Source organism: Anabrus simplex, chromosome 5 (genome assembly GCF_040414725.1).
Source record: "Anabrus simplex isolate iqAnaSimp1 chromosome 5, ASM4041472v1, whole genome shotgun sequence".
In the NCBI taxonomy this organism is placed as follows: Eukaryota; Metazoa; Arthropoda; class Insecta; order Orthoptera; family Tettigoniidae; genus Anabrus; species Anabrus simplex.
Genome location: NC_090269.1, coordinates 393,900,662 through 393,972,750, shown reverse-complemented (window position 1 = coordinate 393,972,750; position 72,089 = coordinate 393,900,662). Strand labels below are relative to the sequence as shown.

The 72,089-nt window shown below is 39.3% G+C and overlaps 1 protein-coding gene across 1 annotated transcript; it reads left to right on the top strand.

Annotated features, from left to right (window-relative positions):
* The first annotated feature begins 15,231 nt into the window (after window positions 1-15,231).
* Window positions 15,232-41,853, top strand: LOC136874991 (uncharacterized). Its single transcript, XM_067148701.2, has 3 exons — window positions 15,232-15,386; window positions 24,117-24,303; window positions 41,442-41,853. Exons 1-3 carry the CDS (start codon window positions 15,267-15,269, stop codon window positions 41,669-41,671), a joined length of 537 nt encoding a protein of 178 aa, XP_067004802.2. The 5' UTR covers window positions 15,232-15,266; the 3' UTR covers window positions 41,672-41,853.
* The last annotated feature ends 30,236 nt before the right edge of the window (window positions 41,854-72,089 follow it).

Below are 72,089 nucleotides of genomic sequence, written 5' to 3'. Positions count from 1 at the left end.
TTTTTAATGCATTAAGCTTTCGGAAAGGTCTTTAATTCTCTCCCCAGTGATTATAGTATGCACATTTTCTAAACTTTTCGCCATTCCAGGACGATGTCCCCTTGCTTGTGTGACCACAGGAAACATGGCGGACGTCCGTTCTATTACCTTCACCCAGGCAGCACTTTCACCTCTCTATGTTATTCTAGCTCGTTGGCGTCAAATAACAGCCAATCAATAATTAATTAATGATTACAAACAACAAAATTACTCTACTAACTTAGGCGCTTTTTAGGGACTGTTAACAATGCTATTTTTCTGATTCATATGACTTTGCACTGTATTTTGTGGTTAAGTGTAAGAGAGGGCCGTGAGCCCTAACTTCGCCACATACAAAGGCATGAAAATAAAATAAATAAATAAATAAAAGCAATCAATACGTGATACATGATTAGGATCAGATATTTGACAAGAACTGAATAAGTCATTTGAGAAACGCATCACCTCCATATTTCATCAAAATTGAGTTATACACACCAAATTGTTAGTGAAGGGGAGACGTCCAATATGTATGAAACACCACATCTCCGATAAGTAAGCTTAGTGATACGAGATGTTCAAACATTCGTTCATTTGAGAAACACCACACCTCCTGGAGATGTGTTGTTTCTCAATTGACTTGAATTTTGTAGCTGGTGGCAGCAATGCTCCCCCTTATTCGATGCCAACCTAAAACATCTGTAAGTGTGTTCAGTTTGTTGTTGCCAAAGTTTGTTTCTGAGTAAAAATGAGTTCATGTGAAAGTGATATTAGTAATTCTCCAGGTTTAAACGTAGAAAAGGGCAGAAGCAAGTTGCATACAAGTGTGAAATAATAAAAAAAATCACGAGTGAAGAGTGAAGAATACGAAACTTGGAAAGGAAATATAGTGAAACCAAAAGAACACGGATTCAATTGCAGGTAACTTAACCTATAAACATAGTATAGATTAAGTTGTTCACACATGCTTGTATAGTTGGTGCGGGCGAGTTGGCCGTGCGGTTAGGAGCGCGCAGCTGTGAGCTCGCATTCGGGGATAGTGGGTTCGAACCCAACTGTCGGCAGCCCTGAAAATGGTTTTTCGTGGTTTCCCATTTCACACCAGATTAATTAAGGCCACGACCGCTATCTTCCCATTCTTAGACCTTTCCTGTACCATCGTCGCCAAAAGAGCTATCTGTGACGGTACGACGTAAAACAAATAGCAAAAAAATATATGGTTGCTGCCATTAAACAGAAAGCCTAACTTGTTTAAAATTTTAAATTATTATAAACACTAGGCCTACTTGATTAACCTACCTGTCAAGAGTTGTTAGCTTATTAACAGTAACCTTTTTTAAACGCTGAAACATAGTTTTGAAGAAGGTTTATTTAACTTATGCCAAAACATTTTTTAAAAATTATTATTTTGATGGCTGAAATTTTGATCTGAATTTTTTTGTCTGTTGAGGTGCAGATGGAAATGTATCCCGGAGAAGGTTACAGAGGACAAAACAATTGCAATATATGCCAAGTTGATTGATTTGAATACTAAAACCGAACAAGATACTTCAGTCATTGATTGAGTGCAAGCCAACAGAAAGAAAAGGGCGTAAATCGGACGATGGTGAAACAACAATTGGTTAACCAAAGTCTTATACCTTTACATATTCTGTGTCTACATCTATTGGAAAATTACGGGTATGTAAACGTGCATATATTTCTGTCCATGGCATATATCCTGAACGTGTCAAAAAAGTATGTAAACTACTGTCACAATGCAAGTCACCAAGATAATTACGAGGGAAAAATCCTCCCGGGAATGCTAAACCGGAACATATTATAAAGCCCATTACTCTAGTAGGTCTTACAAATACTTAAACTCAAACCTGAACGTAAGAATCATGCGGCAACTTTTCAAAGAAAATCATCCAGATCTTAGTGTTGACTACAAGTTCTATTTGAAACTCTTCCATGTGCATTTTGATTTGACGTTTGGGAGACCACACGTGGATTATTGCTGCAAATGTCAGGAATTATCTATGAAAATAAAAAAGTCCCTCTTTAAATGAAGCGGATAATAGAGTTACTGAGCTCCTTGTCCATAAAAGGAGATCAAAGAAGGTTTTTTTAAGGCAATTGAAAATATCAGAGACAAATGTTTAACAGATAACAAAATAGCTGGTATCTGCATGGGCTTCTTACAAAACCTCCAGCTTCCAGAAATACCAGTCCAATTAATATTCTTTATAAGACAGTTGACAGTGAATGATTTTAACATTCATGATATTAAAAGCAATAAAGTCAAATTTTATGTCTATCATGAGGATCTGGCCAAGTAAGGGCCCAATAAAATTTGCAGATGTTTAGTTGAATATATCAACGAAGTTCTTGATGCTGATGTTAGCCATTTTCATGTTTATATCTGATGCTGCAGCAGGACAAAATAAAAATAATGTGGTTGTGTGACTGTTTCTTACCCTAATAGAAACCAGCCGATTTGACAGCATTCATCACTACTTCCCCATATGGGGTCATTCGTACCTCTCATGTGACAAAGACTTAAGTGTAATAAAAAGATAAATTAAAAAAATTAAAATAATTTTACAATGAAGCAATATGCAGAGCTAATATTACACTCACCTTCTTCTGTGGAGAGCAGACGCCTTTTGTAGCCGCTGCCCTGGAGAACAAAAGCCTTTTTAGACACACACGTGGAAAAGAGACACCATTTGTAGCCACTTCCCTGGCGAAAAGGTGGCATTTTTGGCCACCTCTCTGGAGATAAGACGCCATTTGTAGTTACTCTCGCGGAAAAGAGATGTCTCTTATAGCCACTCCCCTGCAGGGCAGGAGGCTTTTTCAACCACCCTTCTGGAGAGCAGATGCCGTTTTTAGTCGCTATCCTGGAAGACAGACGCCTTTCATAGCCACTTCTGTGAAGAACAGACGCCATTTGTAGCCACAACACAGAAGAGCAGACGCATTTTTAGCATCTCCTGTTGATAATACATGCCACTTGTAGCCACTACCCTGGAGAGCAGGCGCTACCTGTAATGGATTTTAGTAGCATTTCGTCTACTGAGGGACCAAAACCCTCGTAAGAAGATCGCATCAGCCTGAATCCGTTGGCCCTTGCAGGAAGTCAGGCTATTTCCCGTTACACAACATTCGACGCTGCATCGTCGGATGTACGATCTACAGCTGCATTCCGCAGTAGGGCTAACCCGGCCAGAGCCCTGTACAAGCAATGGAGGTGCTCATGATACGTTGGTCTCTCAGAGTTTCACTCTTTGGTCGCATAACCAACGACACGATCCAGCAGAGGCTGGGAGTTGTTACCCAAGTAAAAGAAAACGCGAGAAAGGTGCCCGAGAGCAGTACCGTCGATCGCGATGCATACAACTTAACCGTCGGTGGTGAGCACTCACTCGGTAAGCCAAGAGAACGTTGGCTGCTGACATGACGATTGCTCTACTGGCACCGAACGTCAAATCTAGTCACTTAAAACGTCGTTCGTCAATCTTAAGAGGGGACACGGAACATGTAGGGAAACGCCAAGTTGGAGAAGAGAAGATATCATTACGATGTTTTTAAAGTATTAAGGGTACACCTGTGTGATGTAGTGAATAGTGTGATTAGCTTCCACCTCCGGAGGCCCGGATTTGATTCCCGGCTCTGCCACGAAATGTTTTGAAAAATGTTATGAGCGCTGGAACGGGGGCCACTCAGCCTCGGGAGGTCAACTGAGTAGAGGGTGGTTCGTTTCCACCTCAGCCATCCTCTAAGCGGTTTCCCGTGGTTTCCCAATTCTCCTACTCGCAAATACCAGTATGGTATCTAACTTAAGGCCAAGGCGACTTCCTGCACTCTTCCTTCTCTATCTCTTCCAAACTACCCATCTCCCCAACAAGGCACTTGTTCAACATAGCATGTGAGTCCACCTGGGTGAGGTACAGGTCTTCCTTCCTTGTTGTACCCCTGACCGAAAATCTCACGCTCCAGGATACTGCCCTTGAGCAGTAGAGGTTTGATTCCTCGCTGAGTTCGAGGGAAAAACCAACCTTGGACGGTAAACGGATTAAGAAAAAAAGAAGAAAAGAAAGGAAGGAGGGAAGCAAGAATAGAAGACGAAAATGAAACTAGTACCGACTAGGTGCAGCCTTTCTGAGTAGTATCACTGTATTGCATTGTCATAAGCATGGCAACACACTAAACAGTGACATCCAGCTGAACGTGAGTAAAATGCTTTAAGATTGCAGTAAAACTGATATAAACATTCCAACGACTTCGGGTAACAGGTGGTACGGTACCATTCACTATATTACACCGTGCGCAGCCACGAACCTGGAATGTGGAATGGTGTTTATGTGTATACTATAGACATGCCTCGAAGAGGGTTATGTGCTACCGTTTTGAAATTACAGCCGTTTCAGAGAGGTTCTATTTGTGAAAGAGGATGGGCATACCGCCGGACTGCGGCATGATGCATCCGTAGTGCGGTGATGATCAATTGAAAGTGCAAGGATCACTTGGCCCACCAGAGATGTCCTAACAATACGCCGAAGTTAACGTACTGAACCTGGTCTAAAGGTATGAGTCTGTTCAACTGATTTATTCGCGGACGTACCGAACCTTGCCTATAGGTATGAGTCTGTTCAACTGATTTATTCGTGGACGTACCGAACCTTGCCTATAGGTATGAGTGTTCAACTGATTTATTCGTGGATGTACCGATCCTTGTCTACAGGTGTGAGTATGTTCTACTGATTTATTCGTTGACGTACCGAACCTTGCCTAAACGTATGAGCCTGTTCAACAGATTTATTCCTTGACGTACACACCTTGTCTACTGGTATCGTGCCGTTTTCATATGACGATTAGTAAATCAGCACGAGTACCGATGCATGGAGCCAAGATCAAATGGACTCACAAACATGGCGCCGGATTAGCCTTGATATGTGTCTGTGTATATACATCAAGATTTGAAAATGTCAATTGAGAAGAAATGGGCATTATTAACATTTTAAATTCGATATTAGCAATATTAGCGAAATTGTATTACCTAGAAATGGTAATTAATGTTAATAAGTTAAAATATTCCCTTCCATGTCACTGTTATGATGGAAAACTATAAGGTAGATCAGGGCCTCTCAAACGCCCAAAATCTCACGCGTGCAGATAGAGGCGCAAGAGCTCCGTGCACTGTGCATCGCTGCCGCTCGGCATGGCTCGGATCAACGCTTCGTCTCTGGGCTACTCGGCTAAGCTCGGCTCAACTCGCCTATGCTCGGCTCAAGTCAGCCTGGATTTGGAGCGCTACGGCGCAAGTGGGGCAGAGGGAGACAGGCGGAGCGAGCGAGACAGGCGTGAGGAAAGAGAGAGTAAGCGCTATTGCTCCAAATCGAGGAGTGGGGGGTCTGCACTCTGTTCGACCAAGCCAAGTCGTCTCTTGCACCGTGCACAGTGCATGCACCACGCGCATGCACCCTGAGAGGCCCTGAGGTAGATTATTATTGAGGAGGTTATGAGATATAAAGAAGGTTTTCGAGTTGGTCGTACAAAAGATTTACGAAAAGCAGACGAGTTGGAATTGTCTAGTAGAATATACTTTAATTTAAATACTATTCTCAATCAAGAATGTTGCAGGCACATTCTACTCGAGAAGAACACATGCTTGTCTGGAAAATAAGCAAGAGTAAAGATGTGGAGGGTTAATTTGTAAAACTGAGCCCCAACCGTAGTAATAGTGCGGATGCGGGAAGAAAATACTGGACAGTGCGCAACCTTAACCCTGATCTACAAGTCAGTTAATCTTGATGTGTTAAAGCTAAATAATGTTCTTTCCTGTAGTTTTCTTTCTTTCATAGGAGTAGTATGCAATTTCAAATAGATTTGGATGTCGTGAAGTGGTTCGATTTGATATGGAGTATACACAGAATAAGTAATTGTGTATATTACAGTAATTCAACATATTGCGACAGGTTTATACTGTATATTCGAGTATGGAATTTTGAAATTTTTATGTTAACAGGCCTGTGCGGGATAATTTATTGAGATATTCCAAACTCGATGGTCTCAATACTGGCTAATATTATTATTACTTCTCTTTGAACAGTGTAACGTAAATACATATGATGTGCAGTGATTTATGGATCATTTATGTCGAGGTATTTAAGAAGTGCTAGAATTATAGGAGAAAATGATGATGTGTTTAATGATGTGTGTTTTCATACTGTATGTGGACGTTAAGAAGTGGATTACCGAATTAATGACTAAATATTGCTCGCGGCATGGCTTGTAGTGAAATAATTACGTCAGGTATTGCATATTACGGTGTGAAATATTCATATTACACAGGTAAGTCGTGTATTTGGTGTTGATTTGTGGATAATATTGGACACGTTAATTTATATTAGTTGGTTTACAGCGAAGTGATATGTAAGTGATAATTGAGTATTAATTGACTGTGATATTAGTACAAGTGATAGTGAGTGTTGGGTTGATATTGAATTATTTTATCATATGCATTAAAGAATTGTGATGTGTTTAAGTTTATCTAATACATATTACTTATGAGATGTGCTGTGCGTGTGAAGTCATTCGAATTCGTATTAGATTTGATGAGATTTAACGGTGTAGTATGTTTCGTTGGTTTCGTTTTGATTTACTTAAGGAATTCCCTTTGAATAAATTTATTCCTATCCAGAATATCTCAGTCCTTATTAGTGTAACATAGATATTATCAACCCTCTGATAATTCACTTATGGCATTGCATTCAGTATTATTTATAAGATAATGCCGACATTATTAATGTAAACAATCTTAAAACAAATACCAGATTGTCTGCGATTATGTGGGATATTAGTGGTACACTGAATAACTTGAAATGGGATAATGTACAAAGTCTATTTAACTCGTTTTATACACCATATTTTCAATTTGATTTTTCTATCGCCCAATAGGATTCCCAACGTAATCCGTTACTATCGTCATATTTCGCCGTCAATCAATTTGGGAGTGTAGACATGTTTAATCACCATTGGGACACCGTGGCTAGCTGAGGCTTTCAATTTACCTGATGTCATCTCGTAGTAAAGACCCTAAGTGTAGACCGCTCGTGTCCCGACGTAGAAGGGTGCAGTGTTAGTCTGTTAAACTGATTTATTCCTTGAAGTACCGAACCTTGTCTACAGGTATGAGTTTGTTCAACTAATTCATTCCTTGACATGCCGATCCTTGTCTGCAGGTATCTATCTGTTCAACTGATTTATTCATTGATGTAACGAACCTTTCCTACAGGTACGAGTCTTTTCAACTGATTTATTTTTGTTGTTAAGCATATTATTTCATGTGAGGTTCATATAAATAATTTAATATTGCACTATTTTAGACCGGGATTTTTTCAAATTCAGACTTCAAATACCTTATGTAATGTATAGTAAACCCGTCTTCAGTATCATTAATAGACTAATAATTGGAGTCACTAGTAAATAAGAATGGGCAAGGGTAAAACAAATCTCTTTCAGTTTTATATCATATTATTTCAGTTTTAATAGAACTCTTTGTTGAAGTGCCCGTTGCTTTACACCAAAACCTCGAATTATCTTCCCGGATTACGTACGCATTTTTTTCAATTTGCTTTACGTCGAACCGATACGGATAGGCCTTATGTTGAAGATTTTGTAGGAAAGGGCTAAGAGTGGGAAGGAAGCGGCCGGGGCCTTAATAATAATACAGCCCCAGCATTAGCCTATTGTGAAAATGTTAAATTATTGGAAATCATATGCTGCGCTGCCGACGGTGGATTTTGAACTCACTATCTCCCGAATCCAAGCTTATAGGTGCATGGCTAAAAACGCGCTACAACTCAGTCGGTCGGGTTTTAATACTAGACTGAGCTGAGAGTCCGAATATTGCATATGTTCTTCACATCTTCGATTTATCTTCCACTATTTGGTCCTCATCTGCTATTACCAACATTTCTAAGTTGTGGAGAATTCTTAATTTCTTCATTTCGATTGTTAAATCTCGTAATATTTCTTTAAGGCCTTGACCAATTCAGACAATTTCAACTGACTCAATGTACTTGACCTCTGAAATCTTTAACAGCTATCTGACCTGTGTTATTGACAGCACATTCAATATCAGTCAGTGATAAATGATGATCTATTGTAAGGTTAATTATCTTTCCAGCATGACTACTTAATGTACGGACAGAATTTAATACGAGTCAAATCTGTAAATGTCTTAGGAGTTACAATGAGTACTAACCTACCATTCAGTTGACATATTGTAATATTAGTAAGTGCAGCACACAAACAAATCGGTTTTATTATAGGAAAGAGAGGGAGTTAAATAACATTGAGATTCTGTTCTCCATAATTCATTCATGAGCTCAATATTAGAATAGTCATCCTTTATATGGATGCCAAGTTCTTCTTTCACCGGGCGAGTTGGCCGTGCGGTTATGTACGCGCAGCTGTGAGCTCGCATCCGGGAGATAGTAGGTTCGAATCCCACTGTCGGCAGCCCTGAAGATGGTTTTCCGTGGTTTCCCATTTTCACACCAGGCAAATGCTGGGGCTGTACTTTCATTAAGCCCACGGCCGCTTCCTTACCATTCCTAGACCTTTCCTGTCCCATCGTCACCATAAAACCCATCTGTGTCGCTGCGACGTAAAGCAAATAACAAGAAAAAAGCAAATAGCAAAAAAAAGTTCTTTTTCCTTTATTTCTTTCTTTCTTTCTTTCTTTCTTTCTTTCTCAATCCATTTAACCTCCAGGGTTTGTCCTTCGCTCGGATTCAGCGAGGGATCTCACCTCTACCGCCTCAGGGGCAGTGTCCTGGAGCATGAGGCTTTTGGGTCATGGAGATATAACTGGGTAGGAGGACCAGTACCTCGCACAGGCGCCCTCACCAGTTATTCTGAACAGGGCCGTGTGGGAGGTGGGATTATTGGAAAGGATAGTCAATAAAGAGGCAAGGAAACAGCCGTGGCCTTAAGTTAGTTACCATCCCGACACATTTGCCTGAAGGAGAAATGGAAAACCACAGAAAACCACTTCGGGGATAGCTGAGGATGGAATCGAACACCATCTACTCAGTTGACACCATGAGGGTGAGTGGAACCCGTTCCAGACCTCGAACCACTTTTCAAATTTCGTAGCAGTGCTGGGAATCGAACGCGTGCCTCCGGGGATGGCAGTTAGTCACACTAACCTCTACACCACCGAGGCGGACGGGTGCCAGCCTACAATTTATATATATATACATACAGTAAAAAAAATACAAATGTCAAAAGATATTCTTACGGTTAATTTATTACGAGAGACATAATGAGCCAGCACGTAGGTTGAGAATTTCATATAGTCACTTATTAGAAGAATTTAGTTATTTAGTTAGTTATCAAGAAATGATGGATGACATCTGATCATGTGTAGCTTGGGTGCGCCGTATTTACATCTTTAAGTAAGAACAGTACTTCATTTATGGTTTCCTGGCAGTGTTCATGACAATATAATGTGTACTCAAGGCGGGTTAATGTTATCTTGTAAGTATATCATTGTTTAATAGTGTTTTTAGACACAAATATTACATCACTTTTGTGTCATAAATGGCAGCCATCTTGTTTTAACTGAAAATTGATCCATAGATAACAGTGCGAAGAAAGGCACTTGATATCATGTTTACAATCTTTGCCTAACGTGTCAGCCATATTAATCGATTTTGTTGAGACTGCCATGGAAACCATGAAGAAGACAGGTACATTGTATGTTCCTCACGGCGTTGCCTAGGGCACAGAGGTTACATAAATTATCCCCGATAAGTTGGAAACGGGTTGGCGACAGGAAGGGCATCCGGCTTTAAAAGTAAATAGCCAAAACCATACAAATATGACAAGTTCTACAAGATTAGACTCGGAAACTGCTAGGACGTGCCCCAGAAGCGACGCGCAAGGATTCCGCCTGCCCTTTGTGAGAAATGAGCGAAGGATACCGGGCCATGGTCGGGCCTGGCTAAAGAAGCAATTTCAAGTGAGAATTGGAACACTGAATGTTGGATCTATGACGGGGAAGGGTAGAGAGGTTGTGGATCTAATGATGAGGAGGAGGATTGGAATTCTGTGTGTTCAAGAAACTAGGTGGAAGGGTAATAAGGCAAGAGTGCTTGGCTGTGGTTTTAAGTTGCTGTACAGTGGAGCAAACAGTGCAGGTAGAAATGGTGTTGGAATTATCCTTTCAAATGACTTTGTAACCTGCCTGGTCAGTGTAAACAGAAGAAATGATAGAATAATGAGTGTGAAGCTGTGCCTTGGGGAAGAGTTCACAATTATAACTGCTTATGCTCCACAAGTTGGTTGTGAAGAGGAAGAAAAGGATGATTTCTGGAGAGACCTGGAAGAAGAACTTTCCAGCATACCAGCAAATGAAAAAGTATTCTTAGGTGGAGATCTGAATGGTCACGTTGGAACCAGTATGGAAGGAGAAACATTGAGAAGAGTGCATGGAGGTTGGGGATTTGATACAAGAAATGAAGAGGGTGAGAGAGTGATAAATTTTGCCTTGGCTTCAGATCTGGCGATTTGTAACACCTTCTTCCAGAAAAGCGAGAGGCATCTATGGACATACAAAAGTGGAGGACGGGAAAGCCGAATAGATTTCCTCTTGTGTAGAAGAATGCATCTGAAGGAAGTAAAGGACTGCAAAGTCATACTAGGGGAAGACGTAGCTCCACAACACAGAGTGCTAGTGCTTGATTATGTATGCACAGGGATGAAGAAGAGAGCAGTAAGGAAAATGACTCCAAGAATCAAATGGTGGAGGTTAGAAGATCCAATTTTGAGAAGTGAATTCAAGGAAAAGGTGGTCCAAGAAGCACAGTTAGTAGAAGGTGTTCAGAAATGGTGGACAGTAAACGCTGAAGCTATCAGGAAAGTTGGTATGGAAGTTCTCGGTATGACATCTGGTAAAGGCGCTCCACTTGATAAAGAAACATGGTGGTGGAATGATGAGGTCCAGAATGCGATCAAGATGAAAAAACAAGCCAAGAAAGCCTGGGAAGAATCTGGAATAGCCGAAGATAGAGAACACTACAGACAAGCTAATAAAGCTGCGAAAAGAGCTGTTGGAAGAGCAAAGGCATTGGCATGGAATGAAGTCTACGAAAATTTAGGGACCAAAGAGGGCGAGGCAAAGCTCTTCAGAATTGCTAAGGCACAGGATGTAGCATCAAAAGATCTAACACACATCAAGCAAATGAAGAATGAACAAGGAATGGTAATTCAAGATGAGAACCTAATTAAGAAGAGATGGGAGGAGTATTTTAAAAAGCTTCTTAATGAGGAGAATGAACGGCTTGTGTTTGAAGATGGCATTCCAAATTATAATGTAACCACTGACATATGCAGGATAGAGGTTGAAACTGCTATGAAGAAAATGAAAAGTGGAAAAGCAACCGGCCCCGATGAAATCCCTGTAGAGGTCTGGAAATGCCTGGGAGAAGAGGGAATAAATATGTTGTTAAACCTATTCCAACAAATATTCCAACAGGAAATAATGCCCAATGAGTGGCGGAAGAGTACCATAATCCCCATTTTTAAAGAAAAGGGGGACATTCAGGATTGTGCAAATTACAGAGGAATAAAACTCATGTCGCACACTATGAAAATCTGGGAAAAAGTCATTGAAAGTAGGCTTAGGCAGGAGACAATAATAGCAGAAGAACAATTTGGATTTATGCCAGGGAAAGGAACCATAGATGCCATTTTTTCTCTAAGACAGCTCATGGAAAGACACAGAGAAAAGAGGAAAGAATTACATATGGTATTTATTGATTTAGAGAAGGCTTATGATCGTGTGCCCCGCCAAGAAGTATGGAGATGCATGAGATCCAAGGGAGTACCAGAGAAGTATGTGCGCATCATTCAGGACATGTATCATGGGTCAAAGACGCAAGTTAGAAGCAGTGTAGGGCTAACGGAAACCATTCCAGTTGAAGTTGGTCTCCATCAAGGATCTGCGCTGAGTCCTTATATCTTTAATCTGATAATGGATGTTCTCTCTGAAAGTCTTAGAGATCCAGCTCCTTGGTGCATGCTATTTGCAGATGACATCGTACTATGCAGCACTAATAGAGAACAACTTGAACTTAAACTAGAACACTGGAAAAAAGCACTGGAGGATAGAGGTCTTAAAATCAGCCGGAATAAGACAGAATACTTGTGCCTCGGTGGAAAGGGAAATTATAGTGTGAAAATGGATGGAAATCAACTCCTCGCAAGTAATTGTTTCAAGTACCTTGGATCAACTGTATCTGATGATGGCAATCTAGATCTGGAAATTACACACCGAATTCAGGCTGCCTGGTTAAATTGGAAAAGGCTGTCTGGTGTCCTCTGCGACAGGAGACTAAATGTCCAAGTGAAAGGGAGTGTCTACAAAAGTGCGGTGAGACCTGCCATGATATACGGTGCAGAAACTTGGCCAATAGTACAATCGCAAAATAAGCGGTTGGATGTAGCCGAAATGAAAATGCTACGATGGATGTGTGGTGTTACTAGGAAAGACCATATCAAGAACAGCTTCATACGAGGCAGTGTTAAGGTTACTCAAGCATCACAGAAAGTTCAAGAAAGGCGGTTGCTCTGGTATGGTCACATTAAGCGCAGGGATGAGAACTATGTAGCAAGAAGAGTGCTTGACTTGGAGGTGAAGGGCAGGAGGGAGAGAGGCAGACCTAGAAGAAGATGGATGGACTGTGTGCGAGAAGACTTCGCAGAAAAGCAGTTAAATGAAAACACCATTTGGGACCGAGGAAAATGGAAAAGACTTGTCAAAAACGTCGACCCCGCATGAGCGGGAAAAGACGAAGAAGAAGAAGAAGAAGAAGAAGTTAGTTATCAACAACTGTTTGTACATACAATTATAAATAGCACTGCAAATAATTGAGCTCTGCTGGCCAGAAAGGATTTCAACGTAAGTAAATAAAACCTGCGTAGCCGGACGTACTTTCACAATCCCTTACCCAACATATTCTTTCACAAAATATCACCATTAGAAAGGATGTGTACTGCGTTCAAGTACAGTAAAAATAATATTTCATAGAACTCTCGATGTTTCTGACAGACTTAAAAAAGTGTTCGTGAATTATAACTCAGCGAATGTTCTTAAATTATCTTCACAAATTTCAGTTCTTCCATATATCTTAGGTATAAAACAACAGAAGGTTTGAAAATACCTAAACTCTCTGGGAGTTAAATGTAGGTTAGTATCTGAAAATAGAAACATTCGTTCCTCCGAAACCGAAGACATAAATGGTAGTATATATATTATATCTTAGGTGTGAAATAGGATTTTTTGAATTAGTCGCTATGGGGTTATCTCCAGAAAGGAAATTAGTCATCCATCAGAAATCGTTTGACGAAAGAATTTTTAATTTTATGTCCTAGTTGTCAAATATGGTGTTCTTCAAAATACTTCTCGTATATGGGGATTGGGGTCATTCAGAACTTGTTGAATCCCTAAAATTAACCAACGCTTCTCAACAGGCAATGGATATTTTTGTCATCGGGTCTCATCCCCCTGCCGAAACCCTTTAGGGTGTACAGTTTTATTAACATCATCATATATAATGAGCAACTGACTCCCGTTATCAGAATTCTCGCCTTTAAAGGGCATTGTTTGTAATAGAACGTGCTTTTCGTTGGCAATAGGTCTAAATCAAGGTCAGTGCTACTCCAGTTACACGTTCCCATGTCAGAGGCGATAGTGTGACCGATAGCAATTAATTGTGTCTCTGGAAGGGATACGCATCGCCCCTTAGTCTGCAGCACAAAGTTACAGTCATATAAGATTTAACATCATGATTTATGCCCTTTACTATTAGGTGTGTAGTTTTTACCCCTTGGCATATAATTATATAACTTGAAAAGTGAGGGGGTTGTCAGGCCGAGGCGGGGAAGGCGTGCCGGGTTTCCACGGAAGAACGTGGGTTCGACTCTCCGTCAGGAAGTCAAAAAGTTTAAGAAACGAGATCTCCACTTCCAAAGGTGCATATGCCCTTGTCGGCAGCCCTGAAGATGTTTTTCCGCGGTTTCCTATTTACACGCAAGGCAAACGTTGGCGGTCTACCTTCATTAAGGCCACGGCATCTTCCTTCCAACTCCTAGCCCTTCCCCATCTCATCCTCGCCATGAGACATATCTGTGTCGGGGCGATGTAAAGCTACTTGTAAAAGAATAATATAAAATCATAACATTCAATGAAATCGTTTATAAATTAACAAGTTACTGATTTTTTGTAAAATTCATATATTAACTTGCGAAAAATGAATGCGAATCGAAAAATAACTCATACGTTTTCAACGAAATATTTAATGAGTTGAGAAACGAAAAGGATATGTGCACAAAAAGGACGGCAGGTTTGACCTATTTTTCAACGTATATGAACCAAGTTTGTGGAGATAGTTCTTCCAACTGACATCAAGTTGCACACGTTTAGTTCATAGAACTCCATTTCCTGAGAAGATAACAACACTTTTACGGCCAATAGCACGTCTGCATTCAAACTAACGAGTTGATCACCTTGGACAAGAGTCTCTTTGTCGCGGCACTTATGCTGGCAAAAATGGAATAGTATGGCCGGGAGATGCCGAATCAATCGCCATACAGTCCGGAACAGACACTGGCTTTAACCTGTACGTACCTCTCAAGAAATTTCTAGGAGTTCAACGATTCGGTTCGGGTGAAGAAAATGCGCTGGTGGCTATACTTCCGAGGAACTGAGTTATATGAACGAGGCATTTTCAGCTTGATGTGAGGATGGGAAAAATGTTTCGAAAGTTTGGTTCTTAGGTTAAAATTGGGGTACTCCTTGTGCATAATGCTATGACATTTATACTCATAAATATATAAAATATATAGAAAAAAGTGGCGTGTGCTCCTTGTCAATCCCCCTCGTAAATAATTTACTGGCCCTTTTCTCAATCAAAATAATTATACGACGAAGTTTAAAACCTACAAACTTTATTTTAAAGGCGTTAAGATCACAGATCACTGGAACTTTGTACTGCAGAGTAAGTGGCAATGGGTAGGCCTATACAAACGAGAGGCTCATTATTTTGCTATCAGTAAAACTATCGCCTCCCAAGTCTCATATCATTCTGAGAATGTGTGCCAGAGAAACAGCGACCTTCATTTAATCTGATGACCTACGAAGAGTCCGACTTAAAGACGAGAATTTTAACAACTGGCGTCATTCGCTAAACATGGCTCTGCACTGCCACGCTCAGTTGTTCCTGTTTGGCGTGCTCTGCATTGGGGCTGTCATCGCAGAAAATGTGACATGTACAGATCCTCAAGCACTAAGTGATATCGACTTGGATAAGGTAAGGTACAGCTCTTCGATTTAATTATTTTAACTCTCACATGATGGTGACTTTTTCCTCAAAGAATACACGTATAGTTTCGGAAATTTACCTGTGCCTGAGTGTCACTAAACACGCGAATGTTTTAAAATAGAAACAGTTTCTAGAAAATACGTCCGATGGTCAGTATCTCATTGTAAAGAAGTGAGGCCATTTTAACTGTATGACGTCGTCTGCTATTGTTAATAATAACAATATTGAAAATAATGATAATCATAATGTTATTGGCTTTACGTCCCTCTAACTACTTTTGCGGTTTTTGGAAAGGCAGAAGTGGCGGAATTTAGTCCCGATGGAATTCTGTTACGTGCCAGTAAATCTACCGACACGAAGCTAACGTACTTGAGCACCGTCAAATACCACCTGACTGAATCAGGATCAAACCTGCCACGTTGCGGGTCAGAAGGCCAGCGCCTCATCCGTCTGAGCCACTCAGCCGACATGCGGTAATATAGCACTAGTAACTTGATTGTAAAATAATCGGCAGGATAGGACAGGAAACTTGTGGCAGAGTAGGAACTGGCTCTTAAATCATGACAATGCTCCAATGAACACAGACATTTCTATGCGGTACTTTGTGCCACCGCTTCCTCACCCATACTTTTCACCACATCTCGCACCTTGTGATTTAAGTTTGTTTCCCCAGATAAAAGCGAGCTGAAAAGAAAACGTTTTGCAGACATTCCGAAGGTGAAAAGAGAATCGAAGGCGGTGCTTCACGGGACACTTCCGTCAAGGTAAGACAAATACGAAAGGTGTTTCGGGCAGTGGAAAAACTTCGAAGGAATGTATTAGTGTTAATGGAGAGTAAATAGAAAGTGACTAACCTTTGTAAATAAAAAGTAAATTCTATACTTTTTAAAATCATACCTGGTTATTTTCAGTTCGCCCTCTCATACTCTAATCGACGTGTCCCGCGGCTAACACCGCAGCTCACTCACGACTCTGACTTTGTTGCACGCAATATGAAGTGTCGTGTGATTTGTACGAGTGAGTTCTGCAAGTCTACGGTAAAAGAAAATCAAATACATAGTGGACAACTGAGAAAACGAAAGTGCGATAAAATCCTAAAATGACTTTCTTTCTCAAATTATCGGAACGTATAGACTATAAATGGCTTAAAAATGATCGTAAACCGATGATCGAGGGCAGAGCCTTTTTTTCCGAAATCACTAACCTTGGCCTAGCCTCGCGAAGCGAGTTCTACACAGTTGTATGCCACCACCTTTCCAATACAACAGGCTAACATATTGATGCTGATATATTTCCATCATGAGAAATATATGTAGCAACAATAATTTTGACTTCAAAAGGCTGTCTGTTTCCATACCGAGCGAGTTAGCTTAGCGATTTCGGCAGTGTAGCGGTGAGATTGCATTTGTGAGACAGAGCATTTGAACCACTCATTCGGCAGTCCCGAAATTATTTTTCCTTATTTCTCCATCTTCACACTAGGCAAATGCTGAGGCTACCCCTCAGTTGAGACCAGGGTCAGTTCCCACCCTATGCTAATCTTCTCCTATATTAACGTGGCAACAACAATCATGCTTATTTGGTGCGAATTTAAACCAACTGCAGAAGGAAGCAATATTCTTGTGTAACAATGGATAATATAATACAATTACAAGTTACTGTATTACTAAATTGACATTTTATTGAATACTACTTCAACTGAGCGAATGTAATACGTGATTTAGATCACGTAACTGTCAGCTTGCATTTGGAAATAGTGGGTTCGAACCCTACTGTCGGCAGCCCTGAGGTTGCCTTTCCGTGGTTACTCATTGCCATAACCAGGCAAATGCTGAGACTGCACCTTAATTATGTCTACGGTCACGTCCTTGCCAGTCCTAGCCCTTTCTTTCCTAACCTATTGCTCCACAAGATTTGTGTGTGTCAGTGCAACACAAAACGAATAACTAAAAGAAATAAACTCTAGATCATCAATATCTATTTGAAGGTACATTTAATTTGTCATAGGAAAACTATTAATTCATGTATGTGGCTTGTAATTTTCATTCTACGACTCATTACCTCATTTCATATCAACATATTAACTGAAGAAAAGTACCAACGTTCAAAAAAAGGCCTACTACTTTAAAGACAACTGATACAGTTTACATAAATCGGTTTAATAGCGATGCAGAGGGGTAACAATTTGGGAAACCTTATCAAAATTCAGTTTACATATATTTTATGCTAAGAAAGTGTCTTGTAAGTGTTCTATTTTCCGCGAAATTATTAAGGGATATACCGAGACTAAATTCGTTGCTTGAAGAGGTGCGGTACAATTTCCATCCGCCAGCACAGAAGTGTTAAGTTTGTCAAGTCCTCTGGTGTAGTCAGTCCTTGGGGAGTATATATCAGAAGGTTGTACAAGAGTGCAATACGCAGCTCCATGGATGGAAAACATTACAAGAAATGGTACTAGTTTATTATGCATATACAAATTCACACACACCTTAATTATTTCCAGTGCTTAACACTGCAGCTTACAATACTATTGGCTGAGCTTACAACTAGCTTAAAATTACAGCACTGCCATACATAAATTCACACGTACCTCATGTATTGGAATCATTTATCAAGGGAAATGTTCTATGAATTTCCTACTTTTTGAAATCATTTCAGAAATGACTTGGTGAACAGTCGATAGAAAATTTTGCAATCTGGGCGACAGATTATCTGTGACTGATTAGTAAGTGAAAATGGAGGAACTTACAAATATTAGGAATATCCGTTTGCTTGAAACACGAACGCAAACGAAAGCGTAATTTTTTCGGTTACGCAGTCTTACTGTAACAGCATGGAAATAATGAAAGCGTTCAACAAGACTCACTGAAGAAGCAGAGAATGCAAACCCTGTACGCAGTGAGATTATATTTACACAACCGTTCCCAATTGTTCCGAGCACAACACATGCTTATCAATTTGTCATGAATCGTACGTCAAAAAAAAAACCAGTTCACTGAAATCTCTTGGTGTACGAGGTTGAATTTTCACTTTGTGGTTAGTCGTATATTTTATACTCTTATACTTTAAATAAGAAGTGGTTTTCAGACAATGCACCACTGGGGAGTGAGGTCCGTTGACAAACATAAATATTTCTCTGAAGCCGTTTGCCACATGACGTTGAAACGTCACACGATTGTTTCTCATGTACATTTTAGATCCTAAATAAGAAGTTGTCTTCAAAACCACATATATCTAAGGGGTTTTGATCGGGATTAGGCGCCTCATGACAAAAGTATTAAAGGGTAAAAATTCACACGATGTTTGATCCTATGTATTTTTGATTTTAAATAATTACAGGTCTTAGAACAATACACCCCTAAGGGATTTTCGCTGAGAAGTGGGAGTTGGTGAAGATTTTTGACAAACTTCTTCATCACTCCAAACAGTTTGACGTATGAATTGTTAATATTACAAGATCTTCGATGACGTAGGTGTCACATATGATATAATTAAAAATATTTCACGTATTTAAGGATTGGGAACAAGATTAGTTTTTGAAGTTCTAAAACTAAGTTTTCCCAGCACCCATGGATCTCAACCGAATTTCTGATTTTTCTTCTTGATTGCCAAAAACGATTTATTAAAACTCAGATTTTATCTGAAGTAATCTTTAAATTAGTACACGACTGGAGGAACATTAATGGTACCTAGTGTACGTTTCCTTGCGCACGTTGAATTTCTATTTTTTATGGAGTTAAAACTCTGAATTTACTAATCGAATTCCGCAAGCTTAATACATATACATACTAGGCCTCAATAATAATGAAGGTTTCATCCCGATTTTTATCAGAGGTCAGTAAACATAAAATATGTCTTAGATTTGAAATAAGATGTGGTCTTAAAAGGATACACCCCTAAAGGCAGGGTGAGGGATGTTGATAAAAATAGGCATTTATATGAAACAGTTTGTATTACGAAGTAAAAATTTCAGAGAATATTTTAGGTGTGAAATAACAGGAGGTTTGAAACACGTTTAACCTCTTAGGGAGTTAAAAGTGAGTTAAGGTTCAAGAGCATATATATTCCCTCTTCCGAAACGGTTTAACGTACGAAGACAAAATTCCAAAGAGAGGTATATGCTTTAAATCCTGGGTGTGAAATAGGAAATAGTTTTAAACGTTACGTTCCTGCAGCGTTAAATGGCAGTTAGCTAATGGAACGAAATTAATCATTCCTCCAAAGCCATTCGACGAACAAAGTTGTAATTTTACGAGAAAGTTCATATTTTATGTCCTAGGTGTAAACTGAAAAATATTTCTCCCCTAAGATATTTAGATGGTGTTGAATCTCAAAAAACACGACATCCATTCTTCCTAAACTGTTCCAAGTTTCGGACAAAACTTATAATTTTGCATGAAATATGTTCTACTATATCGTAGAAGTTATAAATATTTAAAACATTCATCTCCCACCCACTAAAAGGGCATTCATTCCTCCATTAATATTCGTATTACAAAATCGAAATTCCACAGGTCGGTGGCTTTTATGTCCCAGATGTTAAAAGAGAAAAATTTTGAAACATTCCACTTCTCCTTTTTAGGGATCACATGAGTGTCAGATCAGAAAATAAATAATAATTTCCTGAAATACGTTTGATTTACGAATTAGGGGTGTATTTTATAGGCTCGGCCGACCGTGGACTCTCAAAAATGTAAAACTTTGAATAATAACTTTCATTTAAAAGCGTAGTGAAGCACAGGTATTTTGCTAGTAGTAGAAAAACAATGTATCATCGGACTCTCAGTTGATCATTCACGTAAGGGTTGAAATTCTACAAATTCTACATGATAAGTTCAATGAACTAGTTTATTATCTATCGTAACTGAACATGTAATAGATAAATCTCCAGCCAAATATATCATAGGCTATGACATTTTACAATCGGACGCACAAAATGTAATCACTTATGTCTTGTTTTTCTTTGGCTTGATATAAAATGGTTATTATTAAATACTGAACAATTAAATAATTATACCAATATCTGCAGAAGGTAGTGAACGATATAACCCACGGGGTATTTACACAAATTTACATTAAACTCACGTATGTAAAGATCAAAGTCGTTCAGGTTCACATCTTCTGTTTTAGAGTCGTCTCTTCTCCAATTGCATTACATAATTTTACTTTTTTTTTTACTTTTATAGGCACTTCAGTTTATAAAATCAGGTTTAGAATTACTTGAAATTTGTGTATAACTGAATGGTAATTCAATAAAACAAAAGTATTCTATGTATTACTGGCCCTGACTACGATGCCAGTTTAAGCGAGTAATTACACTCATTGCGAGTAATTATACTGCAGACATTTTAGTTTGGCGACATCTGGTTGTCAATACCGACGTTCGATTTTACTCTAGGTCTACTAGATGGCAGAGTCAACTGAACCTCTCTTGGGTGACTACTGATGAGTTTTATTTATTTTCGTGTAAACCCCAAATGTGTCACCTGAGATCTTTTACATGCTGACATCGTACGACATCGTTCGCTCTTCAAAAGCAATTGGCCGTAGGCTATCAATATTGTAAGGGCCGCAGGGTTTTGAACATTTCGTCGATTTACTTATTATAAATAAAAGTCAAATATTAAGTGGATAATAAATTTCGTTTCATTTCTTTTATTCCTTGATCATCCACTTTTATCGTTTCAGCTCTTCCTTTTGGACATTTCATTCCAAATTCTAACCAATCTTTCTTTTCCATTAATAAATGTGTTATTCTACACAACCGATCACGATGTATTCACAACGTCAGGCAACCTCCAGCTGAGCGCATGAGATAACACAGCGCCATGTTATAACAGAATATGCGTGTGTCGTCACATATGTAGCACAATTTGTTCCTTATTTTGAAACGCTATTTCATGAAATTTACGTTTAGATTTTCATATTTTTCCCAACAGGTAGCGTCCTCCTTTATCCGTAAATTGAGAAATTAAACATAATCGTATTTAAATACTCTCGGAGAAATACGTGTCCCATCCAAAAACTAAAACCGTCTTAAAAATTTTCTTATCATTCACGCGTTGTCTACGCTGAAAAGTATTCGTATGGCCTCACGTACGTCGTCTGCCTGTCTTCTCGACAATATCCACGTTCTGTTTTACTGTAGGCCTACTAGATGGCAGAGTAAAACCAATCTCTCTTTGGCGTCTGTGGCTGAGTTAATGAATATTGTCGGGTAAACACCAAATGTGTCACTAGAGAACTTTAAATGTCGACGTCATACGACATCGTACGCCCTGATCCCACTACTTCTTCCGGCAGCGCCAGGATTCGGAGAGTAATAATGAATGTAAGTCTAGGTTCAGTGGAGACGTGCTCAAAAGAAGCGATGTCGGAATTTCAAATAGCAGCTGAGCAGCGAAGATCAGTGACCTCTGCTGAATAACACAAATGCTTAGATACACATTGAAAGTGAATCTAAAAAATATGTAGCAAATATCTTACGATCAAAACAGGGAACACATCCAAATGAATTTTTCCTACAATGTGTTGCTATATTTTATTATTATTGAGGCATAGTAATTGCATATGGCCACTACCATACTGACGTCTTTGTCGTGCAGGTTCTTCTTTTTTTTTACCGAAGGGGCTTTAGAAGAATGACGTCATAAACTGCATGACTTACAAACATGGGCAGTTAAAATTTCCCACGGTACGGATTATCTAATAACCAAAAGCACTTTGGATGAAATGTGTAGTGTTGTATTCATTGACCCACACCTACTAACCTCACGAATGAATGGACAAGATTATCTGACAACCTTAAGGGACACGCTGCATTTGCTACTTGAGCAGTTCGCTGCCCGATGTGGTTTTTGTATGATGGGGCTCCATACCACTTCAGTTTGCATGAACGCCGGCTTTTGGACTGTGCCTTCCCACAACGGTGCATCGGGCCTTGTGGTTCATTGGATTGGCCTCCTCGGTCCCCTGACCGTAATCCACTGTACTTTTACGTAAAATGTGCAGCATATCGTACTCCGGTTAATGATATCAACGACCTGGAACAGCATAAATGATCAATAACACCTGAACAGCCGTTCGACATGGCCGAGGTGTCTCTCAGCAGCTTCGCCACCCATGTTGAGTCTCCTCATAGCGGACACTACGTGCCTCGCTTGTGATGGGACCAGTGTACGTCATGTAGCTCCGTCCCATGTAACTCAGTAACAACGTAACGGAGAACATATGAGGAGCTTCGTTTCAAAACGGTACTAAATGCACTCGAGGTCAGAATACTCTTTGACGTGGTTTCCAGCCAATTATGATAAGCTCTTTAACGCTGTATATTAAAATGTTGTGCAAACAGAATTTCACAAATTCTTGCATTCTTCTGCTGAGTGGACAGGTAAATTTCTGCATTTCACTCATACATGGGAGAGCAGAGTTGACGTTGATGATGAAATGACGGACATGTATTTTTCCACTGCAGTATAATAGTGTAAAGGTCCCCTTTGTCTCCCTAATCCGAGAATTAATTCTTCATCAATACTTCTGCCACTTGTCACGACCCTTCTCAAGAAAGTAAAGGAGTCCTCTAATTCTAATTCCTAGTCGCCAGCACATATCTTATTGGCAATAATAGAGTAGCATTAACTCCCATCGTTCTGCTTTTATCTACAGTGATGTTAAAGTTAGCCGGTTTTGCCCCTTCGTGTGGTGGTTTAAGTTTCCCCTTCATGTCTTTAAGTTTCTCAGAAGAAAGGCAGATACCATCAAAAAATTCTAGCTCTAAAAGACTCTCCCTCATACTCCATAGACTACCTTTCCCCCTTCCACCTGGTACATTCCTTATTAAACTATTAAGAAACAATACGAACACAATTTGAGATAGTACGTAGCTCTGTTAGTAGCCTCCATGGCTCAGGCGGCAGCGCGCCGGCCTCTCACCGCTGGGTTCTGTGGTTCAAATCCCGGTCACTCCATGTGAGATCTGTGCTGGACAAAGTGGAAGCGGGACAAGTTTTTTTTCTCCGGATACTCAGGATTTCCCTGTCATCTTTCATTCCAGCAACACTCTCTAATATAATTTCATTTCATCCGTTATTCATTAATCACTGCACCAGGGGAGTTGAACAGGCACTATTCCTATCCTCGCCGCCAGATGGGGGCTTCATTCATTCCATTCCTGACCTGGTTCAATGACTGTAAACAGGCTGTGGATTTTCATTTTCACGTAGCTTTGTCATACTTCAGTGCTGATTACAGAATATCATTGACTCTTCATTCGTTAACTGCAGAATCATACATTTCGTTCATGATATTCAATATCTTTAAAGTTATCCCCTACTGAGGTACAGTTTTCCATGTAACTACGTAAAACAATTTAAAAAATATTCACTTCAAATAAATGTTAGGTGCTGTGTTCTTTTCCATTCAATGCTCGTTTCTAAAAAGTATTTCTCATGGTGTTAATGTCAATACAATCCACACAGGTACGGTACTATCCGTAACCTGCACTGTAAGACGCTATTGAGAAACATCTTAAACTCTTTTAAATACTATTCCCGACGATATCTTGTTTGGTGCTGTTACAGAGGTACGCATGTCGCATGAATGAATATAAAATAATGAATCAATTCTGGAATATTCTTCAAAATCTCTAGTGTCCATTTTACATTTACTGATCCTTAAGCGCCTTCTTTCCTTAATAATTGTCTGTTGATTTCTTTTCAGGTGTATGGTGATTGGTTCGTGGGAAAGGCACATGGACCAGTCAGATTCACCAATGACAGGAGTCACTGTTACATTACAAGCTTTATTAAAATCAATGGAACAACCCTCGAGGCAACAGCGGAGATGGATGGCGTAACAACGAGCAGGATATTCACGACAGAGAATGCTGGGACATGGCAAGATACTTGTTAGTATGAAAATGTATCCTAGTCACAACACTGGGTATTGGGAAATTCTATCCTCAGGTCTCGTAAGAAATGTCCACCAGCTGTCAGGCTCATGCCTTCACAGGCACAGTGACGGTAAGAGGGCGGCACAGGGCTCGAACTCCGTCTATGATTCGTGACATACCAGGTGCTTAAGTTCAAATTTTCACAATATGCGACACTTCGTGCAGAAAGGACCTATATTTTTAATTTTTTTAGATTTTTGTAGTTATAAAATTGGCATGGGATGCTGAGCGTTAGAAAAAGTGGTTCATGTTTCTAGATGCTATACTTCAGAATATATTAATTATTAAATGTTGCTATTAAGAACATCGTATTTTGAGAAAAAGTCAATTACAATCTTCACTAATTTTATCACTAATTGCAAAACGTTTTCATGGCATCGAGTGGCGAAGGCTCGAACAGCTGCTTAACTTACTTTGTTAAAAGTACATTTAGGTAGCGCAAGAAATCACAAGAAATAAATGCAAGTTTTATACCCAGATACTTTTGTTCAGATTTCCTTGAATGTTTCTATTGACGACTTTGGGTCCCTTTCTACACAACAGGTCAGATAATGTTGAGTTACCGCTCCAGGCGGGGGCACACGCCACTGTATGTTGGCTTATCGCTCATACTAGGGATGCGCAGTACCTTACGGTGGGTTGCCACTCCTGGCAGGGGCATACTGCACTCTATGTTTTGTTGCCGCTGCTGGCAAGGGCGCACTCCACAGTCAGTTGGCTTGTTGCACCTGGTAGGGGCGTACTGCACTCTGTGTTGTGTTGGCGTTCCTGGAAGAGGTGCACTGTACTTTTTGATCGGTTGCCGCTCCTGGTAGGGGCATACTACACTCTATGTTGTGTTGGCGCTCCTGGAAGAGGTGCACTGTACTTTACGATGGGTTGCCGCTCCTGGCAGGGGTATACTACACTCTATGTTGTGTTGCCGCTGCTGGCAGGGGGCGCACTCCACGGTATATTCGATTACCTTAACCAGCAGTAACAATTGTATGGAAAGTGAAAGGAATATCACATTATACTTTAATGTTATTGAACATTTCATCACAGTAAATGAACAATGAGTTCTGCACACAAGGACACCCTTCTCATTATTCTCAATCTCGTATAAAAATTAAAACTTTGATAGTTGGTAGAGGAAGTGTTGCCAGATCGCATAGTAATTTGCCGTTTCGTAGGACTGGTTATAGCTTTCTTGTTTGCATCTTTAGCATCATCCCTTGAACACGTATTCTTCACAGAGGAACAGATCAATAAGTGATCTGGTACCTGTACATTTTCACAGTCGCTGAATTCATCTCTGTTATCGAGCGTTTCACTCCTTCAGATTGAACTTCCATAGTGAAATTCCCATCATCAGCATACTCAGGTATTTTCATGTACCACACTGCAATCTGTTATCTGGTACCGTTTTTCATACAGATGGATGAGCTTTCGTATCATTACACGAGCAATTCCTTTAAAGTCCTTAAGGGCGGCTAATCCTCTCAAAGATGTCGAGACTTACGGCCCTGTTGGGCAGCTCTGTGACAAACCAGCGGTTACTTGCTATTACTTTTTAAAATTTGCGGTAGACTTTCTTCAGATATAAGACGGAGCAATTCCAGTCAGGTGAAAATTGCCGAAAATCGTATGTTTCCTACTAGACGAAATTATAAAAGATGAAAAAATCTTGTAGACGAACCAGGCAAGTAATCGGGAAACAACACATCAGGCGGAGGTTTCGCATTCACCCTGAAACCACAGAATATCAAAATATTTCAGAATTTAATTTTTGTAAACATAGAAAGAAAAGTCTTTTGACATAACGCGATTTAAATAATCATTTTGATGTAATGCGATTTGAAAAAAGCCTTTTGGCATAATACGATTTGAAAAATCCTTTTACATAATACAATTTGAAAAATCCTTTTACATAATACAATTTGAAGAAAGTCCTTTGACATAATAAAACAAAACCCCATGGCACAACAGCCCCAAAGGGCCATGGCCTACCAAGCGACCGCTGCTCAGCCCGAAGACCTGAAGAGTGTGAGGTATCGTATGGTCAACACGACGAATCTTCGCGGCTGTTACTTTTGGCTTTCTAGACCGGGCTTTTGGCATATTACGATTTGAAAAAAGTCCTTTGGCATAACACGATTTTATTCGAATGGCATGGTAATATGGTATATTGACTGACTGCATTGAAATACCTAAATTATGGACGTTTTTTCTAACTTATTTGCAAAAGGCGAATGGAAATCACTGCATTAACTATTCATAGGATATTGCAAGAATAAACATGCATCTTCCCAAGTTAAATTAATATACGGAGGTAATATAGTCCCAAATTCGGAAATCCGATGGGGACAACACAAAAAGATGCAAAGAAATAATCAAGTCTGTAGAATATGAACGCGGAATGGTCAAGCGTTTGAAAGGTCCGGAAAACTGGAAAATGTGAAGAAGGAAGAGGAAAGCATTTAGAATTTCGCACTATATAAACCTGAAATAATTTACTATGAAATTTAACATAAACTGACTCACAAACAGTAATCACTGATGCACAAGTTCAAAATCTCTACAAAATAAGGCCGTAAGTTAAAATATCCCGACCAAAAATCTTGAATTACAATATTCCACACTTAAATCACACATACATAAAAACACAAATCACATAAACTTTAAGATATAATAGAGGACTAAGTGAAGTGAGATGTAGTGGTGACTACAAGAACTATTTATTCAGGGTTTGTAAAGGGAACAGTAGGTGTAGCGTATCAAGTTCAAAGTGTATAGGAACAGGCAAAAGAATTATCATGATTACGCTAAATACAGAATCTAACATTGTAGTATTAATCCAAACTTACATACCCACATCCAGGCACTCTGATTATGAAATAAAATACATATTTATGATCAACTGTGGGAATTATATAAATGAAAGTTAATGATAATGATAAACTGAAGGGATTTCAACTGGCCCTGAAGAATTCCTGTGTATTTAGCTCTTGGGAAACTTATCAAATTCTCCTCTGAGTACTGGTGATCCTAACTCAACAACTTTCACTCGGTCCTCAAATTCTAGGACATCTGTAACCAGAATTCCTTGTTATAATTTCTTCTGTGTACTCCTACCAACGTAGAACAACATAATTATTCTTCAATTAGGGCTTCGCTATTCTTACTCCGCATGGTGTTCAAAATTTTCTTTCCCCGAAATGATTTCCTATTTCGGAGTATGTTCTCTGGCTTTTATATTTCTGCATAGTCTATGCCTTTGCACTTCTCTTCATTTCATTCTTCTCGGATTCTCCATGCCTCTGTTTATCTTATTCGACAGCCTTGCATATTCCTCCTGGTTTACTCTCGCTTTGCACTTCCTACGTTCTTTCATTAATTCTAGTATATCTCCTGTGATCCGAGGTTGGTATACAGTCTTCTCCAGTCTTCCAAAGCATTCATCAACCATTAGAATTATTTCCTTTTGTGTCTTATACCATTTCTCCTGTACCCTACTTTCTATCATCTTTCTGAGGTCAAATTTTTCTTTAGTGTCTTACTTTCAACTCATTTAAAGCTTGCCCTTCACTGTCCAACTTGCTGATGTTCCATATATTTTATAACCTTTCCTCTAAAACTCGGCTGGCTCTTCATTAACATCAGATTGTGTTCCGTGCCTAAACTCTTACGTGATTTAATCTTCGAAAACCGAAAAAGTACTTAATGGGACGCAAGACAAAGAACGCTCTTCCTTTGCACTGCGCCACTGAGTATTATTTTCTCATTCTTAAACTTCTTTTTATCTGCATTCGCCAGTTCATGCACCTCTCCCATTGAATAGTCTACTGACACATTTCTTCTAAGATGAAACACTAACACATGCACATTACCGTTACCTTTCACTCTTTCAGACTGTTGAGACGGCTGTTTAACTTTCATTCCCGGGTAACAGTGTACCTTTTTACCAGTCTTCCTTGAAGTATCAGCTCTTGAGCATATCATCCAGTCAGCCATAATTAGTACGTCACGTGATATTTCCTCCCCCTGAGTCAAATTTAGGAATATAATTAGGTTCGGCTTCCTTTTTCATTTTTATGATATTTTCTATTTCCGAGAGCGTTCGCTCTAGATTTTCTACTTTAAAGTCTCTCGCGTCGATTGCTTCCATCATATTTTTCACACAGTCAAAAATTCTACAAAACCAAAAGTTGTCCGGACAACCTTCTTTCTTCACCTTAGCACAGCCGAAGTGGAGCCCACACACTTGATTCCATTCTTTAAGTTTCTGCTACACGTTGAACACTTAACTTCCGTCACTTTTGTGAATCCTATACATCACACTCCACTGCAGGTCCTTATTTCAATATAACACTAATAAGGTCGCTATAAAAACTGCCAGGAACCACAAATTACTAAATCCGGAAAGACCGTACTGTCGCGGGAAGGATGGCTTTATCCGCCCGTAAAGCATTCTTCTCCCTGTCCGGTAAATTTTCAACGCGCAACCCATGGTAAACAACTTTACTTCAGAGCGCTGGGGAAACAGCCCACTCACTCAACAGAAGGAGTCCCGAAAATGTTGAGCAATATATGCTCATTCCTATCCCTAATAGACATAGATCACAGATGTGTGAAGGTCATAGAACGTTGAGAATCGTCTCCCATGACGCTAAAATCATAACTCGAATTATATACGACTGGATAGAGAGGAAGATACGCCATAATTTTTCAGGAGAACTGTTTGCGTTTAGGAAGGGAGAAGGACACACAAAGCCTCTCTGATTCTTAGAGTCATTATCAAAAATGTTCTACAGATAGACAGATCAATGGTGATGGCATTCATTGATATAGATAAAATCCTTGGTAACGTAAACTGGAATATGCTACTTGAAATTCTTACACAGCTGAAAATAGATCACATAGACAGAAGTACTCTGTACCACATTTACAAGACCAGTACAACATTAATAGCCAAAAGAAAGGGGGAAGCAAGTTTAGTAAAGGCTTAAGTCAAGGATGTGGACTATCACAATTATTATTATTATTATTATTATTATTATTATTATTATTATTATTATTATTATTATTATTATTTATCACCTGTATATAAGAATCTATAATGGCATGTTAGCTACCAATAATAGTGTCAATAGGTGTGCTTGCCTTTAATTCTGTCTGTTAATTGCACCGTGTGTCTTCCATTGCTACTTCTACCTTCCTGTTTTACTTCAAACAGAATGATGCATCAGACATAATGACGAATCAAGTGTCATCGCATATGATTGCTTCTGACATCTGCCGGAAAATTCACGAGAAAAGAAAACGCCAGGATTACAAAGGCGAAGGAAGCTTTCTGAAAAACAAGTGTCTATTAACATCTAAGACCATAGGCACGGAGGTACGATAGCACAGCGTGAAATTTTTGTATAGAGTATTGTAAGCTAAGGGTCAGAAACATGGATCCTGTGAAAAGCGGAAGTGCTGAAATACAAGGCCGTTGAGATGTGGTGTTGTCCTTCCATCCTGTCTTGGAATGATAAGTGTCACATAAGAGCAAACAAGACACGCACTTTGGTTAAAACTTTAAGCAATAGAAGAATAGATTCGTTGGTCACTTGCTTCGTCATTTTGACTGCTGTATCACCCCCTTTGAAGGTAGACATCAAGGCAGAATGAGCAATGTAAGACATACAGTGAAGTTAATAGACAGCATTAAAGGCAAGTATAGGCATTGCCACTTGAAGCCGTCTGCCAAAGAAAGGTCACGCTTGTGGACGCTTGGATATTTCCCAAACAAACTTAGGGTTGAGAAGGAGAAGAAGAAGGTTGTATATTAAGCAACATAATGGTTTTACAAGATGCTTTGCACTGCATATTGCACAGTATTCAGTATAAGCTTTCTATGTATTCAGTTTCAGAGAAGGAATTTCTAATTTTCTATTGTACTCAAACCAGCATTTAGAGGTCCCTAAGACGAGAATTTTATTTTATAAGGTTGGGTAACCTTCAAGGAGGAGCACAATTTTTGAGCTCTGGAAATTTCTGTATTCGGTCGTCTTATTGCAGGTTGGATTCATCCCAACAGGTAAGAGCGTTTTATCCTGTTTTCTAGGAAGGATCCTGTTCAAAAGACGTGTCAATCCCAGCGGAGTTTTGTCGCCAGATATATACATTCTTCACGGTTCTCAATACTTTATTGGTTTTTGAACATGTTAATTTGGAGATTGAATCTGTGATGAACGAATTTTTCCGCATAATTTGAGTACCAGCACGACAACGAGACTAAAACATCATGAAAATGTGTTGTTGGGAAAAATTTCACCCCTAGGTTTACGGCGGGAATAATTTGTAAATATACTTAGTGCGGCCACAATCCTCGGGGTCATTTTACGGAAAATTTTCGAGGGGTGAACACGTCCTTTAGAAGTATATTGAACCCGCCCCCTACCCATGAAGTCTCCGGCGATAGATTTACCGGGTCGTTAACTAGGTATATATCAAGTAGGCATCATAAATATATATAAAATATCTTAGGGGAATAAAGTTTAGGGTAATACGGGTGTCATACCACGTAACTTGAATGAGAACACTATTTAAAAATGTTAGAATCAAAGAGTTTATTAACCTGCTGATGATTGTAAAAATTGACGCAAATATACCTCATTGAATTTACAATTAGTAATAACAAGTTTCGCAGTTAACATGTTGAAGATTGTTTCAATTTGACCATATTTGATCATTTCCTCGTACATACGGAATATTAAACATATAAATAATTCAAACTATCCCCATTAACACTGGGGCATACTTACATAACTAACACATAACTCTGAGTGAAGACTATCCTAGATCCAAATTTATAAAGAAATTATTAGATCCATTTAAAAGAACACGTTCTAAACAAACAGGAATATTGCAACATGAAATGCTCTGAATCAGATTCGAACCCAGCATACATACGCTCAATCCTAGGAATGGAAACTGTGTTTAAAAATCAAATAAAACAAAACATAATACAATAGATACAAATGAACACTGATCTCCACGGTGTGAGGTTCGAACATGTGATCACTGGAATCCGCAGATGGGCATTGGAAGTCCAAACTATCATATTCATGCAAGAATAGCTGCATTACACTAGCTAATTTAGTCTATCACTGACCAAAGTACTTTAAGGAAAAGGATAATCTTCCAAATGAGTCAAATAACACTTAAATCACACGTCTTGGAAAGGGGACCCATCTGTCAAAAACCCTGGCTCTGTTCTGCCTCACAAAATAATCATCGCTTTCTTCTACAGGACTCCCCTTTGTGGGCATTTCCCCTGCCACATAAGTATGTATCTGCCCCAGTCGGTCAGCCGACACACATTTTCATTCATGCGCAGAAATTCACTCTCACATACAACCTTGCCTACATTCACAGCCTTCATATTATCGTTCCTCATAAATTCATACTTGTTGTTGTTTGAGTCATCAGTCCATAGACTGGTTTGATACAGCTCTCCATGCCACCCTATCCTGTGCTAACCTTTTCATTTCTACGTAACTATTGCATCCTACATCTGCTCTAATCTGCTTGTCATATTCATACCTTGGTCTACCCCTACCGTTCTTACCACCTATACTTCCTTCAAAAACCAACTGAACAAGTCCTGGGTGTCTTAAGATGTGTCCTATCATTCTATCTCTTCTTTTCGTCAAATTTAGACAAATCGATCTCCTCTCGTCAATTCGATTCAGTATCTCTTCATTCGTGATTCGATCTATCCATTTCACCTTCAGCATTCTTCTGTAACACCACATTTCAAAAGCTTCTATTTTCTTTCTTTCTGAGCTAGTTATCGTCCATGTTTCACTTCCATACAATGCCACGCTCCACACGAAAGTCTTCAAGAACATCTTTCTAATTCCCATATCAATGTTTGAAGTGAGCAAATTTCTTTTCTTAAGTAAGCTCTTCCTTGCTTGTGCTAGTCTGCATTTTATGTCCTCCTTACTTCTGCCATCATTAGTTATTTTACTACCCAAGTAACAATATTCATCTACTTCCTTTAAGACTACATTTCCTAATCTAATATTTCCTACATCACCTGCCTTCGTTCGACTGCACTCCATTACTTTTGTTTTGGACTTATTAATTTTCATCTTGTACTCCTTACCCAAGACTTCATCCATACCATTCAGCAACTTCTCGAGATCTCCTGCAGTCTCAGGTAAAATAACAATATCATCGGAAAATCTCAAGGTTTTGATTTCCTCTCCTTGGACTGTGATTCCCTTTCCAAATTTCTCTTTGATTTCCTTTACTGCCTGTTCTATGTAAACATTGAAAAGGAGAGGGGACAAACTGCAGCCTTGCCTCACTCCTTTCTGGATTGCTGCTTCTTTTTCAAAGCCCTCGATTCTTATCACTGCAGACTGATTTTTATACAGATTGTAGATAATAGGGAACATGCATGATCCGGGGTTTTAATTAAAAATATGCTAATCTGATTCAAAATTTCATGCAGAATTCAAAAATGTGATCAGAATGTACAAATAATAACTCCAAACATGATAAAAATCTACGAAAATGTCACGTCACGCAAGTACGCGATCTCATTGGTCTGACGTCATCGTACAGGTTGACTGAATTAGCAGACGAAATAACACATAGTGTGCTGTGAGAAGCAGGATACACTTCGCGTATTTCTACTTTATGTTAGTGTCTGGTATGGTTAAATTCGAGGTCTATACATTGGATAATAATCTGAGTGGTATATTTTAGACTTAAAATGAATCCTGCGCAGAAAGTGAGGCAGAAAACTTATAAATGGTGTAGAGTTCCGATGTGCAATAGCACATCGCATACCATACCAAACAAATTGTTTATAAATGTTCCAAAGACGCTAAAACTAGGGAGAAATGGATTTTGGCGAGCCGGAGAAATGCTGGTGATATATCGGAAAAGTCTACAGTTTATTTTTTTGAAGATTTTAACGTAAGATGAATTTGTTTGAATTTCAAATCACTTTTCCATGTCAGCTTGTTCTAGTGGTAAAACTTTAAATTTTAATGTATGATGCTTTATTTAAACGCTTCAATTACATCTTGGAATATGAAAGTAATAAACAGTGCATTAAATAATGCTGATTATTAAAGTATTCTCCAAACCTAACCTATGTTTTGGGTGATCCATGTCAAGATAATAAATCAAAGGGGTTATGAACCATTTTGACAGCTCTAATTCTACCAATATATCTTGGCATGGGACAGTTATGTATGTCTTTATTGAAGAGCTTAATTGGTAAAGAAATTTAGGCTATATCTAAATACTCTAATGTAACAAAGAATAGGCGTGTACATCATGAAAGGAAACAACGTGAATTTAACAAATGTATAACTCTACACAAAACCAATGCTTGTCTGTTGGGATCTTATAAGTTAACAATGCTCAATTATAATAATTATCATAATATTAATGAAATAAATAACATAATTGCACACAGGTGAAAATAGTGATGTAGGTGTTTAAAATATTATCCTACTTAGCCTAAGTTTTAGGTTATACAAGCCAAGTCAATAAACCGAAGGGAAAAAATACCGCGCGAGTTGGCCGTGCGGTTAGGAGCGCGCAGCTGTGAGCTCGCATCCGGGAGATAGTGGGTTTTGAACCCCACTGACGGCAGCCCTGAAGATGGTTTTCCGTGGTTTCCCATTTTCACACCAGGCAAATGCTGAGGCTGCACCTAAGGCCACGGCCGCTTTGTTCCCATTCCTAGGCCTTTCCTGTCCCATCGTCGCCATAAGACCTATATGTGACGGTGTGACGTAAAGCAAAAAAGAAAAAAAAGAAAAAAAAGAAAAGTAAAAGTCACAGCACCCAAAGACATTCCTGTATTGAGCGACTAAAATGTCACCAGGACACTTTTCTTTCCTGATATGCTCAGCTTGTTAAAAGTCAAATGTAATTAATGTTATTGGCTTCACGCCCCGCTAACTACTACTACGATTTTTGGGAGACGCCGATGTGCAGGAATTTAGTCCTGCAGGAGTTCTTTTACGTGCCAGTAAATCTACCGACACGAGGCTGACGTATTTGAGCACCTTTAACTTCCACCGGACTGAACCAGGATCGAACCTGCCAAGCTGGGGTCAGAAGGCCAGCACCTCAACCGTCTGAACCACTCAGCCCGACTTGTGAAAACTAGATGAAGTCATATTTATCTTTATCATGTCTAATTTTTTCCCTCCACAAAGATATTTAATTCTCTTTCAAGGGCCCCGGAAGTGGGTAGGCCAGTTGTCCCAACCATAAATATTTTTTTTTTTGGGGGGGGAATGATAGATTATAGCCCTATAGTACTATGATCTTTCTTTCTTTCCTTCTTTCTTTCTTTCTTTCTTCATCAGTTTATCCTTCAGGGTTGGTTTTATCTCGGACTCTGCGAGGGATTTCACCTCTACCACTTCAAGGGCAGTGTCCTGGAACGTGAGACTTTGAGTATGGTGATGAAACTGGTGAGGAGGGCCATTACCTCGCCCAGGCGGCCTCACCTGTTATGCTCAACAGGGGCCTTGTTGGAGGATGGGAGGATCGGAAGGGATAGACAAGGAAGAGGGAAGGAAACGGCCGTGGCCTTAGGTGCCTGGAGGAGAAGTAGGAAAATACGAAAAACCACTTCGCGGATGGCTGAGGTGGGATTCGAAACCGTTCTACTCAGTTGACCTCCCGAGGCTGAGTAGAGCCCGTTCCAGCCCTCGTACTATTTGTTTTCAACTTTCATGGCAGAGCCGGGAATCGAAACCGGGCCTCCGGGAGTGGCACACATTAACCACTACACCACAGAAGCGGACTAGTACTATAATGCTACCTATATGTTTATGTTGGTGCTGAAATCCGATTTCTTACTTTACTAATGCTGAAAGTCCGAAAATGTAATGTTATTCTTTAATAGGGGAATCAGTCTAGAAGGAAATGTTGAAAGTGATGTGATATCTATCCAGGTTAGTTGTTATCCTAATACTATGGGTTACAGTACATTGCACGTATATAAAAGACGACACTTACAAACTTGCTTGTTATCCGCGAATTTCTGCGACCACAAAAGTCACATTTTTCAAGAATGATGACATCTACACATGGTAGATTGTCTGACTGTGCTGTTTTGAACGTTTCTTCTGTCATTTCGAAGTTATTCGCGATCATGAATAATAAACAATCGGCTTTTAGCAACGGCTGATGCACAACGGCTGGTAGAGCTCCATGCGGTACTGGATCGTGACGTCACAGCGCGCCGCTTACGTCAGAGGCCGTTTCACTCGCCTTGCGGAAAGGCACTATTAAATATTTTTTTAATGGTAGAAAACAAGGCAACATACCACAATGTAATACGTTTACGTACTATTTCATTGGTGTACTTTTCAAAAAATATATTTTTGAAAATGATGCATGTTCCCAATTCTTCGTTCTCGGTATCTGATCCCTATCATCTTCAAAATCATAAATAGCTTGGTCCAATCAACATTATCGAATGCCTTTTCTAGATCTACGAATGCCATGTACGTGAGCTTGTCCTTCTTGATTCGATCCTCTAAGATCAGACGTAAAGTCAGTATTGCTTCACGTGTGCCTACATTTCTTCTGAAGCCAAGTTGATCTTCTCCCAACTCAGCTTCAACTTGTTTTTCCATTCTTCTGTAATTAACCCATCAATATACTAGTTTACAGAGGAATTCTGTCCCGTATTCCAATTCACAGTGGGTGTTCAGTCTTTCCAACACAGAGTCCCAGCTTCCAATCTCTGCTGTCTCCCTAGTTACTTTTTCCCTCTACACTGACACAAAAACTCACTACGAAAAAAATAGCTTTTAAAATACTTCCATCAAAGGCTCTACAAAGTTCGAGGATGACATTACTACCTTCTCAACCCACGACCATTTATTTAATTTCTGAATCAATTTAAGATCTCCTTCTGTCGCCTAGCTATTTGAAAGGACTTGGTTCGAATCGCACGACGGCTCACTCCGGCGTTCCTTCCAACCGACGGCTAAACTACATCAAAATACTACTAGCATGCATGATGATACCACTGGTTTAGTGCCAATCAACATACGAAAATATTCCAGTGGACACTACTGCCACGAACCATTCTACTCTAAGTCCAACTATGTAAAAACAAACCCGAGAACATTTCAAAAATGAAAAATGAATAAAAATAAATAAAATAAAATAAAATCTACTGTATTTACAAAATATAATTCACTCAGACGTGTTTCTAATTGAACACTGTATATATTAAAAGAAAGAAACCCTATCTATTTATTATTTACAAATTAATGAACTTTAAATGGATATTCAGTTGTACTACGAGTAATGCTAGTAAAATAAGGGTACTTAGCCTCATTCTCCTGACACCTCGTGTAGCTACGGGACGTTCATCTTAAAGATTTACTGCTTCATAGCCTCCTTGTCGACTGCTTTGATGACCAGGTCCGAACTGGAACTCCTAGGATGAAACTCCATAATCCCTGGCACTGGAATCTCTTTGGTCTACGGCACAGAACACACACAGTTAGGCACGTTACGTACGTCTGCTTCAAACACGCATTTTACGGCCCCATTTTCGATCCAAGGTCCCGGGATCAAAATACACATACAGGGTTATTAATTAAACGCCCACATTTATTTCATTGGTGACATCTTAGTGTCAAGACCTGTCTCTCTGCTCGCTATAACTGTTATCATACGGGTTCCAATCGTCCCTTCTTTGTTTCTAGTGATGACGATAATAACAATAATAGTTTGAGTCCGTACTCATAATTATGACCGATAATGCGATCGCGCACTCTTATATATCTCCGATATCACTTCCCCTCATACACAAATCGTTTAAGATATTAACTGTTATTCTTTAAAGAAAAAATTGGAATACAAAGGACTCTGTTACTCGAGATGGTCACACGCCTGTTTCTCACGAGACAAAAGCACATACTGCCCAGGGATGACGCTTCCAAAACCTTATATTAGCCGAGACGTTTTTCCTTCTCAAGTTTCCTGTACACCCTATTCTCGGTATATTTGAAGCGCAATAGTGCGATAATCAGGTCAGCGGTGATCATATAACATGGTTAAAACTCAACCGGACGATATTCGATTGCAGAATCCCCTGTAATGAATAAAAAACTGTATTAACTTTTCGGCTCGCTCACGGAGTTCCCCCTGTGAAATGGGCGTCAAGACATTTATTCATGGTCTCTGCAACTTTCCACTCTTATGTAATCATCACCATAAAGGACGTCACACACTCTAAATTAATTCGCAAATCGCGAACAACTCTTTTGAATAGTTGTACAGTGCCGTATTATTAATATAGTTAATTCCTTTAATTTCGAAAACGAAGTTGGCCATGCTGTTTTAAAGATGGTTCCCAGATTACAATGCCAATACGTGTACGCCTCCCAAACACCAACAGCATGTGGTGGGGATAACTTCTGCCTTACTTTCATCCAGGGATTCCCTAGCTCTGCTTGAGTGAAAGGGCGCTCCACGCTTCGAGTTAACGCGAACTCACTACCAGACAAAAAAATTCGCGGCCACTTGATCACTTGCCTATAGTTCATGTCCCTGTCACGTACAATACAAAAGAATAGAATACTCCCATTCATGAGCAGCTGATCGTCAGAAACTATTATAATTATTTGACTAAAACTACTTTATTTTGTCCTAGACGTTAACAGTGTGGGACAACATTTATCTTCCCTTTCCTAAGTTTATTTAATGCTTACGCTTGTGTCGCTAGTACTTTGAGGTAACCTACAATTAAAACATGCTTTATGCATGAATTGGTAAAAAGGTGTTTTCATGGATAGGTGAATGAATGAATGAATGGAATGGATTCCAAGGTAGTGTTCAAAAATTGCTCTCGTTTACTTTTAAAATGACGGAGAAAATTACTATTTTCTGCAGGTTTCATGCACTGCATAGAGTGACTGACAGATCGGCAACGAACCTGCAGATTACTATGGCAACTTTTCTGTTGCTTGCCAGCAGACAAGTAACATAATGCTATTTGCGTCATCATTCCTGTAATCTCGTGGTTTTTCCTTGGGTGAAAGCGAGAGAGGCATCAAGTTGCCATTCTGCGGGATATTTTCTGAATACCGATGTAGAGCACTAAGGTCGCATGTTAGTACTTGAACTGTAGTAGCCCATTATTTCAAGTCGTAAGTTGTTTTCTGGCATTCGCTATAATTTTTACTGTATTTCTCTTCTACTTCTGTTTTCCCTTTATTTTCTTGCTCTGCCTTGCCTATTTAGGTTTAAGTAAATACACAATAAATCACCTTCATATCTTTTTACATACGAATCCCTGTGCTAAATTTCCCCTCTGTTACCGCATTCTTCTATCCGTATCCCACACAATCACAATTTAGTGAGGGGAATTTAATTTTCCAAAACACCCACTTGATATTTCCATACTTGTCCAGTCCGGCTGTCCTCAGTTATAATCCTCTTTCTATTAATTTCAACGTTCTTAACTGTATTACTTCCTTCCTTAATTACTCCTTATGTCTGCTAGTGCTAATTACGAAACCTGAACAATCCTTCCTTTGAGGAGAAATTCCAAGATATACAAATGTATAACATTTTGTCCCGGAAAATATGAAATAAGGAGTCAATTTTTAACCCGAGCAGACTTTCGTTTCGAGGTAATTGGTGGCTAAACGGCAAGTCGTATTACAAAACAGATAGCAGAATCGCCACATAGATCATCAACTTTGGTCCTGTGATATTTTCTCGTACTTCGTTTCTCTATACACTACAAAGCGCTGCATTTCTAGATGAAAATCATATCTCTCCAACTCAATTGTGAATGGTATTAGGAAACAGGGACCAGTTATTTAAAAAATCTCCATCTCTATTGTGAATGGCAGTTGCTAATTGAGCTTGCCGTCATATTAAAAGCCCCCGAACTCGATTGTGAATGGTATTAGGATATATGGACTCTTTCCATAATGAAAAATCTCCATCACTATTGTGAATGTCAGTTGCCAATTGAGCTTGCCGTCATATTATAAGCCCCCGAACTCGATTGTGAATAGTAGTAGGAAATATGGCCTGCCATTATGGCCTGCGACTTGCCTTGGTTCGAAACTATGTGATTTGCGGGCATTACGCAAGGAAGAGGAAATTTCGCGACTTGCCCATGACTCCTTCGTGCTTTAGTCAAGCAATCCAGGAAATCACGAAACATCTCCAATGGTTCCATATCTCAGATCATTCCAAGCATGTCAGTGACTTTCTCTTGAGGGTCCATGTTCCAACGTCTTATCGCAAGGATAGTCATGTAAAGCATTTGCTCATTTCTTGCCTAAGTTTTAAATTTAGGTGGTTACTCCAAAAGAAATAATTTTTGTAAGTTTTCTTCCATCCCATTTCTCTGCCCTGGTTCGTTCATTTGTAAAATGTAGTAGTTCCGTGATCAACCGGACATTTGAATCTGATCACTCTTTTAATCTTTCGGTTATTTAATTTTAAGGTCGCCTTATGTTAGACTTCTCTACAGAAGATGGTGAAATTGTAATATTTGCATGTATTTCCAGTCCCCCGTAAGGAACCATAATTGAGAACATTGATGCGCTCAAGAGAGAATTGCTGTACTCGACAGCCTATGATGATACTAAGCACATCACTATTGTCGATTTTACATGTCTGGCAGTTTCAACTTTGATAATCCCTTCTGGTTTAGGGTTAAAACGTAAACACGCTCAAATCTGTTATCGGACTTCGCATCGCAGCTTATCTTGCTTAGATTTTTCACAAGAGATTAGCAACTCTATATCCAGTGGATATTCAGCAACTCAACTTTAACAGTGCCTGTGTAGAAATATCGTCGTTATTCTCCTTTCACATTCATGGACCGTTTCTTTCCTTTTCTTAATTTTACTTCTCTTCACCCTTGTACTGAATGAAATGTATCGGTATATTTTGGAAATTCGTGTTCTTTGATACAACCTTTTAATTGGTAAATTTACTTCCTATAGATTAAGTTATGTTAGCATTCCTGCCAGATATATTGTGACTAAAGGTAATATTATACATATATATCTGTATCCAGTATGTCATAAATTACGCGATTCCATTTTGATACCCCTAGATTAGATTATTTTTTCAATAATATGTTTATTACTATTTTATTTATTTCTTATTATTATTGCTATTGTTGGTACCTTTTGAAAGAAATTGCTCTACTAAATTAACGTTGTGATCCTGATATCAACCGTGACAGCTTCAAAATGCACATTAAAGCTGCACGTCTAGGTCTCTTCTTGATAGCAGTCAATCAACGTCGTGCTCCACCTTACCCTCGTTTGCCATTTGGTCAAATACAGCTCTCCTTCTCACGTACCCAGTTGTACAAGTCTGAACAACAAAGTTAGTTTAATTCTACTGCAGAAATTGTGTACTACACTAGATAAGAACTGGTTAATTGTAGGGTAGAGAATGAAAATAAAAACAAGCAGCCTGTTTCCAGCCATTCAACCACGTCGGAAATTGAATAAATGAAGTCGCCATCTACCGGCGAGGTTATAAACTTCAGCGGCTGCCGAAACCTGTCAAAATTCCTCTGGGACAATGATTAATGACTGACAGACGAAATTAAAATGTATTGGAGGGTTTGCTGGAATGAATATAATATGTAAAACCGTAGTACCCAAAGAAAAACCTCCGAATTGTCCAACACAAACTTTATATGAAGTGAGCGAGATTTCAACCACGGAAACCAACGATGAGATGCGGGTTCATTGCCGCCTGAGCTTCGGAGACTATGTTAGGAAAGGGAATATATACCAAATTGTAAAGATAAAAAACATCTTTTCTGTACTTATTGTACTTTCCTTACGTGTTTTTACGCTTTGAGACAATTTTGTTCTTTCGATAATACACATTTATGTATATTTAGAGCTATTTTAATGGACTACTCCATGAATTGAACTGCGGAGACATTTATGTTGCCAAATGAGTTGATATATATCAGGTTCAAATTGTTAATTACTCGTTCATATCAACTAAAATAATTACATTAGCCTTTGCGAGGACGGTCGTCCAATTGCTTCTTTCTGTTTCAGTTGTAGACCGCTCAATCCAGGTGATCTACCTGTCTGCAGATGGTACTACCTTGGCGCTGGCATTTTGTGTACCAAGTTATGCGGAACCTGGCCTTTTACTGCTAAGTAAGGTGCTGCCAATAAGCCCGGATAAAATAGCAGAAGTCAATCAAGCCAAGGAGATTGCAGGAGTGTCGGTACATGATCATCGCTTCAAGTGGGATTCTGAGGCTACCTGTCCGCCCCCATAATGTACAGAGCTACAAGAAGCCAAAATAGCACAGTTCATTTAAAGTTACCACTTTTTCATTTCAATGTAAAATGATGAACTATAGTAATTAAGATATATTTTAGCATGCTTCATTAAAATAGCATGTCTAGAATATCTTTTATATCTACGCAATGATATAAATATATAGAAATATAAATTAGACAGACTGTGTTGCAAGTTGTTTTAAACCCACGATATGTGACGTGGGATTTTTTGACCCATGACGATTTTATTGAATAGCGGTTTCTATATTTCACGACATACAAAGTTCCTCACATTCCTTCTGTACTTCCTGAGGGCAGTCAACTCCTAGCAAAAGGGATACAATTCGAAAGAGAGAGAGAGGTATTAATAAAATGTGTTCTGCTAGGTCACGAGCCACCAATAAAGTCTGCAAAGCGAACAGCTGCGTACTTAATTTTCACGACCGTATTGTACTGGAAATAATCGTTCAATGTATTAGCACATACAGTACATATCGAAGAGACGTAAAGTATAGAACAAAACTGGTTCAACCAAAAGCCATTGGTAGCAGTACTAGATATGTAGCACAGATGCCTTCCGACTGTCTAAAGATGATCTAGGACGCTATAATTCAGTTGGTTAGAGCATTTGTCGAGATATCTGAAAATTGTAGTTTCGGATCCTACACTACCACGTGGGCAATTTAGGTTCCAGACGCCTAATTTAAAGTTTTACTTTTCTCCTCCCATTTTCTTTTACCTTATCGATTCCGACTTGCAAATGCATGGCGTATCTATAAGTATGTGACGAACACCGGGGATGATTTCTCGAATTCAAATAAGAAATAATATCTTCATGATCATATGTTCTACCTTACTGATGAATGTGTCGTACGTCGTCCGTTTTATTTAGTGACGAGTTCTTAACTGGTAGAGACCTGATTTCCTTGAAGACTAGCTGGAACAAGTGCTTCCAGAATTTCACCCCACCACTTGGTCTGTTCGATACGACACACAAGCACAGTTCAGTTTGCATATACGCAGGATTTTGGGAAAGGTTGAGTGCATTGGAATAACCGGTCTCCAGACCTTAATCTACCGCACTTTTTTCAGCCGGGACAAATGATAAATATGGTGTACGCTATTCCGGTTAACGGCATCAACGACCTGGAATAGTGTACCAATAAAACCGGTGGTGCTGTTGGATATGACCCAGTTATCTATGGGCGGATGCTCATAGCGGATACGTTTACTATCCCCTGCGATATGATCAATGTATGTCCTGTAACTCCGTCGTGTGCAACGGGGTAACATACGATCATGGAGACACCTGTTCCTATTTTGATCTCAAGGATCATACTCCGTTGTTTATTGCAGATGATAGGATACACCCTATACAAGCTTTGTCATAAACTATCGTAGCACAGAGCTCGATAGCTGCAGTCGCTTAAGTGCAGCCAGTATCCAGTATTCGGGATATAGTGTGTTCGAACCCCACTGTCGGCAACCCTGAAGAGAGTTTTCCGTGGTTTCTCATTTTTACACCAGACAAATGCTGGGGTTGTACCTTAGTTCAAACCACGGCCGCTTACTCCACAGACCTAGCCGTTTCCAGTCCCATCGTCACCGTAAAACATATCGTAGCGGAGAAAGTGGAGTTTGTTACAAGTAGAATACTGGAAAGTGATCGGGGATTAAAATGAGATTATGGAGTATGTATGCGAGAAACTGGGATAGAGGTTTCTAGATCCTTATTGAAATGTAGGAGTTCACTTGAACCGCAGTGGTAAGTATAAGTCAAGTACTTCGTTTAGAAGGGTTATAGAGAGGTACATTTATTAACATATGAACTAGGTGACGGGACAAAAATTGTCGAAGAAACTTTGTGGAAAGAAGCATGAACAGAAGGCGACAGAAAGAAGAGAGCAAGCAACAGACCAGCAGTTTATCTCAAGTCGTATTTTTTTTCAAAACACTCACATTGGAGTACACAATGTGTACTAATACAAAATTAAATTTTGGCTTCGTCTTTCTAACAGACTCTCGAAATGTGGAGTAGATTTATTTCTGTTTTGGACACAGTTATGTAGGCAATCTATAGGGATTACCGCCCAAGCAGTGATTGGCTGTTGGGTTGTGACGTCACAGAGCTCAGGCAATTTGAAAAGTGGGCGCGGTTCTGTGTGAAGGTTGTCACGCACCGTGGGGAACATGTGCTGCCTTCTGGTGGATGATGTTGAAACTAGGTGACTACGTGTGCGGGCTTGCCGACCTGGTATATGGTGTGCCAACCGTACAGACCCACTTCTTCTTTCCTTCTTAACCCACTGCATTTTCCTACACTAGATCGCAGGCTTCAGGCGCAATGGCTACTTGGCAAGATGGCTGATATATAACCTAGACCGAAGGTTTTATGCTCTATCTATAACGGACCGTTCTTTTAAGATGTTTATGTTGTTTATTGACTAGGAGCTTTGTATCATCGTGGTGATCAGCCCAATGCACTTATACGTATGTACAATTTGTTCGATAACCTGTGTTACTGTAGTAACAGTAGTAGTGAGTTAAAAGACACTGGCGAAATAAATGCCCAAAACCCATGAACAATGAGGAATGTAGAATGCGGAAATTTTGGCAATATATTTACGAGACTACAGGTCAATATCCGCGGGAGAAAATCCATCACAAATGTGCCATACTGGACCATTAATATTCGGTGTAATCGCCTGACTGTTGAATGCAGGCATGCAAACGTGCATGCATTGTGTCGTTCAGTTGCCTCATGTCAGCTTGTGTGATGGAGTTCCATGTGTATTGCAATTGGTCGGTCAATATAGGGACGGTTAACGCCGGTTTTGGATGACACTGGAGTTGTCGTCAGATGATGTCCCATACGTGCTCGATTGGGGACAGATCGCGGGTCGAGCTGGCCAAGGCAGCATTCGACACTCTGTAGAGCAGGTTGGGTTACAACAGCGGCGTGGGGGCGTGTTGGAAACAACCCGGGAATGTTGTTCATGAATGACAGCACAACAGGTCGAATCACCTGACGGACGTACTCGTCTGCAGTGAGGGTGCGTGGGATAACCACGAGAGTGCTCTTGCTGTCATGGGAAATTGCTCCCCAGACTAAAACTCCCGGTGTAGGTCCAGTTTGTCGACGCCGCAGTCAGGTGGAATGCAGGCGCTCACCTGGCCTCCTTCTAACCGACATACGGCCATCACTGGTGCCAAGGCAGAAACATCTTTCAACCGAAAATACCACGGACCTCCACTCCATTCTCGAATGACCTGTCGTTTGACACCCTTGAAGTCGCAGCCGTTGATGGTTTGGGGGTAATGGGCGCCTGTTTCGGAGCTGTCCTCCAAGTAACCGATTTCGAAAAGCTCGCTGCGTCATTGTGGTACCAACAGCCGTCGAATTGCTGCTGCAGAAGGAGTCGCTCTCCCTACGAGCATACATTATCGTGACTACTTCTGCCAACATGCATGAACAGTGGAGACATTTCTGCAATAGTGCGGAAGAAAAATCCACTTTCACGCAGCGCTATTATATGGCTCGTTGCACTGCAGTGAGCTGTTGATACTGGCCTCTTCGTCGTCGTAAAGGCTTTCTTGATCTACTCACAGCCACTTCGCCCAATCTCACAGGTAGCTAACGCTCTCGCACAATACAGGCCGTATTTAAAGCAAACCTGATGTGCAACGTCATGCGGCCCTTCTAGCGCCACGCTAATGCCGTGTGCGGAAAATATGAATCTACGTAATCTTTCAGATGTACAAGCACACTTACCAACGTTTGTTAATGTAGCACAACCGCTTCTTGGTGTCTACTCCTGTGAGGGTGAGGGCGAAATCATCCCTTAAATTAAAAATGCATTATCTCCTCCGCTGATCGTAGTAGAAAACTGATTTTTAGCTTTCAATATACTAAAAACTTTCCTCTAACTGCTGATAAATAATAACTTACCCCTAACAGTTTCATTTCAAAGTTCTGGGGTAAAGATGTGTTCTAAAATTAATATGTTTCTAATGATATCTTATAAATAAAGTTGTAGGGGGTCCGCTGTCTGTAATTGATTTTGTTTTGCCAAATTTTCAAATATCTATCCGTTTTAGGTCAACTCGAGACCGAATCGGTGGTTTTTACTTTTCGTGTATGTTTGTTTGTTTGTTTGTCTGTTTGTCCGTTCCACCATCACGTCGAAACGGCTGGATAGATCTCAACCAAACTTCATATTTAGAGTATACTCATCCCGGGGAAGGTTTCGATATGCATATCATTTTAAAATCTTTGAAAAGACGGGGTTTTATAGGAAAACCACAACGGTTTTCCTCCATTTTCTCTTAGAATATTAATTTTCTGTAAACTCTGTGGACCGTACGTGAAAGGTCTCTTCATTATAAACAACTACTGCCTTAGAAGAAACCAGCATGGCAAGGTTATTCCATTTAGTATGTAAGATGTATGAGACAGGAGAAGTCCCATCCGATTTTCGGCAGAATGTTGTTATACCTATTCCCAAGAAAGCCGGTGCTGACAGGTGTGAAAACTATCGCACCATTAGTTTAGTATCTCATGCCTGCAAAATTTTAACACGTATTATTTACAGGAGAATGGAAAAACAAGTTGAAGCTGAGTTGGGAGAAGATCAATTTGGCTTCAGAAGAAATGTAGGAACACGTGAAGCAATCCTGACTTTACGTCTGATATTAGAGGATCGAATCAAGAAGGACAAGCCCACGTACATGGCATTTGTAGATCTAGAAAAGGCATTCGATAATGTTGATTGGACCAAGCTATTTATGATTTTGAAGATGATAGGGATCAGATACCGAGAACGAAGAATTATCTACTATCTGTATAGAAACCAGTCTGCAGTGATAAGAATCGAGGGCTTTGAAAAAGAAGCAGCAATCCAGAAAGGAGTGAGGCAAGGCTGCAGTTTGTCCCCTCTCCTTTTCAATGTTTACATAGAACAGGCAGTAAAGGAAATCAAAGAGAAATTTGGAAAGGGAATCACAGTCCAAGGAGAGGAAATCAAAACCTTGAGATTTGCCGATGATATTGTTATTTTATCTGAGACTGCAGAAGATCTCGAGAAGTTGCTGCGTGGTATGGATGAAGTCTTGGGTAAGGAGTACAAGATGAAAATTAATAAGTCCAAAACAAAAGTAATGGAGTGCAGTCGAACGAAGGCAGGTGATGTAGGAAATATTAGATTAGGAAATGAAGTCTTAAAGGAAGTAGATGAATATTGTTACTTGGGTAGTAAAATAACTAACGATGGCAGAAGTAAGGAGGACATAAAATGCAGACTGGCACAAGCAAGGAAGAGCTTTCTTAAGAAAAGAAATTTGCTCACTTCAAACATTGATATTGGAATTAGAAAGATGTTTATAAAGACTTTCGTGTGGAGCGTGGCATTGTATGGAAGTGAAACATGGACGATAACTAGCTCAGAAAGAAAGAGAATAGAAGCTTTTGAAATGTGGTGTTACAGAAGAATGCTGAAGGTGAGATTGATAGATCGAATCACGAATGAAGAGATACTGAATCGAATTGTTGAGAGGAGATCGATTTGGCTAAATTTGACGAGAAGGAGAGATAGAATGATTGGACACATCTTAAGACACCCAGGACTTGTTCAGTTGGTTTTTGAAGGAAGTGTAGGTGGTAAGAACGGTAGGGGTAGACCAAGGTATGAATATGACAAACAGATTAGAGCAGATGTAGGATGCAATAGTTACGTAGAAATGAAAAGTTTAGCACAGGGTAGGGTGGCATGCAGGGCTGCATCAAACCAGTCTATGGACTGATGACTCAAACAACATTGTTATGTTCATAATAATTACTCTTCAAATGACGGAGAAATTTACTATTTTCTGCCGATACCATGCTCTGCATTGAGTGACCGACAGACCGACAACGAATATATGGGTTACCATGGCAACGTCTCTGACCGCTTGCCAGCAGGGAAGTAACGTATTACCATTTTCCTCATCATTCCTTTAAATTCGTGGTTGTTCCTTGGGTAGAAAGCAAAAGAGTCGTCAATCGGCCATTCTGCGGGATATTGGCGGAATATCATTGGAGGTTATAACCGTCCTCGAATAGCTTAAGTAATAACACAAATATTCATCTTCTTATCTGATTACCTAAGAATCCCTGCGCCTAAATTTCTCTCCGATTAACGCTTTCTTATATCTATAACTCACACCGGCATAATTTATTGAGGAGCATTTGATTTTCCAATACATTCACTTGGTATTTAGATATTTGTCGTCATCCGGATGTCCTCAGTTATAATCCATTTTCAATTAATTTCAACTTACTAAACTGTATTATTTTCTTCCTTAATTACCACGTATGTATGCGAGTGTTAATTCCGAATGCTGGACACTCTTTTCTTTGAGGGAATATTCTAAGCTATGCAAATGTATAACTTTTGGCCCAGGAAAATTCCGAAATATGGATGCAATTTTAACGACGGTGCAGACCTTCGTTTCAGAGTAATTGGTGGCCAATCAGTAAGTCGTATCACAAGTCAGAAAGCAAATGGCGTTTCATTTTGGAGAGATCTACAACTTTTGTCCTATGACTTTTCGTCGTATTTCTATCCCTAATACGTTAAATACAGCTGTATTTCTCGATTTCAAGTTGAATTTGTACTGTTACACGTATATGTTATCATTTGGCACACTTATAGGAAAGGTAGAATCATGACATTCGGCACGCACATTGACATGACCATTGGCCATGTTATAGCCAAATTTTATGATTCTAGCTGTCACATGAGTATCAAAGATATAAAGTAGTATGTGAAAACTGTACAAAATTTCACCCCATTCAATGGCTCTAACTCAATCTAACCCATAAGTATAGGAGATACGAGAAGATGTCATAGGACCAACCATGTAGAGCACTGAAAGGGGCGTCTGATGGTGAAGTCCGCTTGTAGATACGTCGTACAGTTTCAAAGCAGTAACTATCGAAATAAAGGTCTGCACTTCTAGAGTGTGCCTGTGCATTGACAATTATGGCAAAATTTCCGTACAGTTATCCGTTTCAGGTGTAATAATGACCATCTGCATATATTCAGTTTAGGTGTCTGTCTGTTTGTTTGTTTGTTTGTTTGTCTGTTTGTCTATAACTTGGAAACTACTGGATATATTTCCACCAAACTTGATATTTAGAATCCACCTGTCCTTTGACTTTACATTAACATCCACCTGTCCAACGGTAGGTGTTAATCGTCAATAACATTTCATGTTCCCGGAATGGACTGGCGTTTTATAGGGAACCGAAATGGTGATTTTACTCTTACACAATATATACAGTACAAGACCAACCTGACTGGAAATCGACCAAACGTGATGGAATTCGATCTCTAAAGCTTTCTTCATGTGCATTTTATCGACAGGAAGATTAATAAGGGAGATATCATAAACGGTCCAGCGGATATAGCCCAAAAGGTGTTGTACGTGGAGCAGGTTCCTTATCTATGTATGTAAATAAAATCGTAACGACCGTGTGCCTGTACATTGACTATTATGGCGAAATTTTCGTACAGATACACGTTTAAGGGGTAATAATGTCCATCAGCATATTTTTTGGTTTAGTTTCTTGAAAGTCATAATTTTTACACTCTTCACCGAAAACCCAGACTGCCAGTCGAAGAAGGATATTGAAATTTGGTAAAATTATACGTTTTAGCCTGTAACGGACGGAAAACTTCCAAGATCTTTAAATTTTTCCCTTTTTATCCCGAAGAATATCGAAATATGGAGGCAATTTTAATGATGGTGCAGACCTTCGGGAAGTATTATCACATAACGGATGACACAACCCCTGGTCAATTTGGAGTGATCTACACATTGGTCTTACGACATTTTGTCGTATTTCTATCCCTTTTACGTTTGATTTTTGTCTATTTCTCGATGTTAAGTAAATTTGGACTTTTCACATACATAATTCATACCTTCCATCACTTATAGGAAAGATAGAATCATCAAACTCTACACGAAAATTGGTCCACCTAGTCGCCACATATGAGCCAAATGCTATGTATGTAGCTGTCACTTAATTATCCTTAAAGCAATGAAATGTGAGATCATCTTACAAAAATGTTACCCTATTCCACGTTTCTAACTCAATCTGACCCATGAAAAGATTAGATATCATACGACCAGCAATTTAGGCCGCTAAATCCGGCGTCTTTTCGTACAATCCTTTCTCGATATAATGTACCGTTTAGCAGCAGTTAATCTGTAAATGAAGGTCTGCAATATTGTAAACAAGCACAAACTTTCGTATGTCGAACTATATATATATTCAATGATGTCGATTTTGTAGCGATCGAGAAAGGGTGTGTCTGCTATTGAAATCAGTACTCCCCACACCGACTTTGACTGGCAGTAGGAATGGGGTCCTTCTCCAATTCCTGTGTAACTGGCATTAATAAGGCAGGCCTACCATTGTAATGAATAATTCACTTCTCGATTTGACTTGCAGAAGGCAAGGGAGCATGCAGTTTTGTTCAAAACTCCCCTTACCCGATTGTGATTGGCTGTAGGCAAGCGTTCCCGCAGTTATAAACAGATGCACCCATCTAAAATGTGACTGGCATTAGGCATACTGGCCTGCTATTTTGATGGAAACTCACCAACTTGTTGTGACTGGCAGTAAGCTGGCTGGCAGTTGGAAAAGGGGCCTGTCATTATAATGATAACTGCACAACTCAATTTTGACTGGTTGTAGGGAAGTTTCCTGCCATTACAATAAAAACTCCTCAATTTGTAATATGTCTGGAAGTAGGAAAGGGGGCTGCCATTGTAACGGAAACTCCCTAAATCGATTGTGACCGCGCAGTAGGCAATGGGGCCTGCAATTATAATGTAAACTTCCCAACTCGATTGTGAATGGCAGTAGGCAAGTGAGCCTGTCGTTATCATCACAAATCCGTAACAAGCACTTTACATTGGAAACAACGTATGGGGACCTCTCCATGCTGTTTCTCGGATAACGCTAAGAGACATGCTATAACAATCTTATTTACTGCATGTACAGTATTTACTTCAATATTCGTATTCAATGCAGAATACCGTAGCAAAGCACGGGTACATTTGCTAGTCATAAATACGTCGAAAGTAAAAAAAAATAGGTTTGGGTGAAAACAATCCCTAACAATTGTCCCATTTTCCGGGGTCGCTCAGCCATCAGGCACTAGGTATCCCAGTGTGTTACGTTCATGTGATTGATCACTCTGTATCAGGGCATTTAATTAATACACTGAAAAAATGGAAATTGCAACACTCAGAAGGAGTGGTGCTACATTGCTGCAATTGAACATGCAGGACGAGTGTTCGGTTGTGTTTCGATGATTACACTTTCAGATCCCTCTGACCGCAAGTTTGGACAACAATCAGTACAGGATGTGCCCACCACGAGCTGCAATACATTGATGAATTCGTCGAGGCATGGAGTCAATAAGGATCTGGATTGCTTCCTGAGGATTTGAGACCCATGCTTGCTGCACTGCACGGGTCAGTTGTTACAGAGTTGTGGGTGGCTGAGGACGGTTGGCCAGTTGTCGACCCATCATGTCCCACACATGCTCAATAGGACTGAAGTCTGGGATCTGGCGGGCCATTCTATGGTTATGATGTCGTGGAGAGCTTCTCTGGAGACGCGTGCAGTGTGAACCCGGGCATTGTCCTGCTGAAACATCCCATTAGCAATGTTCGCCATCATAGGAACAACCACTGGATTGAGTATCCTATCAACGTACTGTCGAGCAGTCATAGTGCCCTCAATAAGCACTAATTGTAATTTCACATTAAAGCCAATAGCAGACCATAATGCTTGGTGTTGGCCCTGTGTTCCTCTCGACAATAAGATCTGGGCGGCCCTTCTCCCCGGTACGTCGGCGTACATGATTCCGACGATCACTGCAGGCAAGACAGAAGCGCGATTCATCACTATAGACGACCCTATGCCAATCGTCGACAAACGTCGATCTTTCTCGACACCAGGCCAGCCTTACACGTCGCTGTTGTGGGGACAATGGAACACCTTCTGCAGGGACACGGGCTCGTGAGCCAGCTGCACGCAGGCGAATACCACCAACTGTTTGTTGTGTAAAATGGGGTGCCACACCTGCTCGAATTTGCGCTGCTGTTGCACGGGGTTCCATCCGGGCCATCCGAATGATGCGGCGATCCTCTCTCACAGTTGTCTGTCGCGCTGGGCATGTGCCAGGTCTACGAGTGTGGGCACCTTCATTTGACCACTGCTGCCATACACGTTGTACCGTAGATGCCTGTCGGCCAACACGTGCAGCGACAGTCCTTAGTGATAATTCAGCTTCACACAGCTCAATTATCCGAGCCCTCTCCAACGGCGACAGTTGTTGATAGCGTACTCTTCTCTGTCGTCGAGGCATGTTTGACGGGGAACACTTCACTGCACAGACTGCAAGTCAACTACGCTACACCAGAGTCCGTATACTGAAATTGATTCCCCCACGACAAATCACGTGAGGAGACCTGTAGCAACAATCCAATGGGTCTGAAACTTTGATCGTTTACATACATACATGGCATCGTTCCATATCTTGAAAATCAACACAAACGACCAATGCCTTCATGGTGCTGCAATTTCCATTTTCTTAAGTGTAATTTATCATCATAAGGGATGTGAACGGATAGGCTTGTGGCAAATGACACAGCAACTACAAAGCAACACGACCATTTATTACAAAAATCAATCAAAACAATTGTCATTTTATGATTTTCATTCCATAATTATCACGTGGAATTTTTCTGCGAAGTATGTAGTTTCTACCATTAAACACTTCATCTCAACTTATAGTTTGACTCAATTAATTCAAAATAATTAGATTAGTTAGTTAATTGTTGGTGAAGTCATTTAGTATTAAATATTATTATATCCCAATCAAGATTAAAGTTGTCACATGTGAATATTACTACTAGCACTCCATTATTAACCAGAGCAATATCATGTATGCCTCTATTCTGCCAACACATAGTAAAGATAGAAGTGAATAAGATATCAATAAAAATATGAATTTTAATACTTAGCTATACGGATTAGGTCTTCTAGACCCCGAGAGATTCCTAATACTTCGATAACTCCGCTTCCGTGGTTATTGTGGACTGTAAGGCCGCCTTGTAATCGCTTGCTCGGTAATGAAATGGCGTATGGCTTTTAGTGCCGGGAGTGTCCGAGGACATGTCCGGCTCGTCAGGTTCAGGTCTTTTGATTTGACGCCCGTAGGCGACCTGAGCGTCGTGACGAGGATGAAATGATGAAGACAACACATACACGCAGCCACCGTGCCAGCAAAATTAACCAATGATGGTTAAAATCCCCAACCTTGCTGGGAATATAAACTGGGACCCCTGTGACCAAAGGCCAGCACGCTAACCACTTAGCTATGGAAACGGACGCTTAGCTTGGTAATTCAAAATAACAGCCAGTCGAGAGGCAACAATGGCCAAGTTGTTCGGAAGATACAACTTGTTATAGCGCTGCGTACGTCTCACAGACCGGACCCGGGTGTAAGTATAATACGGAGGGGTACGGGGATATCGGAAACTGTTGTGTTTGGTGACAGTAATTTTGATAAATTAATGAAAGAGTGGGAAGATAATGTTTCAGAAAGTGAAGTATCTGGAGAACATGACATATATTTGTCCTCAGATTATGGCAGTGCTCCGGAACAAGAAGACGGATACCTAGGCGGATAAAACTCTAAAAATAACAGTGATGATGTTTCACGCAATTCATCAGACGATACTGGGGTCAGCACACCCCAAAGCGTTTGAAGGTAAGAAAAGTTCAAATGGAGTTCTTGTCCCTGAATTTGCCACTCCAGAACGAGAAAATACAACATCGTGGTGGAACTTCCATGACTTACAGGACAAGGGGGGGGGGGATCTGAAATACTGACAATTTTGAAGAAAGCATTATATATTTCAAACAGTCTTTTGCACTGTGTTCATGTATCAGTGTTTTAAATATGCTTAAATATCGTCTCCATTGTTTTTTAAATATATATATATATATATATATGATGTTCTTAGGAACAAACATATGCAAATAAATGTTCCTTTTTATTACGATAATACATTTCGAAAATACTGCTTGTCTCTTACTACATTATTTCGCTTTTTTATTTTAGAACTTTGTAATAGGTCCTTCTCGGTAATGCAATAGGGAAATAACATAGGAAAGACAGCAGTTTGTAATATTAAGGTACATTCTGTCAGAGGTCTCTTAGCAGGAAAGGGTGTGTACAGTATGTCCTTATTGTGGTACCCGGGTAGTTCAAGGTTAAAAATAAGTTCATACAATAATCTACTGAAATGAATGATTATTAACATAAAATGATGCTTACATTTCGTTGATGTTGGTCGATTCCTTCATCCAGTCTCTCATGATGTCGGGTGTCCTACTTATTGTGTTCGGTTGATCCACTTCATAGTCCTGACTGCATAATCATTTTTAAGCTGCCAAGGTGATGTTTTTGTCCCAAGTATCAGATGTTTGATTTGCTCTTTGGTTTTCTCCGAGTAGAATGCGGTTATTCCACGTTGAGATGATGAATTGATGACGTTGTCCTAGTAGTTTCTCCTTTGAGTAGCTGAAAATGACACAGAGATTTAATATGTTCACGACCAGATTTAAACACACAAGGCCATTTATAAATTCTATTGAAATTATAACAACCATCACTAACTTCCTATAGATCCACAGTACTATTGCTCCTCACTCATGGCTATCATAGGCTTGTCGATTAAGTATGGAGTAGAACCCGAAGACAATTTTGGCTTCCAGTGAGCTGAGATCATTCTAACAAAAGCCGACGCTGTCCTATCCTTGACAGCAGAATGATCTTAGCGTCCTGCTCTCCATTTCTCCCTGTCGACTGGATATGCGTGAAGATTTGCTCTTCGAATTCCGTCTTTTCAAACGTAAAATGGATAATAGTATGTGAGATTTTAAGATGATCGATGGATCTGCATGTTCCACTTCGTAGAATCATATATTCTTCGACCGAGGCCTCATTCGCAGGATATCATTTCTACCACGGACGACTAAATTAGGTACGCTGACAGGACCATGACGTGAATCAACCGGAGCCATGATGTAACTCATCCAGCACCAGGATGAACCAACTAGAGAATAGATACCCATCAGCCAAAAATAAACACAAATTTGTAATAATTTCCTTCAATATCAGTAGATTATATTGCGATCTTCTTCATAGATTAGATATTTTCTCCAATTTGGGTGTAGAATAGAATTATTTCTCTGTTTACTTTATTAGGTTGATGGCAGATGCCTTTGTAGATCTAATATGAGGAAGAATTGCATATAGCAATCATCTAATGTTCCGAAATCACATTACATTAGCATATACAAATAATTAATATAAAAGTAACTAAACTAGTCGACAATTGAATGGCTGAGAGCCATAGTGGGCCACGTGCCATTTTTTTCTAATGGAGAAAATTAAGGTTACAGTTTAATCACTGCTATAATTCACAGACACAGATTACAGAGACTACAACATTTGCATATTATAGTTAATAGATCCATTAATCACTACAAAGCAAAATACAAAGATTATCTGGCTTTTTAATACAAGTAAAAAGTAAATGAGTACCATAATTTTCCACTGGAGTGGATTGGGCCCACTTTGGCTCCAAGCAGAAAGGATAAATTTTAACAATACGCCAGTGGGCCAACTCCACATGGTACTGTAAGGTACTTCATTTTGCCGTAGTTACATCACAATATTGCAAATCCTTAAAAAACTTATTATTAACCGGTGGAATGAATAGAAGCATGGCAATTAAATCATCATATTAAGCTTTTGTCAGCTTAATGGGTGCTGCGTAAGCAGGAATCAGTTCCCATGGTGAAGTTACTGAAGTTGTTACCTTTACAGATGGCCTACCCTTACGAGAAGGTGAAATATAAAGGATTTTCCATTCTTCCATTTCGTTGAGGGTATACCTGAACTTAATCTTAAGAGGTTCATTAGACTGGAAACGAAACCACCTAATTGAGCCACTCAACCTTCTTCCCATCTACTGTTTCCTTACGAATCACAAAGTTATTTGAGAGCTCCTTAACGTTCACAAATTATTTCTGTTCCTTAACTAAGGTCAGGTAATCTTCTACCCAAAACAGTGATTTTGTCTTACATTTTGAAGTTTCGATGGTAATAAAATCTCTGTCATTAGGCAAATATGAATGGCCAGGTTCTAGGAACTTATGATCAATAGTTTTAAATTGGGAATAATGAACTAATGTGGCCCACAAAGATGAAATATACTGATTCCTATTCTGATCACTACAAGTGTCTGAATAGGCTTTTAATTGATTTGCTGTTGTGCTGACGTTCCTCAGGTAATACGGAATACATGAACCTACTTCTTTGTGCTGTATCTTCACCCTACACCCTTCTCATCCTCACAGTTATGTATTCCTACACTACACCCAAAACTTCCTCTTGTAAAAACAAACGCTACTTGTTATTAAGGGAAGGAGGAGGGTTTGCTGCATGTCAAATCACTGCTTCTATTTTCCTCGTGGCCGATGTCCGTCATGATACTACGCATATCACGTGACTCGGAGCAAGCGAAGGATTGGTCATGCGGATTTGGCCCACTATGGCACTACCTCCAGCGGCTAGTTCAATTTCGTTGATATTTTGTGACCCTGTATCACATAAATGGGAAGACGTAGAGATAGGCCAGTTGGAGAGGTAATACTTAAGTCAGAAATGAACCACTAGATGGCATTAAGTCAATTTCGACGGTTGGTGGATTTGGCTCTCTATGGTTCTCAGCCCTTCAATTAATTCATTGTGTTGTTGTTGTTTGAGTCATCAGTCCATAGACTGGTTAGATGCAGCCCTCCATGCCACCCTATCCTGTGCTAACCTTTTCATTTCTACGTAACTATTGCATCCTACATCTGCTCTAATCTGTTTGTCATATTCATACCTTGGTCTACCCCTACCGTTCTTGCCACCTACACTTCCTTCAAAAACCAACTGAACAAGTCCTGGGTGTCTTAAGATGTGTCCTATCATTCTCTCTTCTTCTCGTCAAATTTTGCCAAATCGATCTCCTCTCACCAATTCGATTCAGTATCTCTTCATTCGTGATTCGATCTATCCATCTCACCTTCATTAATTAATTCAATTCATTCATTCATTAATTCAATAATTTTGAACTAATTAGAATCAAACTAAAATTATGCTCAATTTACAGGTTACATTGATAACAGTCATCTGAGAAAATAACCATGTGTTATTTTAGTCATCACTCAGTTTTAAACGTATGTATGGAGTAAAAGTAATGAATTAATTAAAAACTTCTAGTTTTAATGCGTGATTTCGGGAAAATTGCCCATAAGCGAAGTTGTTGAGCAGATAGTGTAATTTATTTGTTGGTGGATAATTTTCCTAAGAATCAAAACAGTGTTCAATTCAACCGGTGGAAAAAACTGTCGGGCGAATCCATTAAAAGTGTAGAATGGCACTATGGTAGCCCGCGTTGCAATAGCGAGCAAACGTTGAGAAATTGATGATGATGATGCTTGTTGTTTAAAGGGGCCTAACATCGAAGGTCATCGGCCCCCGTTGAGAAATTAGAGTATTTATCATTCTGTAGAATGTTCACCAGGGATAAATGATGAAGGTAGAGTTATCCCTCATGTGTAGAGAAGAGAATGATAGTGATAGTAGGAGATGATACTCTTCTGATTGAATCTCAGTGTCGTGATGATTTGAAATGTGGTGTCCAGTTCTACAAAGTTATATTTACGGATTCAATCACAAGATTCATAAGTCGAGAATGAATAATGAATAAGAATGAATATTAGCAATTAGTGTGCTTATTTTATTATTGAGAAATACTGGTGCAATAGGTGGAAAATTATCTAGAAATTTAGAAGTTCTACTTCTGTAATTGGGGAAAGTCTTAACTGCAGTTTATAACTGTAGCGTAACTATACTTATTAGACAGTATCTTACTTGCTTTCACTGTTTGCAAAGTAGTAGTAGTAGTAGCAATTTCTGTTGAGAGAAAGAAATATAATTTGGTATTCTGATGATAAATTGCTTATTTCTCAAGTGATGGAATGTGAATAATGTAAATTGCAGTAAATCTGAAGATCCTATTATATTCTAGTGAAAAGGAAAATCACAGAATGGATGTGCTAAAAGAACCTGCAATCAATGCTAGGAAAAAAATAGGAATCCTAAGTAAACAAAAATGAAAGCACAATAAAAATAAAAGTAACGTAAATATGATAAGCCTGTAGTAATAATATAAAGGTGAAAACAATCAAAAGATAAAATTCACTGCAATGAAGAATAAAAAGTAAATCCATATAATTCAGTGGGAATAATAATAATTTTTCTAAACAGATAGTAGAAATTTCATTGGACGATAAATGAATGATTAATTGATTAATATATTGGGAAATTAAGTATTAAACGTTGATTAAAAATCCCAAATTGAATTTTAAATTATTAAAAAAGTAAGTGAAGCAAATGAGAGCATAGGCGGAAAAAATAAATTATTAATTCAGTGCTAGGGATTTAAGGGCTTTATTTATGGCAGATACTGTAAATGGATTCAGTGATTGAATCTATTTATGAGAACATTACTCAGAACATGATCAGGTAAAGTAATTGAGCAGAAAAGTTTCTCTAAAGAAATTACTGTAAAATGTTTGTGACAGACCACATGTTTCCGAGCACGGAATAATTTCCTTGGAGAAAATTTGATGAATTAGTTGATATTAATAACTTCTTATGCATTATAATAAGTGTAAAGCAAGGAGTAAACCCTTATTTTATAAAAATGAGATAATATTACAGTTGTAAATCAGATTTGTCAGAAAACATTAGGAGAGATAATTATCATCAGCCTAAAGCTTATTAATTCCCTAATTAATAGATTTTTATTTTAACTTTTATTATTCGGTACAACTGTGATAAGGAAGTCCAGAGAGATGGAATACGACGATTACTTGGAATAAATTAAATAATTAGTTGTAAAAGATTGGATTTCAAATCATTTAATAATTAATGTCAGAACATGTGTGTAAGCAAGTATATTGCAGTGTTTTCTTTAATAAATATTGTATTTATGTTGGATTTCATGTGTGATTTGCTAATGCCTATCCTCATACACCACTAATGCCAATATTTACGTCAAATAAATGACTTATAAATAAATTGCTCTGTACACATGAACGTACCAACGTACCTCATGCCTGCCGGATCAGTACCAGGGAATGGGGCACTACAGACCCTGAAGTTATGACTCTGTCGTATAATTAGTTACTAATATAATCGGCTATGTGTGGGACGACTTGAAAATATACGAAATTGTAGCGGAAGATCTCAATTCATATCATATTAACTGGGAAGGCAATGCGGATGACAAGGAAGCATGACCAACAAAAAGTATGTCAATCTGGGAAGGAAAGCTGAGTCAACAATTAATGGAACCAACTACTGTAGAGGGTGATAAAAATCTGGTTAGTTCTATAGAAGAAATGGAGTGTTTGGTGCTGTAAGTGTTAACAAATTCCTTCGTAGCAAAAAATAAATGCGATGGCAAGGAGTGTGGTAAAAGTAGGAGTATTTCGCAATACAAGAGGGTTGATTAGACGGGGATGTGGAAGTTTGGATAATAATGATCGGTAGTACACAGTAAATGAAATTGTAAACAGCCGGTGAGACAGGTTTAAAGTAATCTTGGGGGATGTGAAAAAATTATGCAAATTTATAGGTGAAACCCCATTATATTGTAAGAGATGAACAAATAATTTAGGATGGAGGAGCAGGTTAAAAAGAAATAAGTTGGACTGGTTGTGTAAAAATGAGAGATCGAAGACACTTATTAGGAAACTGAATTTAGGAAAAATATCGAATAAGGATTACATGAATGACAAGCAAATTAGGCAGTCCCAACAACTTCTAGTAGGTATAGGAATATTTATTTTATTAGCAATTAGCGTGCTTATTTTATTATTAAGAAATACTGGTGCAGTAGGTGGAAAATTATCTAGAAATGTAGAACTTCTACCTCTGTAATTGGGGAAAGTCTTAACTGCAGTTTATAACTGTAGCTTAACTATACTTATTAGACAGTACCTTACTTGCTTTCCCTGTTTGCAAAGTAGTATTAGTAGTAGTAGTAGCACTGTTAATAATTTGTATATTCTTATACGTCTTTAGTGAACCTAAAAATTTGTATAGTTAGCCTATTATTTCCTAGAATTTTTTAATCGGTGTACGCCTAAGCAGAATAATTGTAGTGTAGTTATTTTATCAGTTGGTTTCCTGCTCCCATTATTGTCCTGAAATATTTGTGTAGCATAGATTATTTCTTTCCTCGGGACAAATATTCTTCTCGTCAGAGAATAAGCTGTTTTAGTCCTGTTGATATTTCCATATTTTTTAGTTCATCAAGGAAATGTGTAAGGACTGTGGATCTGAGTGTTAACTATGGAAGAGTGAGTGATTTTGAGGGAGATAATTAGACTCGTAATGGAAGAGGAATCAAGGTAGTCTCCCTCAGTTAATTTACAGAATACGGTAGATAAGCGAGAGGAGGGGGAAGGAATAGGGGGAGTTATGGAAGACCAAACCAAACCCCATGGCACAACAGGTCCGAAGGGCCTTGGCCTACCAAGCGACCGCTGCTCAGCCCGAAGGCCTGCACATTACGAGGTGTCGTGTGGTCAACATGACGAATCCTCACGGCCTTTATTCTTGGCTCTCTAGACGTCGACCGCCATCTCACCGTCAGATAACTCCTCAATTGTAATCTCGTTGGGCTGAGCGGACCTCGGACCAGCCCTCAGATTCAGGTAAAAATCTCTGACCTGGCCGGAAATCGAACCCGGGGCCTCCGGGTAAGAAGCAAGCACGCTACCCCTACACCACGGGACCAGCAGTTTTGGAAGACAGCTGGCCTAATTTAATGAGAAGGAATTGGAGGGCGAAGGGTTTTCCTCAGGCAGAGGCCCATGAGTGGTATTGGTGTAGAATCGGTATAAGTTGAGTAACTGCAGGTAGATCAGCAGAGGCAAGATGGAGATCAGGGTACTATTACAGAGCAGAGGCGGGGCAAGTGGAAAGGCAACGGTATGAAAGGTACACGTTGAGTGGAAAACAGGAAGTAGGAGTTGGAGCTGGTTAGTGAGAGGGAGAAAATGGAGAATTGAGTACGTTTTGCAGGCGGCAGGGAAGTTAAGGGAGATTAGGAAAGGAGGGGATCTCGTGAGTTTATAGAGGAAAGGGAACCAGGGTATACAGTTACCCAGAAATTAGGTTAAGGTAGATGTTGAGGGAAATATAAAGGAAAGAGGTGGGTGATGAGTAAGTGGTTATTTTCCCACGTTGATACTTATAATGTAAGGCAAGCACGAATAGGGACTAAACAATTTGGGGATATGTGGGACCTGGTTACGGCAGCACGGGGGAAGTTTAAGTTATTAGAGATTGTTATCAGTGGGATACTCTGAAGGAGGGATACCGACTGGAGGATGATTGGGGTTTTAAATGAGACTATGGCATGTGTATATGTGATATAGGGAGTGAATTTTGTCGTTAATAATGGGTGGGGGCGCGGGGGGAGGGTAGGAGGTAAGGATCTATGCTCAGATGACCTAGACGTGAACCACAATGGTACAAGTAAATTAGGGGAATTGTTTAGAAGAGTTATAGGGAGGTATATTTACGTCAACGAGATGGATTATGGAGCGGTGATGAAGTAAAATATGGATGACATAAAATTGTCAATATTGTAAAAAAGTATACGATTAAGTAAATTAATAGATATATATTTACCAGATATATTGTAGGAATTGAATCATGGCTGAGTAGTGATATCACGAATGCGGAAATAATTTCACGGAATTGAAGTGTTTGTCGTAGAGACAGCTTGGGAACGATAGCAGTGGCGAATTAATACTAGTGAAAGAAGAATTTGTAAGATATGAAAATTTTACGACTGAGAACATTATATTCTAGGTGTAGGATTTACCTCTAACGATAATAGAATACTTCGTGTCTTTGGAGTGTACAGGCCTGCTAAATTTGTAGCGAATGAACTGAATTTACCAAATGTTAAGTAGAAAGGGAATGCGAATGACGGGAATCATGACCAACACGTGGTGAATAAGTTAATATGGGAAGGACAGCTGAATCAGAAACTGATGGAACATATTATGAGGGAAAGTATTTCAGACGTGGTTCTGATACATAGAGTAGGCGAAGCATTATCTGAACATGTAATAATGAAGGGGAAATATCCCAAGGCAGTATTATTGGACCCTTATATTTTCATATTTATATAAATGATATGAGTAAAGGTGGAATCGGAGATAAAACTTTTTGCGGATGATGTTATACTGTATAGAGTAATGCATAAGTTACAAGATAGTGACCAACATAATCAGCTATTGTGTGGAACGACCTCGGAGGAATGACCTCGATAATGTTGTGAGATGGATAGTCGGCAATGGTCTGATAATAATTGAGGTTAAAAGTCAGATTGTGGCTTAACAAACAGGAAAAATCCTCTCAGTTTTAATTACTGCGTTGATGGGGTGAAAGTGTCTGTTGGGGATCATTGTAAGCACCTAGGTGTTAATATAAAGAAAGATCCTCATTGGGGTAATCACATAAACGGGAAGGAAAATAAAGGGTACAGATCTCTGCGCATGGTTATGAGGGTATTTAGGGGTTGTAGTAAGGATGTAAAGGAGAGGGCATGTTAGTCTCTGGTAAGACCTCAACTAGAATTTTTTCCAATGTATGGGGCCCTCGCCAGGATTACTTGATTTAAGACCTGCAAAAATACAAAGAAAAATAGCTCGATTTGTTCTAAGTGATTTCCGACAAAAGAGTATCTTTACAAAAATGTTGCAAAGTTTGGACTCGGAAGACTTGAGAGAAAAGAGACGAGCTGTTCGGATATGTGGTATGTTCCAAGCCGTCGATTGGGAGATGTCGTGGGATGACAATAGGCGAATAAGTTTGAGTGGCGTCTTTAAAAGCAGGAAAGGTCAAAATATGAAGATAAAGTTGGAATTCAAGAGGACAAATTGGGGCAAATATTCGTTTATAAGAGGAGGAGTTTGGGATTAGAATATCTTGCCAAGAGAGATGTTCAATAAATTTCCAATTTCTTTGCAATCATTTAAGAAAATGCTAGAAAATCAGCAGATAAGTTATCTGCCACCTGGGCGGCTGACCTAAATGCAGATCAGTAGTGTCCTAATTTTGATTTTAACCCGATGAGCTTTAGAGAGAAGTGATAGATGGCATCTCTCTTTGTCTTGATCAAAATTAAATCTGATAGAAGAGAATGTCGTATAAATAGGCCTAATTAACAATACCACATTGTTGATAAGAAAGGAATGAAAATTTAAAGAATAGCAGTTATGTTCAATGGAGAATGGTAAATAAAAAATTGAAACAGCTTGGTGGAGGGATTTAAAACCTTTTTAAAAGACTATGAAAACGCGTATAGGTATACATTTAAATGTCATAAGGACCAATTATATTACAACAGAGAAACTATGAGAGAAGGAAAAGTGCAGATTGGAAAAAAATAGAGTCGGGTATGGTTGAGGGAGTAAGGAAAGCTTGAAGAAGCTTACTTAGGAAATTGTATTTATAAAAAATATCAGCTAAGAATAACATGAGGGCAAATATATTCTGCAAAAATACGAATTTTTGGGAGCAATTGCAGGATATGTATAGGCACGTTATGACAGTAATAGGTTCCAGGAAGGATATTTCAGGGATCATTAATGAATAAGGGGAGTGTATATGCGGGGAGATAAATAAGGCATAATTATTCATTCAGCAGTAGGTAAATGTAGTTCTATATGGGTATTATGTCCAAGTGTAGGTATATTTAAATTTACCTATGATAATAGAGATATTTACAAAAAAATCTGAAAGCAAGAAATCAGGTGGGATTTACAATTTATCTTGTGATAATTATATTAAATGCAGTATGTTGGGATATGGTACCAGATCTGAAATACTTATTTGATTACTGCATGCATGAAGTAGTGATACGAAATGATTGGAGAGTTTTAATAATAAACCCAGGGTACAAGAAAAAGTGTTATAAACATAAAGCGGCTAATTACAGGCACGTCAGCTTGATATGTGTTGTTTTAAACTGTGGTAAAGCATTCATTATGCCTTCCTGACAATTGTTATTTTTAATAATTAATGTATAGTGACTATGCAACCTGAAACGGGAAAAAACATCTCTGTTGGTGGTGTGAAATAAATAAATACATGAAATAAATGATTATATTAGACACATTTGTGAAATTACTATCTCGTACGATAAAAGGCAGTTCGTGTTTAGGATTTATTATTACAGTGAGGCCAAACTTATAGGATTCCAACAAGATGTAATGGAATTTTAGATTCAGGCAGTCAAATCGACCTGTCCAAGGATTTTGGTGGGGTAAATGTGGGAGATTAATAGTGTAAATGTAGGCTATTGGGCTATAAATAAAAATGGTTGAATGAGTGCTATATTTGTAAAAACTGGAACTCAGTGAATTAGAGTAGGTGAAGTTACATCTGATCACGTAATTATTAAGCATGGGTTCCCTCAGGGCAGTATTATTGGTCCTTCATATTTTTATATGAATAAATGATATCAGTAAAGGAAAGGAATAACAGATAAAGTCGTTTGCTGATGACGTTCTACTGTATAGAGTAGTGATGAGGTTCAGAATTGTGAGCGACGGCAGCAGGACCTAGACCATGTGGTGAGATGGAAAACGGGATGAAATGTAAGATTGTACTTTTAACCACTAGGAAAAGTCTTTTCACAATTAATGTGGATGGAGTGTTTGTACCTCATGGAGAACACTGTAAGAATTTGGTGTTAATATCTAGAATGATCTTAATTAGTGTATCATATTAACGAGGTCATTAAGAAAGGTTACAACATATCTCTTCATATTTTTGAGGATGTTTATGGGTTGTAGTACGGCCATTGATTCAGTGCACGTTGTTTTTATGAAATAGGCACCTTGTTCGTAGGGGTATTGCAATCCGAAGGCCATTTTCACAGTATACGTTGTTTTTGTGAAATAGCCATCTTGTTCATAGAATTATTACAATCCGAATGACATTTATGCAGTACAGGTTGTTTTTATGAAATAGCCATCTTCTTCATTGAATTATTACAATCTGAAGGCCATTTGTCCAGTAAACATTGTTTCTATGAATTAGAGACTTTCTTCGTGAATTATTAAAATCCGAAGGGCATTTATTCAGTATAAGTTGTTTGCATGAATTAGTCATCTTGTTCACAGGATTATTACAATCCGAAGGCCGTTTATCCAACATACGTTGTTTGTATGAACTAGCCGTCTTGTTCGTAGGATTATTACAATCCGAAGGCCGTTTATCCAATATACGTTGTTTGTATGAACTAGCCAGCTTGTTCATAGGATTATTACAATCCGAAGGCCATTCATTCAGTATACGTTGTTTGTATGAACTAGCCATCTTGTTCATAGGATTATTACAATCTGAAGGCCATTTGTCCAGTAAACATTGTTTTTATGAATTAGAGACTTTTTTCGTGAATTAATCAAATCCGAAGGCCATTTATTCAGTATAAGTTGTTTGCATGAATTAGCCATCTTGTTCACAGGATTATTACAATCCGAAGGCCGTTTTTCCAACATATGTTGTTTGTATGAACTAGCCGTCTTGTTCGTAGGATTATTAAAATCCGAAGGCCGTTTATACAACATACGTTGTTTGTATGAACTAGCCATCTTGTTCATAGGATTATTACAATCCGAAGGCCATTTATTCAGTATACGTTGTTTGTATGAACTAGCCATCTTGTTCATAGGAGTATTACAATCCGAAGGCCATTTATCCAATATATTTGTTTTTGTGAAATAGCTATCTTGTTCATTGAATTATTCCAATCTGAAGGCCGTTTGTCCAGTACACATTTTTTGTGAATTAGAGATCTTCTTCATTGAATTATTAAAATCCGAAGGCCATTTCTCCAGTATACGTTGCTTTTATGAATTAGGCATTGTATGTATGTATGTATGTATGTATGTATGTATGTATGTATGTATGTATGTATGTATGTATGTATGTATGTATGTATGTATGTTCAGTCCGTTAGCGATGCCGCTGGTGGGATCCTCAACAGCTCTGTCATCAGCTGTCATAGATGGCCTAGGCATCACTGAAGAGGCGTACTAGGGAAATGAGGAGTGAGGTAGTTTCCCGTTGCTTTCCTCACCGAGCCAGATTTGTTATTACATATCAGTCTGCCAATCCCACTGAAATGCATACACCAACCGACTCTATGAGCAACATTTTCACACCATTCATAGCAGGGGACTGGCTGCATAAGGAGTGGTATTACTAGCATCGCTCATACCTCAGTCACTTTCATATTGTCAAAGCCAGGGATAAGAGAGAGACAGATCTATGAAAGTAAAAAAATTGCTCTAGCCTATACCAGAAGACATAGTGCACTGTAAACACTAGGTCCTGCCAGCAAAGGCGGAATTAGGCATTATGTTCACAGAATCATTATAATACGGAGGTCATTTTCCCAACAAAATTTGTTTTGTGAATTGGCCATGTTATAATATTTTTAATTTCTGAGGCCATTCCTTTTCTGTTTCGACTCAGTTCATTCATAACTGTTAGCTTCCTCAGTCTTTCTTCAGAATGTTTTCTCTATCATGTTGTTTATAAATGTATTTATTTAAAATTAGTTTCTAAAGAACCTAACAGTTAAAAATTAGCCAAGAATTATTATAATCCTAATACCATTTCTCCGAAAATATGCTGTAATTTAATTTCCGAGAATAAAGAACTTGATGGTAGCAAGACATTTTGAAATATTTATCCTATAAGTAAGTTAGTTTCGGAAGTATTGAAAATAAGAATACAGTTAAACGCTATGTATTACTACGCATTTCAGTGGTTAGTCTCCAAGCCTCTGTGCATTCAATAAGTATATCCATAGCATTAGCACCTTGTTTAGTTTCACACCTCACGTCAATACACTTTGGCCGCCCTCTACTTCTCTAATCCGTCATGACCGAGATTTAATTCTTCTTTGGACACAGCATTATTCACCGAGTTCATTGCTCTCTTACCCTTTATTTCATTATTACGTGTGCCTTCTCGCACAACAATAAAAACTTAACAATACTAATAATGAAATGTCTTATCATCCCATGGAAGAGGAAGTAATTTTCGGATTCCTTATTAATTGATGGAAGATACAACTTAGAAATATCTGATAACACGATGTCCAATTTTGGCGATTGTATATCTATTACACTGCAGAGTGAATGAGGTGTACATGGGACCCATCTCGGGGCCTTCAGCGGATAAAAAAAAACTTTGGTACCGAGTGAGATGGGCGTGCGGTAAATGGCGCGCAGCAGGGCGTTTCCATTCGACAGTTAGTGGGGTCAAACCCCACTCCTGGCAACCCTGAAGATGGTTTTCCCCGGTTTCCCATTTTCACACCAGACAAATGCTGGGGCTGTTCCTTAATTAAGGCTACGGCCGCTTCCTTCCCACTTATAATAATAAGTAGGGCCCAGATTTTATGACCTAAAATTGTTAGAAATATGTAAGCATATATGACATAAAATGTATTAAAGTATGACAATAAATATGATTTTAAAGTTTCTTGTTTACATTTTCGAAATTTTCAAAATCTTGCCGCTGCTTAAATCAACAGTGTATTGAAAATACACTTTTGAAATCTAGAGCATTCAATAATAATAATACTACACCGAGCTCGATAGCTGCAGTCGCTTAAGTGCGACCAGTATACAGTAATCGGGAGATCGTGGGTTCGAGTCCCACTGTCGGCAGCCATGAAGATGGTTTTCCGTGGTTTCCCATTTTCACACCAGGCAAATGCCGGGGCTGTACCTTAATTAAGGCCACGGCCGCTTCCTTCCAATTCCTAGGCCTTTCCTATCCCATCGTCGCCGTAAGACATATCTGTATCGGTGCGACGTAAAGGAAATAGCAATAATAATAAATAAATATTAATATTAATTTTATTATTATATTTTAAATTTATTTAATTACTCATTTCAGAGGTAACTCTCGACTCTGCACAGAATGAAATACAGTAAATGTGACATTATGATGGGTGACTACAAAGAATTACAATAGCAAATTACATATATTTTAATGTTTTCAAATAGGAACGATTTTCTGTTTCACGCAACATTGACTTGTAACGGGAAAAAGAGCGCTCAACATCGCAGGATGTTTTTAGGGGATATTTGAAATACGTCAAATCATTAGAGTTCAATTGAGGCTAACTATTCTCTCGCTTTACACGCATCTGTGTCTTTTTATATACCGGTACAGCTTACCCTCCTAATTCACATAAATATATCTTTCTAGGAATGACAACTGGAAACAGTTACAAACAACAATTAAGAGATGTGAAAAATCTGTTTTTGAGATGACTGAAAACACGTATGAGAAAATGGAATTAAGAAATAAAAAATATGACAGATAACGAAACTCCGCGGGTAAACATGACCCTAAAATGTACTATTACCGGAGAATGACAAAAACTTTAAGTGAGCCACATTATGACTTCATATGACCCGGGAAAATTGCATATTTTTAGTCATCGTAGACAAAATCATGCTTAACATGTATTTTCCATGGAAGTAACATAAAGAAATAAAACATGGCATGTCGTAAACATCCGGGCACTAATACTAGTGTTATTATCTTTACATCCCACTAACTATTTTTACGGTTTTCGGAGATGCCGAGGTGCCGGAATTTAGTCCCGCAGTTGTACTATTGCGTGCCAGAAAATCTACCGGCGTGTGGCTGATCTATTTGAGCGCCTTCAAATACCACCGGACTGGGCCAGGGTGGAGCCTGCCAAGTTGGAATCGGAGGGCCAGCGCCTCAACCGTTTGAGCCTCTCAGCACGCCCTCCTCCCAGTTCTAGCCCTTCCCTAGACCATCGTCGCAGTAAGATATATCTGTGTCGGTGTGACCTAAAGCAACGTGTAGAACGTATCTGAATCTCTCGTAAAATTAAATGACCTTACTTATAACTTAACATACTTTATTATCTTTATCTCTTTCTTAATCTGTTTACCATCCAGGGTTGATTTTCCCTCTGACTCGGCGAGGGGCGCCACCTCTACGGCCTTAATGGCAGTGTCCTGGAGCGTGAGACTTTGGTTCAGGTAGATAAAACTGAGAAGGAGGATCAGTACCTCGCCCAGGTGCTATGCTGAAGAGGGACCTTATGAGGGAAATGCAGGAGTAGATGGGATGGACAAGGAAGAGGGAAGGAAGCGGCCGTGCACTTAAGTTAGGTACCATCCCAGCATTTGCCTGGAGGAGAAGTGGTAAACCACAGAGTACCACTTCGAGGATAACTGAGGTGGGAATAGAAACTCCTCTACTCAGTTGACCACCCGAGGCTGAGTGGACCAAATTCCAGCCCTCGTACCACTTTACAAAATTCGTGACAGAGCTGGGAATAGAACCCAGGACTCCGAGGGTGACAGCTAACCACGGTAACCCCTATGTGAGAGAGGCGGACTCATAAATTAACTTGTGAAAAGTTAATGAACTGTAGTGACCAACACTTTTTAACGAAATATTTAAGGAGTTGAAAAACCCAAAGTATATATGCACAAACAAGACCGCAGGATTTTTTCTAATTTTCAACAGGTATGAACCAAGCCTGTTGGGATATATCTCCCATTGTACATCAGGCTGTATACATTTCTTTCGTAGAACTCCATTCCCTGAGGGTTCAACAACGTCTGCACGGCCAGTTTCATGTCTTCATTCGAACTGGAGCGTTGATCGCCTAGGACAACAGCCCCTTTGTTGCGAGTTCCATTCTGGTAAAAATGAAAAGTATGCCTGGTGAATGTCCCACCAATCGCCATACAGTCCGGAACATACACTGTCTCGCTTTAACCTCTGTGTACCTATGAAGAAAGTTCTAGGAGTTCAACGTTTCAGTTTAGATGAAGAGTTGCGCAGGTAGCTGTACTCCCGAGGAACTGAGTTCTATTGACGAGACGCTTTCAACTTGGTGTGGGAATGGGAGAAATGTTTTGAAAGGCTTGGTTCATAGGTTGAAATTTTGTTGTTCCTTGTGCATAATGTTATCATTTTTCTACTCATAAAATATATCGCATGAGGTGTTGTGTTTACCTTGTCGATCCACCCTCGTAAATAACACCGTTTACTGGCTCTTTCTCAAGCAAGATAGTTTTACGTCAAAGAGATAAAACTTTAAAGGTATTAAGATCACAGATCACTGGAACTATGCACGTCAGAGTTAAGGAAGATTCTTATACCCAACAGAGTCTCAGTTTATTGCTAGCAGTAAAACTATCACCTCTCAAGTGTCCTATCATTCTGAGAATGTGTGTCAGAGGAACAGCGACCTTCATTTAATGGGATGACGTAAGAGGAGTTCGATAAACCACAAGTAAGGGCGATTTAAAGACGAGTATTTTAGCAGCTGGTGTCAGTCGCTAACCATGGCTCCGTACGGCTACGTTCAGTTGTTCCTGTTTGGTCTGCTCTGTATTGGGGCAGTCATCGCAGAAAATGCAACATGTACAAACCCCCGAGCACTAAGTGATATTGATATGGATAAGGTAAGGTACAGTACTTTTATTTACATATTTTAACTCTCAGATGGTGGTGTGGCTTTTTCCTCAAAGAATACGCGTATGGTTTCAGAACCGTACTTGCGCCCGAGTGTTAGAAAACACGTGAATGTTTTAAGAAAGGAATACTTTCTAGACAATATGTACGTTGTTCAGTATCTCATTCTAAAGAAGAAGTGCCACTCTGTCTGACCACGGTATGATGTCATCCGATAATATTAACAATAGAAATGTTGTTGGATTTACGTCTCATTGACTTCATTTACAGATCTCGGAGACCCCAAAGTGGCGAAATTTACTTCCAATGGAGTTCTGTTACGTACCGGAAAATCTACCGAAACGAGGCGGATGTATTTGACCACATTCATATACCACCTGACTGAGTCAGGATCGAACCTGCCAAGTTAGGGTCAGAAGGCCAGCGCCTCTTCCGTCTGAGCCACTTAGACCGACATCTGATTATGTAATAGCAGTGGTAACATGGTCCAAAAATTACCGGCAGGATAGTATAGGAAATTTGTGGCGGAGTGCGGACTAGTTCTTCCACCATGACAATGCTCTGGCTAATGCAGCTATTTCTATGTGAGACTTTTAGGCCAAAAACCGCTTAATACCTCTTCCTCACCCACCCTACTCACCAGAACCCACCCCTTTTGATTTCCTTGTGTTTCCCCGGATGAAAGTGGACATGAAAAGAAACGCATTGCAGGCATTTCGGAGTTGAAAGAGAATTGAAGGCGGTGCTTCATGAGGGTATACTAAAAGGCGATTACAAAAATAGGTTTATGCAGGTGGAAAAGCGTTAGAACGAATGTAATAGTGTTATTCGAAAGTACTCAGAAGATGACTAACATCTGTAACTCGAAAATATAAATTCTATATATATTTTATAAAAACTATGTCCGTTTATTTTTGGGGCCCTCTCGTGTTACAATCGCCGTGTCGCGCGGCTAACACCTCAGTACAGGACTCCGGCATGGTAACACGTAATGTGATGCCGTGTGATTTGTATAAGTGAGTTCAACAAGTTTACGTTAAAGAAAATAAGCTACTTAGTGGACATTTCAGAAAATGATAGTCCTAATAATTCTGAAAATGCACTTCTTTGGCACAATGTAAAATACAGACAACTAATGGCTTAAAACTTATCGGAAACGAACTGGAGAGGACGGAGCGACTTTTCATAAGGCATAAAAGTCCTAAATCACTAACAATGAAGTTAAGGTGGCCGATCCGCGTAAACCGACTTCCACACAACTGGAGTTCCAGTACTAACTCGGAACTTTATCACGTGGTACCTGCGACCGTGATCAAGACACAGCCCCCTTCGAAGTTTTAAATCAAAAACGATGTTGTAGGGACAAAAACGATTCCAATTTTATATGGCATTAAAATATTTTATTTAGTTACGTCAAATGTTTAACCATCTGTTAATTTGCATGTTTTCACATAAATCAATAATTAAGAAAACACGAAAAGATCTCACGATGAGAATGATGTAAAACAGCACTACTACTACTACTACTACTACTACTAATAATAATAATAATAACAAATTATTTCCAATTCTGCATGATATGCCTTATTACGGGGCCACCTGCAGTTTTCCTGTATTTGCATAATATTTGGTGGTGCTACTT

Bases quoted from the DNA above. Each gene is read 5' to 3' on its own strand.
- LOC136874991 (XM_067148701.2), top strand. From the start codon at position 15,267: ATGGCTCTGCACTGCCACGCTCAGTTGTTCCTGTTTGGCGTGCTCTGC. The intron at 15,387-24,116 runs GTAAGGTACAGC...ATTTCTTTTCAG, and splicing joins GTGATATCGACTTGGATAAG to GTGTATGGTGATTGGTTCGT. The intron at 24,304-41,441 runs GTTAGTATGAAA...TTTCTGTTTCAG, and splicing joins TGGGACATGGCAAGATACTT to TTGTAGACCGCTCAATCCAG.